General features: G+C 43.5%; 1 protein-coding gene across 2 annotated transcripts; it reads right to left on the bottom strand.

The window, feature by feature from the left end:
- Window positions 1-8,886: 8,886 nt before the first annotated feature.
- On the bottom strand, window positions 8,887-59,504 carry ELO3 (radical SAM domain-containing protein / GCN5-related N-acetyltransferase (GNAT) family protein). Of its 2 annotated transcripts, none has more exons than XM_086530006.1 (9): window positions 58,922-59,501; window positions 12,003-12,072; window positions 11,755-11,927; window positions 11,449-11,623; window positions 11,109-11,275; window positions 10,357-10,576; window positions 10,166-10,270; window positions 9,553-9,705; window positions 8,887-9,411 (listed from the first exon to the last, which is right to left on the bottom strand). In XM_086530006.1, the coding sequence occupies exons 1-9, from the start codon at window positions 59,431-59,433 to the stop codon at window positions 9,253-9,255; spliced, it is 1,734 nt and encodes a 577-aa protein (XP_086386132.1). In that variant the 5' UTR covers window positions 59,434-59,501; the 3' UTR covers window positions 8,887-9,252. The 2 variants fall into 2 exon arrangements, 1 of the variants encoding a protein (XP_086386132.1); XR_015190366.1 differs by having other exon boundaries at window positions 9,275-9,411; window positions 10,204-10,270; window positions 58,922-59,504.
- Window positions 59,505-72,089: the final 12,585 nt, after the last annotated feature.

Consider the following 72,089-nt stretch of genomic DNA (forward strand, 5'->3'; position numbering starts at 1 on the left):
AAGTTATAGAATGTAAGAAAAAACAAGCCATGTGAGGCTGTGAAATGAAATGTGAAATTTAAAAAAATCAATAATATATATATATGTGTGTGTGTGTGTGTGTGTGTGTGTGTGTGTGTGTGTATCCATAGAATTTACTAGAATTATGCAAGTGAAGTTTCACTTTAGCATTCTAAAACAATAGAATGCAAAAAAAGTCAAGACATGTGAGGATATGAAATGAAAGTGAATAAACATTTAAAGTAAGTCTCCATCATGATGATATGAAATGAAAGTGAAATAAACATTTAAAGTAAGTCTTCATCATGCACTCAAAACAATGAAAGTCTCCCTAACCCAACACAACACTAAGATTTCTTTTAGAAAGAAAAAAGTAGGTTAAAGAGGTGACTCTTGGGATTTGTGGAGCCTCTAAGGCTTTATCATTTAACATGTAAGGATGTCAACTTTCCATGCTTTCAAAGGCATTGGGCAACCCAAAATCTTTTCCTTAAAAGGTGACTCTTGGGATTTGTGGAGCCTCTAAGGCTTTATCATTTAACATGTAAGGATGTCAACTTTCCATGCTTTCAAAGGCATTGGGCAACCCAAAATCTTTTCCTTGATATATACGCATTCATTTCATATTTCAAAACTCAAGACATGTCCATCATTAGATTTACACACTCTTCATTTCAATGAGTGCCCACTATCTTATTTCAACCAATCAACATTTTTGGCTTATCAAAAAATGCTTAAAAATACAACTCAATCTTTTTCCTATTTTAATCAGCAAAAAGAGAAGGCAATGCTATAGCCTTTGCCCTTTGGGCAGGCCAAAAAGGGAAGGCATCACTATGGCCTTACCCTTTGGGGCAAGCAAAAATTATCATCATGGATTGCTACCCTAAAGATTATTTCTTAAATCATGAACCTTTGAATGCCATGTATCAAAGGGATTTAAGCAATAGTTATGCATCTATGATGAAAAATCTTGATAGAGCTAAGTTGTGGATGCACCTTAGAGATACTCAGATTGAAGGGGAGTGGCTCCTGCTTGGGGACTTCAATATGGTGGAGAAGATGAAGGACAGAACACGCTCCTTGAGCCTACTAGTTGGATCAAAAAAATCCAAATGGCTGAGCCTCTGTGAGAAATGGGCTCTAATGGACTTGTGGGAGGTTGGCCCATGGAATAGCACACAAGGTTTCACATATGTCAACCTGCAATATGCTCGCATGGCCTCCCGACTCTACAAGTGTTAATATTCTCACAATGCTGATTGGATTCGATCCCTTGTTGAAATGAAGGTAGTAACATCACAAAACTTGTCAGATCACTTGCCACTTCACATCAAATTCAGCAAAGACAAAGGAATGGGTAATTATCCCAAAGGAGCTAGGAAGCTTCTGATTTCATGGGAACATCTCTTCACAGACCCGCTTTTCCAAAGCCTTACCAAGAAAGCTCTTCACAAGCTTAATAAAGGTGTTGTTCTTGGTAAGGCTTTTCCAAAGCCTTACCAAGAAAGCTCAGCACAATCTTAATAAAGATGTAAACCTTAAAGATTGGGAGATCTTTACCAAGAGTATACAAAAGGCAATCAAGACATGGGCCCCAAAATGAAAAAGGCTCGAGACGAGCATATGAAGCAGCTTGAGAATGAAGTGGCTCTCTTGCCCAAAAAGCTTGGTGCGGTCGGCTTTCCAAGAAGAGCACAAGAGATGGCTGGAGGCTAAAGTTGCCCTTGCTAACATTAAACTTGAGGAGGTCAAGAGGGCTAGAGTGTTGTCCAGAGAGACCTTCCTACAGCCTAAGGCCTCCAATCAAAGCACTTTTTTTCGGGCCTTGAAAATCAAGAGTAGTAGGGGTCGTGTCCAATCACTTGATAGATGGGGATGGGAACGCTATACAAGACCAAGATAAAATGGTCTAAAGTTATAGGCCAGTTTGAGACTTGCTCTCAAGAGGTGGAAGAAGCCGAGCCTCTTTACTCGCTAACGTCAGTAAGATGATATCTCATGCTGAAGCCAACCTCCTTGAGAAGGCCTTCACGGAAGATGAATGCTTATTTGCTTTGCTAGTCAAGGAGAAGTCTCCTAGTTGGGACATATTCACTACCGAGTTCTTTAGAGAATTTTGGGATGATCTTAAGATCCCTATCGTGAGTATGGCTAACCAAGCCTTGCTCGAAGGGACTTTGGATTCCAACGTTAAGAGAGGGCTCATAAAGCCTATCCCGAAGGTATTATGTTGCTCTTAACTCAAACATTGGCGCCCCATGTCTATGATGTATGTGGATTTAGTTGTCGCCCTTAGGATCTCCCCGTTGCTTGATAAATCCATCTCCCCCCATCAACATGGATTTATGAAAGGTAGATCTATCTATGATAATATCTTGGAAACAATGGTTGGAATTGAGTATTCTTCTTTCACAAATCAAGAGTGCATTCTACTGCAGTTGGACCTAGACAAGGCCTACGGCGGGAAATTTCTTGGCCTTGGGTCTCGACTGTGTCACCTTGTCCTTTCTCTGGAAGAGGGTAGCCACTTTGAGCTATTGTTCAATGATAGGATTGTGGGCTCTTTTGAAGTCAAAAGATCAATTAAACAAGGATGCCCTCTCGCCCCCTTGTTGTTCGCCATTGGCTCGCACCCGCCTATTACTATGCTCAAAGACTGTGGTGCAAAAGGGGACATAAAAGGGTTGGCCTTGCTAAAAAACAACCATCTCCTGGCGAAGCTATTCGCGGATTACTCACTCCTCTTCTTAAAAGATCGCCCGCAAGTAGGCAGGAAGGCTATAGAGATTGTGCAAAAAAAAATCGTTGCCTCAGGATTGAAGTGCAATATTAAAAAATTCAAGGCTAATCTCTCTATCGGAGAATGACTCATTCGACCCATCTTTTTTGACAAGGAAGATTTTCTCGAATGGTAAGATTTTTTGGCATCTCAGAGCCCCCGTGGGGGTGGGCTTAACACATAGACAAAGATTCGAGTGGGTATTAGAAAATGTCATGAACAAGATGAGAAGGTGGGAGTAGGTGCTTCTACCTTTCCCAAGCCGGGTCAAAGTGATCAACTCCTCCATGATCCCTTACATTGCCTTTAATAACCCACTGCTTAAAATAGCCAAAAGTAACTGGAAAGAGTTCTTGAAACCGATTAAAAGGTTTTTATGGAAAAGTAACACCAAAGCCTCAACACCTTGGCAATGGCGAAATGGGACGTAGTTGCTAGACCAATAGAGCAAGGTGATGTAGGGATCCTTAACCATGTCGTTCATGCGGATGCCCTTTGTGCCAAGTTTGTGGTCTCAATTGCGTCTATGTTCTCAAAGTAGTCTCATAAAAATGCTCACTCTAATTCTCTTAATTCCGCTATTCTCAAAGTTCTTAGGCCATTTCCATTACATTGTTGTCAGAGCTATTGGTTTCTCTATTCTTGCTTAAGAAGAGAGGTCCTTAAGTTGTCCATGAAAGGTTGGACCTGTTGATTGCAATAGGGTAAGTGGGACAGGGATCTATTACCTTGGTTGAAAAGGACTTAGTTTGAGGTACATCGTTAGTCTTAATAATGGAGTCTCTTGGAGCTTGCCTTTGGCTTAACCATTATTGAGCTACGGGCAAGCTCAACGAGAACCATAATCAACCGAGCAATGTTAGACCCTCTCCACTATTCTTTGCAATCAAAAAACTCTAAACCACGGGTGTGGCTGCTTGAGAACTAATTTTCAAAGGTAAAGAAGAGTAGCAACTAAGGTTTTTGAGGGTACCAAAGCACAAAGTAATCTATACATAAGTTTCATTAGCATGGCTGACAATAACCAAGAGAGTAGAATGAACATTGATAACTTTGATTTTTCACACGAAGGTGCTAATTATGATGCCCTCATGTTTGTTAATTATCTTGTTACTAGGCTGCAGCAAGCTATGGGCAACCATGCTTTGCAAGCCGAAGTTACTCAACAACTTCATGCTTATGAGATTTCTCTTCCTCTCCAAAAGGAGAGAGAGCTTAGGAGGCCTCTTGATGAAACTCCCAAAAGAAGACTCACTCCCATAAGAGAGGAGGAATCCAAAGAACAAAAAAGAAGCAAAACTCTAAGTTCCTATGAAGATGTGGCTCCAGGAAGACGGCGGTCTAGATGATCGCCAACTCCTCCCAAGAGGAAACAGTCAACCCATAGTCCTTCTCCTCGTCACTCCGAACGGGAAGAGAGGAAACAAAGGAAGAAAAATGCAAGAAAGAGGTCATCAGTCTTCTCCTTCTTCTTCACCTTCCTCCTTTTCCGACGAAAGCAGTGGATATTCTCCTAGAGAATACAAGAGGAGAGGACATCGCAAATCCTACCCTGCGTGGAGAAGCTCCCAAAAGCTCAAGAAATTCAAACAGGGAGGAAAGAGTGTCTCTTTTCTCACCTATGATGGCACCTTTGGTGCTACCGACAAAGTTTGGCCTTCATCCAGCAATTTGATGCGGCCTTTGGAGACGAGGGCTTCACGGAGTCCTCCAAGCTACTCCATGTAGCTATCCACTTCCAGAAATCTGCTCGTCAATGGTGGGCTAGCATTTGTCAATGGCGAAGCCCCAAAGACATGGAAAACTCTACGAGTTTCCAAAGTGCTAAACAAATGGCGGAGTTTGAAGCTGCTCTCCAACAAGTCTATCCACAAATATGTGGACAAGTTTTGGGATTTACATCTCAAGGCTACTATCTTTCAAAAGATAGACTTTGCCGAGCAAAATCAACAATTCTATGTGGGATTACCTGAAGAAATGGCTCGGGGGGTTCACCATTCAGTACCCCGCTATATAACGTGTGTTCGCGGGGTATTAAAAAAAACCCTCTTTTAACATGTTTGAATGAATAAAAAAAACCCCTTATTTTAATGTATCTCTGTTAAGTTGCTTAAAGTTTTTGCATTTTAAAACCCCTCCTTTTGAACTCACATTATACATTAACATGATTACTAGTGCACCCGTCCTCGAGGTTCTATCACCAAAGTAATCCACCACACTATGGTTGCTTCGCACATCAATTTCCAACAATGGGCTAAAAGGAATGCCAAGCCCATGGAAAGCAAAGACAAAAATGATGCAAAGGGGGGAAAAATGCCCAAAACTCTTCCCAAGGAAATTCCAACAACAATCGGTCCAAGGAAAAGAGAGTTTACAAAGGTAAAAATAAACTCTCTTCTGAAGAGCTAGAAGCTTTTCGTAAGGACCACAAATGCTTCAAGTGTGGGGAGCAAGGACATGGCTACTATTCTTGCCCCAAAAGAAATGCCCGCAATGAGAGTCCTAGAGCTTCCACTATCGAATCTCCAAAAGAGGATACTCATTCCAAAGGATCACCTCTCTCCTATGTTTGGGGAAAGGTAAGAGAGCATGATGCCTTCATCTTGTTTGACCCTGGCTCTACTCACAACTTCCTATCAACGGAGTTGGCCACTAAGTTGGGCATTCAAGCTTTCGACATGGGAGATGATGTAACTGTCGATGGAGCTTTCAAGGGAAAACATGCCTCCGTTACTCCCTTGATTGGGAAGTTGAGGCTTCATGTCCAAAGCTACGTCGACAAAGAAGACTTTTTCATCTCTCCTCTCCAACATGAGGATGTTATCCTAGGGGCACCATGGTTCAACCTCATAGCTGCCAACATGAAGTTCCCTAAAAGGAGAATCTACTTCACCTACAGGGAAAAAAGCATGTATATAGATGCTAGTGAGTCCGGTCATACTATACCACTTGTAAATTCACCTGCTTTTGATAAGTCAATGAAAAGCTCGGTTTCAGCGTACATAATTTTTGTCAAAGCGTCTTTGAATGATGCTAATGTTTTAGCAAAGCAAAGTGTTAGGAATAAAAAAGAATTAGACGTCTAATTTTCTAAATGGATTCCAAGATGTGTTCATCGATGATATCCCTATGGACTTACCTCCAAAACGAGGGGATGATGACCATCGAATTGAGCTCCTACCAAGAAGCTCACCACCTAACAAGCCTCTTTATCAAGTTTCCCAAGCTCAACAAGAGGAGATCATGAGGCAAGTACAATAATTGGTAGACAAATGGATGGTGAGGCCTAGCTCCTCTCCCTTTTGTTCTCCAGTCCTTTTAGTACAAAAGAAAGATGGTACATATCGCTTGTGTGTGGACTATCGAGTGCTAAACCATATCACTATCAAATACAGATTTTTCATACCGCGGGTAGAAGATCTGCTTGATAAGCTACAAGATTGACCTTAAAAGTGGCTATCATCAAATAAAGATAGTGAATGAAGATATCGTTAGACCGTGTTTCGTACAACATTTGGTCTTTATGAATATCTAGTCATGCCTTTTGGCTTGACTAATGCACTGGCCACATTCAATCGTTTAATGCAGAAAATTTTTAGACCCTACCACAAATTCACTGGAGTGTTCTTTTAAGATATCATCATCTACTCCAAATCCTTGGAGGAACACAAGCAACACCTCTAGGTAATACTTAGGTCCAAGAGATCCAATACTTAGGTCATATTATCTCTCAAGATGGTATCCGTATGGATCCATCAAAGTTGGAGGTAATAAAAGCATGGCCTTATCCAAGGAATCTACATCAGCTAAGAAGCTTTATTGGTATGTGTGCATACTATAGACGCTTCATAGCCAAATTCTCTCAAATAGTGGGACATGTTTACAATGAGAATCTCTGGATGTACTTCCAACTTGTTTTAGGCCTAAAAAATGTATATGTTGTCAACTTTAAAACCCAGTTTTATGGCTTCTTACTATTTTTAGATTTTTTTTAAAAAAGATTGTTCTTTTTTGGATAAATGGTATACCAAAATGTTCCTCTATGTGATAGGACCTCAAGGATATCCTATGCTCATGGTTTCTTAAAAAATAGACAGTTTAGAGCCAATTTTATAGGATGAGGTCCCAAATCACTTAAGTGGCTCAAACACAAACCTAGTGTTAATTAAATGACAATGGATCACATTGATAATTTGAAAATGGTCTTTGAAAAGTGTAGAGCTTGTATGATTTGTTTAAATCCTTAAAATTTACATTCATGATTAGGTACATCAATTCCTCGTTTGTATAGTGTTCAAAATTGGATTTTAATAGATCCTTAAAATATAAAAGGTGATTTCCTTGACCAATACAATTGAAAAAATGAAAACATTTATGATTCTCTGTGGATGTTAGCTTTGTTGGGATTGTGGATTTTGTCACACCTCACCCCCATAGAAAAGCCCCCTAGTCTAGAAGTCATGTGGAGCATGTGTATGCCTTCATGAAGGCAAGAGGTGTGTGTAAGCAAGTAAATTGATTGTGTGTGTGTGTGTGTGTGTGTGTGTGTGTGTGTGTGTGTGTGTGTGTGTGTGTGCGCGCGCGCGCGTGTGCAACAGGCAAGGTGCATGTGAATGACAAGCTAGCAATTATTTAAAGAACTCTTAGTAATCTCTTTTGTGCGCAATAATCAACTTATTTTTGCATCTAATCTATTGTGCAATTTTCACTCTCTCAAGCTTTGCACTAACCTCTACTAGCATGCCATTGCCATAAATGACACTAATCTACCCTCCTTGACATTACAAGTGGTATCAAAGCATGAATTAAATTAGCATTTCCTAGTCTATTGAGATTCTAGGCATTCTCCCTATGCTAGATTTCACTAGCCCTCTACGTCTTAACCATTGCAATTGCTAATCATAATTGCTCATGCATTTGCATATTTTTGCGTGATTTCTTAATTTAATTTTTCTAACAAATAAAAAAACCCATCAACTTGTATTGGACGATGTGTGTGGAATTCCCTATTTTAAGCTTTGTTTTAAGTCCTTAGTAGCCCACTAATCAAAGCCTCAATAGTGTAATTGTGTATTGCGCTTAACCTTGATTTGATTTAAATTCGTATGCACGCTCGATCTTGCGTTAATAATTGACCACGTAACTTGTGTGCGCTTGAAGTATGTTTCACAAATGCTGAGATTAGAGATCTAATGAACTCTCCCAAAATTATGTGCACGCATGCTTGTGTGTGTGTGTGTGTGTGTGTGTGTGTGTGTGTGTGTGTGTGTGTGTGTGTGAGAGAGAGAGAGAGAGAGAGAGAGAGAGAGAGATCATGTATGCTTTGTGGTGGGAGCCCACTGAGAACCCACCCCAGTAGTGAAAAAATAAAGCTTGTTTTTGTTTCTCTCTCGACCACAAGTTGGTGGCATGGCACGACCTTACACAACACTTTTCACTCATCATGTAGTGATTTGTGCTTTGGATTTTGTCGCACCTCACGCCCATAGAAAAGCCTCCCTAGTCTAGAAGTCATGTGGAGCATGTGTATGCTTTTATGAAGGCAAGAGGTGTGTGCAAGCAAGTAAATTGTGTGTGTATGTAGAATGCACAATAGACAAGGTGCATGTGACAAGGTAGCATATAAGCAACTCTTTGTAATCTCTTTTGTGTGCAATAACCAACTTATTCATACATCTAATCTATTTGTGCAATTGTCACTCTCTCAAGCTTTGCACTAACCTTTACAAGCATGCCATTGTCATGAATGACACACTAATCTACCCTCCTTAACATTACAAGGGGATGGCGCTGAAGCTCTGTCTTCATTCCCCTTGGCCTTTGCGCATCCATGGCAGTTCTTCCTGTGGTGACAAACATCAAGCTCAAGGAGATCTTCCCGGTAATAGCGAACATCAAACATCGTTACAAGGAATTTTGCAAGGTTACAGAAGTGAAATTGATAAATAGCCAGGCCTTGCTATCCCCCCTCCGGACCTTGCCTCTGAAAAAGAGAGAGAGAAGAGGAGAGGAGGGGGGGGGGAGGGGGGGGACTTGCACCTCGTAAACTTGGAAGTGTGCATAACCTAGTTATGTATGACGAGATATCCATTGCTAGCTATACATACTCTCAAGCATTCATTCTCTATAGGCTTGGTGAACACTGATTACAAGCAATGTTTGAGACCATGCCTTATTAATTAAAAATGTGGCCAGATTTGACGACTGCACTGACTGCAGCTTGATGCCTACCATAGAAAATTGGTGTAAAAACTCATCCTTTGGCTGACTTTTTTTTTTTTTCCACGGATGAACAAGATTTTTCGATATTTTGTAAAGAACCTTGGTACTCAATGCTAAGAGTGTTCGTGTATGTCACGCCCACTTGGAAGACTATACAGAGAGAGACATTTGCTGTTGAGTAAGATACTACTGAATCATATGAAAGCTCACTCTTTTACAAAACTCAAACCTTTCTCTATCAATATTCACTAAACCAAGTACTTAACCATGTAGGGGCCTTCCAATTCATAACCTAGTTTTCTGTAGTAATATCTAGTGCCAACACCAGAAATCACGGCCAGCCTTGTAGACCTATGCTCACTAATAGCAATTCTCTCCGCCTCTTCCATGAGAAGGGTGCCATAACCCTGTACAAGAAAAGGGCAAAGATGGTATAGTTAGTTAAAAATCTAATATGTGAAGACAAACCAACCAACCCACTGCTTTCTCTAAGCTCACAAGTTTGGGGAACAAAACATGAAAAGTTAGAAGGAAAAAGTTGGTAGAACCTGGTGCTGCAGTTTTTCTGCATCTCGGCCATGCACAGGAACAGCAGTTCCATAAACGTGCAACTCACGCACGATTGAACATCGTCCTTTCAACTCAGAGCAAGTCACATTTTGCCCACATTTACGCAAACGAAGCAAACCTACCAAAATATCCTGTGTTTAAAAAGGAAAATCTAGATCAGCATTGGCATCATCACACATGGAACTAAAGCCTTGTTCTTGATGATCCTAGGTACATGGACGCTAAAGCCTAAAGGTCTCTCCGTCAGTCTCCAGCTATCATATGGACGACTCTATCTAGGCCCCCAAATTTCAAGTCCATAAAATAGTGTAAATGTGACCAAGGTATCAAACAGGCAGAGTTTAGTGCAGGGCTTCTTGAAACTGCTCTTTGGCATATCATCTCCAACCCGCCCAAAGCTGCAGAGTCCGACAACTGTGTTCTCCCTCGTGCAGCAATAGGGCCTACATGTATGTGTGTAAGAAAGAAATAGAAGGTCCATAATGCTTAACGTTCAATATCAACTCATATCCAGTCCACAATCTTAAAGACCCAAAAAATTATCAAGTTTGGCATAGGGATTTTCATTCAAGAAGGAAGGCAAAAATAAACCTGTTGTGTATCCTCATAAGACAAAAAAGTTTCCCAACCTTCGTTAGCAACATAGTCCCGTCGTATAAGTTCCACTTCTTCTGGTTTGATTTTGTTGTGGATGTCCTGTAATGCAAGCAGATAGTTTCAATTTTTTGTGGGAAACAAGGAAACAATTTCCGAGACGATACTATTTTGATTGTAAGAAGCACCTGAATACCAGCTTCCCGTGTTCTCACATCACGACACTTCAAACCCAGATCGTCCATACGTGCCAGTGCTAGCTCCCTAAGGTTACCTTTTTCAACACCAGATGTCACTAATGGCATGGGAATGTCTCTTTGAATACGGTAGACACGAGTCCATGGAGGCACAAGAGACAGTACTCTTGCTATCAGGTCTACTAGAAGCTCTGGAGGATAGTTCCTATACCTGCAGCATACAAGGATGTCTAAACCAAGTCAGATCAAATATATAGGCAGATGAGCTTTCTTATATTTCGTGCATTATTGCATGGTCTAAATTATCCCAAGAAAGGAATGCAACGTAATTGCTGGGCTCTGCATGTGCTGCTTGTGTCCCAAAAGCAACAATACTGCATGTAAGCAAGCAGTGTGCATTGAGATAACACCAACTTCACCCTATCCCGTCAGCAAAAATGTTTGTACTACGCTTAACATGCTTCCTACAGCTTGAACGCCAACTAACTACTATACATTGAATTCAAACATTGACATTACTATTTGCCAGTGAACTAGTGCTGTCACATCTTCTCCTTAATAAGCTCCTAACAAATGACTTTATACCTCCTTTGATTTCGTGTTATGGGTTCTCTCACTGCCACCAACAAATAAACCTGTCATCTACCTGTGAATTTTGTACATGGTATTGGCTTAATCATCACTGGTCTTCACTCATGAAATGGCTTAGTCGCACACATGAAATGAACATCGTTTGAAATTACCTGCCAGTCTTCCAAAGCTCATACAGTCCAGTCCCGCGAATTACAAGTGTAGGGTAGATCTTGAGTCCATCTGTGCGAAATGCAGGATTGTCAAAAAATTCTCTAAAACTCTCCAAATCCCTCTCCATACCAACGTTTGGCAGGTCAGGCATCATGTGAGCAACCACCTGAAAACAACAACATCTGAACCTTGAAAGCAACCAATGCATCAACCTAAAGGTTACATAGAAGAAAAAGAAGAGAGCTCGAAATTTTCACATTCTTCATCTCCAGATATAACCAAACATTCTAAGCCCTTCAATCACCAAACAACTCACAAAGACAGTGGTGAGAAAGGCACCTTAAAACCTGCATCTTTTGCAAGACAAAAACAATCTGCAACTGCAGCTACTGTGTGGCCTCTATTTGTGTCGCGAGCCACATCCTCATACGTACTCTGCACCCCGATTTCTAATCTTGTGCACCCATAAGACAACATTTGCCGCAGGTGAGGAACAAGACAAAAATCTGGTCTCCTGTAAGCAAACAAGAAAGCTAAACGTCAAAGACCGGATTCCTGAGACACTGTAAAGCCTAGTGATCTATTTCTAATGCATTAGTTCAACATTAAGTTGATAGATAACAACACTAATCTCCAGCTACATACGTCTCAATTGTCAATCCAATGCACTTGATAGCTCCATGTTCTGAATATTGCACTGCTTCTTCAACATTTCGTGATGAGTGCCCAGATAAAGCATCATGCAAATTCCTTATAAAATAATCTCGGTAATCAGCAGGTAGAGACATGAATGTGCCTCCCATTAGAATAAATTCAACCTGCACAAGACATTACAAGAGTTTGTCAGCTGAGGAGGCGCATAACTCAAGATTAAAAAGGCCAAATAAACTCACTTTATCCACACAGTGTCCCAGCCTTTTCAATTGATCTATTCGACTGCGAGCTTGTACGTAGGGATTGTACCTGTCACACATCAAAGGGAAAAGATTTGAGGATAAGGTAAAACTGTTTGCGATCCTTAAAAACCTTTGTCACAGTCTTGGAAATCGAGTGAGTAAGCGCCCAACGTCTTCTGGACCCAAGTCCACCTCCAATGTGAACAACATTTGATCATAACAATTGGCGCAAAAAAGGCGCCATGGATTGATTGAAAATGTGTCCAAGTGTCACAAACGGGAGCGGAGCGCATATATATATATATATATATATATATATATATAGAGAGAGAGAGAGAGAGAGAGAAGATCGACACAGCACTGGGGACCATAAGATGGGCTGGTTCCCCCCGTAATAGTATCTTTATTACTGAGGAGAAATCTATACAAGCACTTGAACTGAATGTATTACCACGTTTGTTCTAGAATAAGACTTGATGATTCCCGGAAGCGTCGGCTTCCTATTCCTAGGGAAAACCCCTATTCCAAGGAACTTCCGTTCCTTATTCCAAATCCTCGAGAACCAAGGTTCTCACCTTTCAGACTCAGGGTATAGCATCCCCTGCAACTCTTTTCCAACTCTGTTTCCAGAGTTCTCTTCTTGCAGAACAACTCTGCTTTCCCGAACACAGAGTTCTTACTTGGGAATCTCAACTTCCGGATCACAACTCGAGAGACTACCTCTCTCTGATCCGTGGATCCACTTCCCAAACTCGGGTACGAAACCCTTGGGCTGATCTGGCTCTAGTTCCTCAAAGCGCTTTTCTCCTACAGAGGCTCATGATTTCCTCTGCTGCTACTCCCTCACTAAGAGGAAGTACATCTGCTAACAAATACTCAGAGTTCATAACATGAAAATCGTTACCTTCAAAGTCTCGACGCTCGAAACGCAACTCGGTTCTCGAAAAAGCAATTCCCCGGAGGAGATCTCTACATAGAAAATTCTCTCTTCCAATCGTACACACAAAAGAGAGGTGTTCTTGGGTTCCTTCTCGTAAATCAGCCCCGTCTACGACGTTTATGGGCTGAAAACAGAGAAAAACAGCAGCTTGTCGCGATGGAAACACGCTCCGTCGGCACTTCTTCGCGAGGGAACTCGCGCACTGGGTCTTGGCGACATCTGGTACACTTGGGACAGCCATGGGCATCACCAGCAACGTCTTCTTTGCGGCTGAAATCTGCAGCAACATCTCCTCCTTGCGAAAACTGGTCTTCCCTCTGGGAGAGGGCGTGTGATGCTTTTATAGCTCCCTTGTAAGGTGCAGCGGATGTGAATGTTGAACTTTGCTCAAGATGAGTGCTCCGAACTATGCTCAAGGGTTCCTTTTACATACGGAAGGGAGAGCCTTCCGTTCCTTTAGTGAGAGAGTGCAAATGATCACAAACAAGTGGGTAAACACTATGCATGAAGGTACTCAGACTGAGAGATAGAGAGAGAAGAATACGACACTAGAATGTTGTCAAACCCTCCTCCAAAGGCCCCACTCTCTATGGCGAGAGCGGTCTACTATTGATTGCACAAATCTCTACAATGCTATGGACTTGCTGACAATGTCCACGACGATGAGGACAACGACGAGACGGGCTGAAATCTGCAAATCTTTATTTGCTGAATTCTGACTCTATATCGATGACGACGATGTGACGACGCGCTGAAAACGCAGATGCTGAAATCTGCGTTTTTCGGGCTGAATCTGCAAACTTGAGCTGATCTAACCGTGCGGCAAGGATCTGCTGCGGGAAGGTGAGATCTGCAAAGTTTGGGGCTGTTCTGCGGTGTCTTGATGCTGAAAATGCAAAACGCTAATGCAAAGGTTGAATCTGTCGCGGAGAATCTGCAAAATGCTAGGTTGACTATTGATCCAAAAACGCTAGGCTGATGTGTGGTATGCTGCAAAAACGCTAGGGCTCCTGCTGTCGCCAGGGGATCTACAAATGCAAAACGCTGGCTGATCTCCAATGCTGAAAACGCTAGGCTTTGTCTTGGCTGAAAACGCTAGGTTTGCTACCGGGGGGGGGGTCTTGCTGAGAAGGTGCACTGCCGGATGGCTGGTCCCTCCTACCTCTTCTGCCAAAAATCACTAGCACTAGGTTTCTTATATACATGCTTGTCAAATTTGCCCTACCCAGTTTCTCAACAAAGTCACTTAAAAATAATAAGTGAAAAATGGCTAAAATAGGGAAAATAGGTCTATGCACTGTAAAAATGCTCCTGATGGAATCAGATGGTAATATGATGATCATGCTGTGTGCAACCAGAGGATATACATCTACTCTAAGTGCCTGGACATGCACGGTCTGCGAACAGACTCACAAAAGTGCCAGAACACTTCCTAATCTACGCTAACTAAAACTGAACCCATGTCATGAAGTAGCTTGTCCACGTACACATAGGGTTAAATGTGCACGTGACATCCCTAGCCACGGCAAAGATAGGAGAGCGCTAGCTGCCCGCGTAGAGATCGCGGCCCTTTTTTTTTTTGCGTTGTTCTACCAAAAAGAGAGAGAGGGCTCGTTGGCTCGTTTTTCCTGCTTTATTTTCCAGGTGGTTGACCACTTATAAAGTGGACGGCCGGCATATTTTAAAAATGGTCTGAATCTGCTCAAAAACTCAATAAAACCTTATAAGTTAAAAACAATACTTCCCAGGTGTCCCTGGATGCAATCACATGCACAATTGCAATGAAGACATAGACTTCCTCGCGGGAAAGCATTTGCTTTCCCAAAAAGCAACCCGCTTTCTCAGAAAGCATCTGTTTTTTCCCAAAGTATCCTCTGAACCCATCTTCATTCAAGTGCTTGCTTTTCCTTGTGCACAATTCTAACACGGTTCGGAATTTCCTCCTGACTATGGATAATCCCTTTTCGATGCACCCGTCACCCAGCTTGTGACGCATCAAGAATACCCATCACCTAGTCTTTTCCTACCGAACTTAAGATACAATCTCCTCCGCGATGCTCCATGTCACCCATCCTATGACGGATCAGAGATGTCCGTTCCCGGATAGTCAGATACTTCTTCCCGATGCTCCCTGTCACCCATCCGATGTGACGCATCAAAAGTACCCATTCCAAGTGGCCTTACAGATATTCCCTTTCACAATGCTCCCGTCATTACTCTGAATGACGCACTAAGAATACTCTGTACTCGGATGTCTCCAGTGAAACAAACCCTCACTTAAAATTCCAATAATTCATTTAGAAATATTTTTCTTGGTGTTCCAAGCGAGAAAAACCCTCTCACTTCTAAATCCAATAATTCATTTAGAATTATTTTTATGTCAAATAAAGTCAATTTAGCAACATCCCTCTCACTTATAAACAGTTGTCCTCAACTGTAGAGGTCCAACTGAACTACCCGGGGAGAAACCGGAAGATTTCCAAATCTTGCTCAATGGTGAGTTGAGTTGGCTCTTTCTCAGAAGAGAACTTAAAAATTAAATTAAACAAAAATGCAATAATTCATTACTTACCTTACCGGTTTATGTCGTTCCTCTAGTACCTCGAGGATATCTTTCACCATGTGAGCCATGTGAGAACTCGTCATTCGCGTCTTTCCAACAGATCGGAAGTTTCCTCATCCGAGAATCTGTTAACTCATTTCACCTTCTCAACCTCGAGAATAATAATCCTTCTAGAATAATCTAGGTATGTGTCCTTGCGCATAATCTTGCGCTATTAGTCCTGAGGATATTAAACCTCTTGTGTCTTCCCGCATAGGGCATCTCGAGAGCATTAAGCTCATGTGAATCTTCCTGTGGCAGATAAAATGTGTCATCTTACCAAAGTAAGTTCGTATTCCGGGCCTTTACTTTGGGTGGGCCAATTGTTTTGATCCGAAGATCCCTTGTGCATTACCGCACGTCTTTCCGCGTTTTTCCTCCAACAGGTTGTTATCACCTGCAGTGTTTTCTTTACACCTACTTGTGTCTATTTCTTGCTGAAATTGTCAAGAATTTTTCACTTAGCAAGCATCTAGGACTGCTCGCAAAATCTTGGGCACATAAAATTCTAGCCATAGCATTTTCTAAACGTATGTTCAAACTTGGTTCACAATAGAATGAACCTACTTTGGATCTCACAGATATTCTCCCATCTGTGGTTAAGGTCTTTCTTTCCGTCTTTGAACTCACGAACATAAGAGTTCATGCTCATATTGGCAGTATGTGAGCGGATTGTACTACCATACTTGCTACTATGGTGGTAGCGTTCTCGATGATCAACGACCATTAGAAAACCTCTTCTCCATAGAGAAACTCAAATTCCTTCTACCGAACACACCTCAAATAGAGAGTCTCGTGTCGGAATATCCTTGCGCATAAAAAGGCGCTCAAGAGAGTATAACAAACTCCCGTCCAGTTCCTTGACATAGGTCTGCATCTTCGTGTGTTATCCATGTACCCAAAGGTGTACATAATTCTTAAGCGATGTTAGAGTTTCAGCGAACCTGGGAAATTACCTTCTCTTCATTAGATCCTTAAGAGCGAAGACGCTCAACCTGACAATCCCTTGGCTCGATCTTAGAGCAAAACCCGCTCATCAAATAAACTAGGATTTCAATCCTTGGACTCCTCGAGCACAATCGTAGCTGTCGCTTATTCCTTCGCTCGTAAAGAGAGTGTTCATTCACTTATGCAAAAAGCACTACCATAGCTTCCATTAACAGGTTTAGGCTTCAAGTTTAGCAAAAGCTTTTACTCTGCTTGAAATCTCGGAAAGGTTTCTTCCTTTCTACCGTCCTACCCGCAATAGCAGGTAATTTGTTGGAGAACTACCGGATACCAAATCAATAGTTGACCTTCTGGATGGTTAGCAAACCAATTCATCTCATATAACAATGTTCCAACATAATCCTACTCTCATAAATACTCGAGAGTGACTGTCCAGGTTAGGCACATGCATATCTCGTGCATAAAAGCAATACGCAGTTTATGAGTTCATCAAAGATTTAACTTTGATCAAAGACCTGCCCTCTCACTTAACGTTCGAGGGTCTTTTGTTCAAAATCTCAGAAGTTAGATTGAATTCCCTTACTCCAAACTTTCTCCGGATAGCAACGTATCCTTCGAGTAGAGGTAACAAAAATCCATTGTTTCTATGTTTAATGGTTCCCGTCCATGTACACTAAGGTGTACACTTTCAGCTTTTATTGTTGACTCCACCATCTGCTGCTGCAAAGTATCTTGCAGATGTGTCTACAAAATTCGGGCAAAAGTCCTTCATTGAATTTCTTCATCTTTCCTTCCTCAGAGAGGGTCAAGAGTGGAGCTACCTTTGTAAGGTGCAGCGGAAGTGAATGTTGAACTTTGCTCAAGATGAGTGCTCCGAACTGTGCTCAAGGTTCCTTTTACTTACGGAAGGGAGAGCCTTCTGTTTCTTTAGTGAGAGAGTGCAATGGACACAAACAAAGTGGTGAACACTGTGAATGAAGGTGCATGAGACTGAGAGATAGAGAGAGAAGAGAATACGACACCAGGAAGCTGTCAAACCCTCCTCCAAGGCCCCACTCTCTATGGCGAGAGCGGTCTACTTATGATTGCACAAATCTCTACAATGCTTGGACTTGCCGACGATGTTTACGACGACGACGACGACGAGACGGGATGAGATCTGGAAACTCTAAGGGCTGAAATCTGCAAATCTTCTATCTGCTGAATTCTGACTCTATGTCGGTGACGATGTCGATGACGACGGTACGACGACGATGTGCTGAAAACGCAGATGCTAAAATCTGCGTTTTCCGGGCTGACTCTGTAAACTTCGCGGAATCTGACCATGCGGCGCGGATCTGCTGCGGAAAGGTGAGATCTGCGAGGTTTGGGGGTTCTGCTGCGGGTACTTACTTTTGAAAACTGAAAACGCTGATGCTAACTGAGGTCCTGTCACGAAGATCTGCAAAAACGCTGGATTGCCAGGCTGATGCAAAAATGCTAGGGCTGAAAATTATCTTGCGGGAAAATCTGCTATGAATCTGTCGCCAGGCTGATGCAATAGCAAAAACGCTGGCTGATATGAGTTCTTTTTCCAAAAAACGCTAGCTCTTATGCTATGGTGCAAAAACGCTAGAGGTCTTTAGGGTCCTGCTGAGAAGTTGCCTGTGAGCAATGCTCCCGCTGCCTCTTCTGCCAGAAAGTGCTAGCGCTCGGTTTGCTTATATACAAACTTAGTAAATTTGCCCTACCTAGTTCCCAACAAAAGTCACTTAAAAATAATAAGTGAAAAATGACAAAAATAGGAAAAATAGGTCTATGCACTGTAAAAATGCTACTGATGGGTTCTGACTCGAATTTGATGGTCATGCTGTGTGCAACCAGAGGATATGCATCTAATTTAAGTGTCTGGACATGCACAGTCTGCGAACAGACTCACAAAAGTGTCAGATCACTTCCTATTCTAGACTAACTTGACTGAACTGAACCCTGGTCATGCTGTAGCTTGTCCACGCACACATAGGGTTGGACGTGTCACGTGACATCCCCTCCTTTTCAAAGTGAGGTACTTGTACCGAACTGTATGGTGTCGAGGGAGATCGCCAACAGGGTCTGGAATCCTGGAAAGGAGTCTTCGTCGAGCGACTCTGATGCGAGGGTCATGCAATACTTGAACTTCATAAAGGTCTCCAATGCTTGCTTCTTTGGGCCGCGGTGAAAGCGACAAAGTCTTCTGTGGCTCCTTCAATGCTTCATCTTCGTCTATAGTCATGCGTCTACCTTCTTCAAGAATCTCCGAGGCTGGTTATTCTTGAAACCACTTCCAACACAAAAACATGAACATACCTATTCCATGTAAATGAGTGGAAAAAATCTCGTCTTCTTCAAAGACTGTGCATGCATTGTAGATGAACAAATAGCCGGAGTGCCAAACGGTTCACCAAACATACACAAACAATGAGATCGAATCTTGTCGTTCGGATCTAAATCAATTAACTGTGGCAAAACACAATGGAAATGCCTATGCTTGATGCTCAATCTTTCTTGTACTCTTTCTACGACTGTGTCGTGCCAAGGAAGAGACATGGAATGTGACTTCCTTGAATGCATACTTTTTAGCTTTTCATGAGAAATCCGCATACATCCGTGCTCATTCATGAGTGAATCGTGCTCAATGTACAATATGGCATGCCTATGAAAAGGGATCACATAAAGATGCTGACTAAAATACAGGAAACGATCACGAATGAAACACTCGAACAATGCGTGCTGACTAATCATTCGAACACATAGTACTTCCTTGTAAGGGTTCTCTGGACCTAGGCTCGAGAGCCAAGATCACTTCTTCGTGTTTGATCGAATCTTCCTGTGGGGGTTCTATGGACCTCAACTCGAGAGCCAAGATCGGTTCTTCGTGATTGATCGAATCTGCAATGAGGTTAGCTTCACTAGAAATAGTATCAACTAACCCATCATTCTTGTGAACAATCACATCGTGGTCATATAAATCATCATGCTCGTGAGAAATCGCATCTTGATCATCATGGAAATGTCACGTGACACATCCAACCCTATGTGTCCGTGGACAACCTACAGCGTAACAAGGGTTCCGTCAGTCCAGTCAGTCTAGATTAGAAGTGATCTGGCACTTTTGTGAGTGTTCGCAGACCATGCATGCCCAGTCACTTAGTGTAGATGCATATCCTCTGGATACACACAGCATGATCATAAGCATTCCCATCACAATCCATCGAAATCAGTTAGGGGAATTTTCCAGTGATTTTAGCCTATTTTCCCTATTTTTTGACATTTTTCACTTAATATTTTAAGTGACTTTTGTTGGGAACTGAGTAGAGCAAATTGGGTAAGATAATATAAAAGGAAACCAAAGCTAGCTCTAAATGGCAGAAGAGGCAACAGGAGCTCCACAGCTCAACAGGCAACTTCTCAAGCAAGAACCCCTTGGGGATTTCACTCGAGCAGACTCCTTAGCGTTTTTCATCAAGTACCATCGACAGCATACTTCCTCTCTTGGCGTTTTTCCCTCCTAGCAAGTATCGCCAAAGAGTCTCAGTTGCTAGTGTTTTCCTCAGTAGACATTCATCGCCAAGAAAGTCTCAGCCAGGCGTTTTCCAGATTTGCAGCCCTAGCGTTTTGGAGCCCAGATCGCCCTCCCTTGTGCATGGCGTTTTCAGCATTAGCATCAGCAGATAAGCACCGACAATTTCAACCATAAAGACCAGCCATAAAGACCAGCAAGGGCAGCGGTTTCCATAGCGTTTTCAGCCGCAGCAGACTTCAGCCATTGGCGTTTTGGGACAGCAATAGAAGGACAGCAGATTTCAGCCCATTAGCGTTTTTGCACAGCAGATACATACCTTCAATTTTCAGCCCTAGCGTCGGCCTCGTCACCCCCGTCGACGACACCGACAGTCTAGACTTGCATCAGTCACATGCATCCTCATTGTACCAGTTTGTGCAATCAATAGTAGACCACGCGAGGTGGGGCCTTCGGAGGAGGGTTTTACAACGTCTATGGTGTCGTATTTCTCTTCTCTCTCTATCTTTCAATCTCATACACTTCCACGCACAGTGTCCATTCACTTTGTTAGTGATCATTGCACTCTCTCATTAAGAACGGAAGGCTCTCCCTTCCCTAAGAATAAAAGGAACCTTGAGTACATTACGGAGCACTCATCTTGAGCAAAGTTCAAACATTCATTCCGTTGCACCTAACATTGGTATCAGAGCTTTGGTAGTGTTCTGTATCACTCAAGGAAAGAACCACAAGAATCACAAGAATTTTTTTTTGCTTGTTGCGGTCGCACGAACCCAAGTTCGCTTGGGCGTGTCGATTCCTAATCGTGTTTTTGAATAGTGACGGGAAACCCAAGAAAGAAGGGCTTGTCCAGCCTCCCCTTGTGTCTCTTTTCACTCATTAAGAGCGGACCGTGCACTTAGCGGCCGGCCAATCGACGTGAGGTGGGAAAAAGCAACCTTGGTGTGAGCGCAAGGCCGCCAAGGGGTGCGCCCGTGGAAAAGAGTAGAACTCGGGTGAAGAGAAGATCCTTCTCAAGCACAGATTGCAAGCAAAAAAAGACCCTCAAGAACCTCAAGAACTCAAGACTCTCAAGAACCCAAGAACCCAAGACCCACAAGAACCCAAATTCCTCGAGAATTTAAGAACCAAAGATTTTAGTGCATGGTCGTCACCCGAAGCGGAATGGATACTTCGCATGAAGGTGATGGGCATGAAAGTGGTGAAGAAGAATTTCCTCACCATAGAGGTTTTCCGCACCCTGCCCCCACGCCATCTACGCCCGGGATTGCACCAAATCCTATGGAGGCCTTGGTTAAATCAATGATGAACATGATGGCACAACAACAAGAAGTGACTCGCGTGGCTCACGCACAACAAGAAGTGACTCGCATTGCGTTGGAACGCGAGCGCGATGAACGAAAAGAAAGAAAAGCACAAAGAAAGGAGGAAGCCGAAGCAAGACAAGTGGCCTTGGAGGCCGATCGTGAGGTTCAAAGAGCGGCCTTGGAGGCCGAGCGTGAGGCTCAAAGAGACCTCCGCACTCAAGAATTGGTTTGACAAGTACTTGCCTCGAAGTCCGAACCAGCCAAAGATCGTGGGAGTTCCTCAAGTGGCGCAAGCCACGATGCGGATTCCAACAACCCAATCACAGAGAAGATCCAGTTCAGGAAGTATGATGGTAAGATGGATGCTACAATTATTCATTCTTAGTTGCATCAATTTAATGCTTATTTTGCGACAACTAAGAAGACAGGAAATAGCAAGGTTTTGACGGCAGTTGTGTACCTTGCCGGTGATGCCATCAATTGGTACCACGCATGGCAAGAGACACAGTTAGCCGCGCACCTAGAGGAAGCCGACGAATTCACGCCCCTCTTTTAGTTGGGCTGATTTCCAAGACAAGCTCAAGGCGCGGTTTATGCCACCTCAGTACCTCGCACGATTGAAGAACGATTGACACGCTCTCAAGCAAAACGGTATGCCGGTTATGTCTTTCTCTAATCGTGTTTTGCAGCTAGGTACCCAATTACGCAAGTCGAATGATGAGTGCAAAGAGACATTCCTTTATGGATTGGACGAGTATATCAAGTACGATATAGAGGTGCTCGATCCAATCGATCTCAACAAGGCGGTAGCGATTGTTCTCGCACAGGAGATGAAGTACAACAAGGGAAAGCCTAAGGAGAACAAGACTTCGACAAGTACCTCTCAGAACTCTCAGAACGGTAAGAATGGTAACTCTTCTAACCAATCTTCCAATAGTCTCTCAGAAAAGAATTCTTCCAATGAACCGAAGGGTAAGGCTAACACAATTGCTAAACCTAAGCTCACTCCAGATGAAAAAGTAGCACAAATTCTAGGAGGATACATCACGTCGGAAGAGCGAAGCACTTATTTTAAGGAAGGTCGTTGTTTTCATTGTCACATTAAGGGTCACATAAAAAGAACATGTCCTAAGCTTGACTCTAATGAATTTAAAGAATCCACAGAACCCACTTCCTCTGTCAATGCAATTAATGATAACACGAGTGAGCCCCAAGTTTCTCCTGACCCTCCCATTGATGAGTCTCTCATTAAATGTTATGGTCATATGACGGGACAACGTTTTGTCATATTGTTCGACCCAGGTAGCATGCATGATGTGATCAATCCCTCTCTTGTTGAGAAAGCCCGCCTAGAGGTTAGTCCGAAATCTCCTCTCGAGGTTTCTGGCTTTGCTCCCGGTATGGACTCTCTCATCACGAAAGAGTGTCTTTGTGTGTTGTTTATAGTTCAACAAGTTACTTTCCGCAGAAAATTTTATGTCTCTCCTCTCTTAGGATGTGATATGATTTTGAGCATTCGATGGTTTCGTGAGCTTAACCCTCTCATTGATTGGGCGGAAAATACGTTCACTTTGAATGCCAAAAGTGACTCTCCTATTGTCATTCGTGGAGAGGAAGTTCTTCATTCTCCCTCTCTCATTGCAAATGTGCAGGCGAAGATTGAACGGATTCAGGAGAAGGAGACTCTCTCAGTCTCTTCTTCTCCAAAGCATGATACACATGATTTATATGATGATAAGCATGATGATTTGGATGACACTGACAAGCATGATGATCAAGATGTTATTTCTCACAAGTATGATGATTTGCATAAAGATGATGTGATTGTTCACAAGGATGATGTGTTAGTGATGCTTTTTCTAGCGAAACTAACCTCGTTGCAAATTCGATCAATCACGAAGGATCGATCTTGGCTCTCGAGCCTAGGTCCAAAGAACCCCCTCGGGAAGCACCGATCTTGGCTCTCGAGCCTAGGTCTCAAGAACCCTTACAAGAAGTATTATATGTTCGCAAGATTAGTTCGCACGCAGTGATCGAGTGTTTCATTCGTGATCATTTGCTGTATTTTTGTCAGCATCTTTATGTGATCCCTTTTCCTACGCATGACATATTGTACGTTGAGCACGTTTCACTCATGAATGAGCACGGATGTACGTGGATTATTCATGAAAAGCTGAAAAGTATGCATTCAAGGAAGTCAGATTCCATGTCTCTTCCTTGGCACGACACAATTGTAGAAAGAGCAAAAGAAAGTATGAGCACCAAGCATGGGCATTTCTATTGTGAATTGCCAAAGTTGATTGATTTAGATCAGAAAGACACTATTTGATCTCATTGTTTGCGTGTGTGTGGTGAACGGTTTGGCACTCCGTCTCTTTGTTCATCTACATTGCATGCACAGTCTTTTAGGAAGACAATATTTTTTCCACTCACTTTACATGGAATGGGTATGTTCATGTTTTTGTGTTGGAAGTGGTTTCAGGAATTTTCAGCCATGGAGATTCTTGAAGAAGGAAGAAGCATGACTCTCGACGAAGATGAAGCATCGAAGGAGCCACAACAGACTTTGTCGCTTTCGGCGCGGCCCAAAGAAGCAAGCTTTGCAGACATTTATGAAGTTCAAGTACCGCACGACCCACACATCAGAGTGGGCCGGCGAAGAGTCCCTTCCAAGATTCCGGATGCTATTGGCAATCTCCCTCAACGCCATACAGTTTGGTACCAGTACCTCACTTTGAAAAGGAGGGGATGTCACGTGACACATCCAACCCCATGTGTCCGTGGACAAGCTACAGCATAACAAGGCTTCCGTCAATCAAGTCAGTCTAGATAAGAAGTGATATGGCACTTTTGTGAGTCTGTTCGCAGACCATGCATGCCCAGTCACTTAGTGTAGATGCATATACTCTGGTTGCACACAACATGATCATAAGCATTCCCATCAGAATCAACCAGAATCAGATAGGGAAATTTTCCAATGATTTTAGCCTATTTTCTCTATTTTTGACATTTTTCACTTATTATTTTAAGTGATTTTTGTTGGGAACTTAGTAGGGCAAATTGGGTAAGATAATATAAAAGAAAACCAAAGCTAGCACTAAATGGCAGAAGAGGCAACAGGAGCTCCACCGCTCAACAGGCAACTTCTCAAGCAAGAAACCCTTGGGGGCGATTTCCCTCAAGCAGACTCCTTAGCGTTTTTCATCAAGTACCATCGACAGCATACTTCCTGTCACCAACCAGTGGCAATTCCATTTTTTTTTATTTTCTCTTTCTTTGGGGAATTTCGTTTGTTTTACCTTTTGGAAACACCCCTCTGGAAATCTAACTGCCCTGCATTGCATAGCTAGTGTGGAATTGTTCAGAGAGAGTCAAGGCCTGAGGGCTAAAGAGCACTAAGGTTGGACAAGGACTATGGTTAGCCAAAGTGGGGTCATTGGCCAGCCAAAGCAGAATCCTTTGCTACATAGGCTACATTTCAGTTCTGGGTGTGGCTGCAGTGTACAAAGAGGGTCAGATGACTTAGAAGAATGTAATGGCAGAAACTCCTAAATTTTAGGGACTGCTATTTTTGGACGGCAAAATGTCTTCGCGTCATTACGTGCAGTTTGACATGGGGATCATTTTGTTACTCTGTGGCCAAGTCAACAGAGGTTGCAGGTGAGATATTTTTAGACCCGAGGGTCTAAAGCCGGAAAATGCACAAATGAGTGACACTTGGCACTCTGAGGCCAGTTTACTACTTAAAGAGAAGGCAAAAACGTGATTTTCAGCTTTGAGCTCGATTTTGAGGGTTGTCACAGGTGGGAGAGCTTCAATGGAGTGTTGGCTTACCCTCTATGTACAGTGAGGTGCAAGATGTCATGACCTACACACCTCTCACTGCTCTCTCTCTCCCCTATTCTTTATGGTTATGCCCCTCTAGTGGGCTTTTAATTTGACCAATGTACAGTTGTGTGGGTTCATGCGCGATTGCCGAGGCAAGAGCCTCTTGCACAGGTACTGGATTAGCTAGCGGCTAATCCCCCGCAGGTACAGGTGATTCGGAGAGGTTTCACGTGCGAAATCTCGTCCCATTCAAAGGGCAAGTAGCCCTACAGGTGCGGGAGCTCGAGGACTTGCTACGGATGCGACCGGCACGCGAAACGGAGCCCGAAACAGTGAATTACAGCCTGCTGTGTTTTTTTGCAGGTTTAGGGTTTTGGCCCTAAACGGACCCTAATACCCCCAGGAGGTTCGGGGACGCAAGAGGACCGCTGTACAGGTGATCTGGCGCATTTTCAGGGCAGAAAACAGAGAATTCAGCATGCTGCAGATTCTCGCCAAGTTTTGCAAAGTGTCCGTATGCGTCGGGAAAGTCATCCAATGCGTGGGAATACTGACTGTGAAGGGTCCTAGTACAATTATGCTGCCGAAATCAGGCCAGAACAGTTGAAATTCAGCAAAGATTGTGCGGGGCAGCTTGTAGGGAACCACAGCTTTTATTCCCTTTGTTAAAAAATAAAGAAATACCGATAGGAGCGCCTAATTTAGGGGCCAGTCTGGTGTCAGTCTTCGCATACAGATGCATTCTACAATCTGTATCCCATTCCTCTCTCTTGTGTCATTATAGCACAGGTAGAATAGACGACTAATAATGGGTGAAAGCTAAATCAAGGTTTGAAGTAAAGTCTACCGCCCTTTTTGAAGTTAACAGGCCGGTTACATGGTTCCATAAAGACGGGATTAAATCACTTTTTCCTCAAAAAGTGAGCCTTGGTCAGTTTGGGTTAAGGACACAGAGAGAGTTTGGGATGACCTAGAAAACACGGAAAGTTTGAGAGTAGATCGAGTGGATTTACAGGTGAGAAAGGCTACGAGAGTCTTTCTTTGGATACAGGTGAGAAAGGCTACGAGTCTTTCTTTGGATATACAGGTGAGAAAGGCTACCAGAGTCTTTCTTTGGATACAGGTGAGAAAGGCTACGAGTCTTTCTTTGGATACAAGATGGATGGCAACAAGGAAGAGGATTCCTCTTCAGAGGATAGACAGCCTATTCCAACTGCACATGAAATTGGCGAGAGTTTAGGCCAAGCAGAGAAAGCTTTACAGGTTGTTACTGCTATGACGATGTTCAAGCAATTGATGGAGAATCCAAGATTTATGGTGTTCATACAATCCTCATCAATAGCACATCAAGTTCAAGCAAGTTTTGGCATGCCAGGAACAGTGTTTAGGGGTATGCAAGGCATGGTGCCCAATCCCATGTATGCAAACATTGGTTTGCACCCAGGATTTGAGGGCACACAAGGTCAGTTTGGGGTGTCACAAGGCAACTTGGGTATGGCTGGTTTTCCAATCCCATCAGTGAATATGACACCTGGACATCAACATGTTACTGGCCAGGGAGTACAGATGGCTCCCACAGGTGTACCCATTATGCAAACTATCTCTTTTGACAATTTGGAGTCAATGGATAAGCTAAAGCCATACAAAGAAGATGATCAGTGAGTCCATTGACACATTCAATGGCTTTGATGAGAGGACAAAGGTTTTCTCTTTCCTCGAACAGTTTGACAAAGCATTTAAAGTCAGGAAAGGTGCCACTTTTCTGGAAAAAAAATGCAAGTCAGTGGTGGAATACACTGTTGTTACAAGGAAAGACTCCTTCCACTTGGAATGATTTCATACAGGTACCGAATTAGCTAAATGCTAATTCAAAACAGGTACAGGACGATTTAACAAGATTTCTTGCGAGAAATCTCGTGTAAATCAAAAGGCAAGTAGTCCTACTGATGCAGAAGATCAAAGGCTACGAATTGGTGCGATTGGCACGCAAAACAAAGCCCGAAAGAAGAAAATACAGCTTGCTGTATTTTTCTACAGATTTAGGGTTTTGACCCTATTTGATGCCTTTTTGTCCCAAGAGCCTCAAGGAAGCTAGAGGACAGTAATACAAGTGATCTAGAGCATTTTAGGAGCTAAAAACAGAGAATTCAACGTGCTGAATTTCCAGGACAGGTTTGCAAAAGTGCTCTATTATGCGTGGATAATCACTTGGATATGTGGATTTTTGGTTGTGAAGGTTTCTACTACAGTTATGCTGCCAAAATTGGGTCAAAAAGAGAATTCTCAGCCCAATAAAAGTGACAGCATAAGGGTAGATCACAGGTTAATCTCCAAAGATCAAGATGAAGAGCAGAGAAAGATTGTTTTGGATGCTCAGTATGCAAATCAGTGATATTGCGTAAAGGCTGAAATTGCCTGAGAGTTGGAAGATTCACAATACGTTTCACGTGAGTCTTCTCAGACCCTATGTGGGTGATGTGCCAGAAGATATCCCAGCTGAAAATCAGCCGGAAGTCGAGAAACTTGACGAGATCTTGGTCTCGGAACAGATTTTGGCACATAAAGAAAGAAAAGAGAAAGGCAAGGTTGCAAGGTGCTGTTTAGTAAAGTTCAAAAGCTATTCACCTCTGGATGTCAAGTGGATGGAAAAAAGTGAACTTACAGAGTCACTAAAAGTATGGGAACTTAAAACCTTGGTTTACAACCTACCTTGACCCCTTGAGATTCAGAGCTACATGGATTGTCAGTGTGACAATGGCTTTTGAAAGAAATGATGTACATGTTACTTACAGTGAGCTCAAATGAAGTGCATGTTACATGAATGTTAGAGCTTTACAGATTGTCAGTTTGGTAATTGCTCTTATGGAATGTCCAAAAGTCTGTTTAGTGCTATAGAAGTGAGTATTTCTTGTCAGTTTGTCAAGGGTACAACAATTATTTCTATTAAAGGGTACATGTGTAACTGCATTCTTAAACTGTCGTTTTGGGTATGCTCGAAAGGTTACTGGATCCAACGTGTACTAAAAGACAGTGACAAAATGTGACGCTTCCATTTTGTCATTGGAATGTTATGGACTCAAAGCAATGGCAGAGTGTGACGCTTCCACTATGTCATTGGGACAGGGTTCACACGCAGGCAATACATGTGTCAACGAGGTGTTGAATACACCAGGGTTGACAATGAGCATGTATGTGTCGTACATGTGTCGACAGGTGTTGAATACACCCGAGTGCTGACTGTAAGCATGTACGACATAGGTGCAAACAAGGACGTTTGAGATTTCAAGAGGGGGGTATGTCAGCAGCCAGTGGCAATTCCATTTTTGTTTATTTTCTCTTTCTTTGGGGAATTTTGTTTGTTTTACCTTTTGGAAACACCCCTCTGGAAATCTAACTGCCCTGCATTGCATAGCCAGTGTGGAGTGTGGAACTGTTCAGAGAGAGTCCAGGCCTGAGGGCTAAAGAGCACTAAGGTTGGACAAGGACTATGGTTAGCCAAAGTGGAGTCATTGGCCAGCAAAAGCGGAATCCTTTGCTACATAGGCTACATTTCAGTTCTAGGTGTGGCTGCAGTGTACAAAGAGGGTCAGATGACCTAGAAGAATGTAATGGCAGAAACTCCTAAATTTTAGGAACTGCTATTTTTGGACGGCAAAATGTCTTCGCGTCATTACGTGCAGTTTGACATGGGGATCATTTTGTTACTCTGTGGCCAAGTCAACAGAGGCTGCATGTGAGATATTTTTAGACCCGAGGGTCTAAAGCGGGAAAATTGTCACAAAGTGATGATGTGGCGGACAGCAGAAACCCTAATTTCTGCCAGAAATCGCGGAGGCTGAAATTTTTGGGTCCTTGGCAGAAATTTCTGCCGGAAATCGCGGAGGCTGAGATTTTTGGGTCCTTGGCAGAAATTTCTGCCGGAAATCGCGGAGGCTGAAATTTTTGGGTCCTTGGCAGAAATTTCTGCCGGAAATCGCGGAGACTGAAATTTTTTTATTAAAAGAAATTTATTTTTTTTTGGAAAATGATGAGCGACGCAAATTTCGCTTTTTCTCTACTTAAATGAGAAAGAGATAGAGAATGCTTTTGCTTTCATGTTTTGACTCTCTGTGAGAGAGAGAGAGCAATTGCTTTTGATTTGAAGCTTTTGGGGCTCTGCTTTTGGGCATCCCTTGTAACCTTTAAATTAGTGGTGAGGGCCTCACTTCTCAGGGCATCTGGACGCAGAGTCTGAGACTGAAACCCTAACCGCTCTCTTGTACTTTGATGATTGATTAATATAAAAAGAAATACCGAAAGGGGCGCCAGTCTCTGGGGCCAATATCTCTAGGCACGGAACTCCACTGGGCCAGTGCAAATCTATTGTGATCTGTGAATTGTTTTGAAGTGGTTATTTGGTGCTGTCGCGGTTGATTCTTCACTTGGAGTGTCCAAGTCTGTTACAGTGCTATCAGAGCATGGCCGATTTCTCTTCTACGGGAAATCCGATCCCCGAATTTTTTTTTCCGCGGCACCTATGGCTTCAGGCAATGATCAGTCGACTCCCTCTGCATCTGGAAATGCGGGTTGGGATCACAACGAAGATTCAGGCAGAGAGATGGCCCGCCTTGGCCTACTTAGGCGGAGCGGCGAGACATAGAGCGTCGCCAGTTGATCAGCGATGCAACAAAGATGATGCTCAATTTTACCAAGGACCTGAAGATGGCAAAATATATGAACCAGACCTCTTTGGAAGAGGTACAGATGGAGTGGCAGAGAACCACAACACCACTCCCGAAACCCGCTCTCAAGAAACCTTCTGCCTCCAAGAAATATACGGAGAAGGAACTGGAGAACGTGGTTGATGCACGGATTGCTCAGCTTTTTGACGTGCAAAAGAAAGCCAAAAAGCACGGCAAAAAGCAGAAGAAAGGCACTGACTTCCCGGGATATTTGGGTCGTCGGTTGACATTTGACAAGGCAAAGAAACGGAAGAAGCGTGTTCGATTTGAAGGAGTACCCAGTTCTTCTTCTTCTTCTTCTGACAGTTCTTCTAGCTCCTCGCATTAGAGCGAAGAAGACAGAAAAAAGCAAAAAAGCGAAGCAAGACACAAAGCTTCGGAAAGGGCAAGAAAAAGGCAAAGAAGGCTACATCTCACCCAGAGACTGATAGTTCTACTGAGGACTCGTCTACAGACAACTCAGATTCCGATGACGGAAAGTTTTATGCGAACAAGAAGAATTTTTACAAAGCCAACCAGTATGACTTTCTCGAAGATAAAAGCAAGAAAGTCCGAGAGTTTAAGGAAGGTGGCCACTCGATCAAGTTTGATACTTTTTCAGGATACTCCGATGCTTCGAAGGCTGTGTCTTTTTTCAGCAGTTTGACATCACTTTCGCGGGAGGACGCTATTCAGAGCACTCCAAGATTCGGAGAGCTGCCTCTTACTTTAAGGGGAATGCTCGTACTTGGTGGTCCACGCTTCTATTAAGCAAGACTGTGCAAGTTACATGGCTGAAATTCAAGAGGCTTTTTATTTCTTCTTGGTTGACTCAAGTGTTTGAGCGAGATATACGAGCTGCTTGGAACCATCTCCGGATGACCAAGAGCGATACAGTGAATTCTTATTGTGAAAGATTCTGGAGCTCTTTTCTACCCGCCTCTTCATTCAAGAAGATCTCGTTCAGAGAACAGATTGAGCAGTTTACCTTGGGTTTACCTACAGAGATCCGAAATCACTGCTTGGAACAGAAGTCAGCTTCTGTTCAGGAGTTGATGAGTCATGCGAAGCGGGGCTTTGCCATTCACTCTGGCAGTCTGACCTACCCCACAGATGAGGCCATGACACAACGAGCCGAACAGACTTCTAGGAATGAAAGTAGAATGAAAAAGAGCAACCCAGAGAAAAAAAAGGATGCACGACCCAAGCTTACTCCTGAGGAGAGAGCTCGCTTCATCAGAGAGGGGAAGTGCTTTGGATGCGGGGAACATGGACATATTTCCGTGAAGTGCCCTGATAAGGCACAGAAAGAACAGAATGATAAAGACGACGACAAGTCTGAGAGTTCCAGAGCAGCTGAGGAATGTGGCAGAAAAGGCAGATAGAAAAGCAGAACTGGTACCACATGGCGTGGGACCTGCACCGAATCTAATGAATGAAAGTACAAACTTTGCCGCTTTCGGGGCAAAGTGAAGGATCAGGAAGCTCTTTTGAAGGAGCCAAGGCCAACTTCTTTTCACTTGGAATTGGCGGCTCGATGTGGAATTACACCCAACAGACTGACGCCACAGGCGGAGGTAGTTCAACTGGCACCCGGATGGGATGTTGCCATTACACCGAGCATTGGTAAACTTCGTTTGCAATGACAGGGGTGTTCAAGGCACGCGAGTGACGTTCTACTCGGGATCCCTTGGTACCACAAGAACTACGCCGTGGTTGACTACCGGGCCGAGAAAGCGACTTTGATAAATGAAGGGCTTAGAGATTGTACTTGATGAACTTCAGTTTTCTTACTCATTCTTTTGGGAGAACTGAATGATGGATAAAGGTTGAATATGTTTTGACCTGAAGAAAAGAACGCCAAGATTTTTTTTCTCCACGCTCATGCCGATTGCTTTTGAGAGGGCCTGAAGATCATACCATTGATCTGATATCTGGAAGCACGCCACCGAATCGGCCACCTTATCATGTCAGCCGAGTACAGAATGAAAAGATTATGAACCCAGTGAAAGACCTCTTGGAAAAGGGTCTTGTCCAGCCTAGTACTTCACCGTATTGCTCTCCAGTGTTGTTGGTTTTGAAGAGAGACATATCTTGGAGAATGTGCATCGATTATAGCACTCTCAACGAAATCACCATCAAGAACAGATTTCCGATCCCTAGGATCGATGATATACTCGACAGGTTACAGGGATCCTCGTGCTTTAGCAGGATTGACTTGAAGAGTAGATATCATCATATCAGGATAGCGCCAGGAGATGTCTACAAGACAGCTTTTCGGACGACTTTTGGGTTATTTGAGTTTTTGGTGATGCCTTTTGGCTTAACCAATGCTCCTGCAACATTTAACCGGATGATGGATAGGATTTTTCGAGAGTACAGGCTCTTTGTTGGCACTTTCTTTGACATCATTATTTTCTCCAAGAATGAGGCAGAACACGGAGATCATCTGCTTCAAGTCTTTCAGGCATTACGAGATCACACATTAGTGATTAATGCTAAGAAAAGTGAATTTTTCCTACCAGAGAGACATTTTTTGGGACACATTGTGTCAACAGCAGGAGTGCAAATGAACCCGGCCAAGATAGAGACTATCCGTGATTGGCCCGATTTGAGGAATGTCCATGAAGTTAGAAGCTTCTTGGGACTGTGTTCGTACTACAAGCGGTTCATACGAAAGTTTGCAGAGGTTGCTTCCCCTTTGCATACCTTGACACAGAAAGGAGTACCTTTTTCGTGGGGACCCACAGAGGTGACTGCCTTTCGGACATTGAAAGAGAAATTCACTACAGGACCAGATTTGACTTTGCCGGACTTGCAGAAGTCATTTGACGTATTTTGTGATGCTTGTGGTCGTAGTCTGGGTACGGTCTTGATGCAAGAAGGCCATGTCATAGCTTACGAGAGCCGTTTGTTCTCTAGGCCGGAGATGACAGCACAGATCTATGGGAAAGAGCTTTTGGCGGTTATCCACGCTCTTGCTCAGTGGCGGCATTACCTACTCGGAGCGGATTTCACTGTCTTTACAGACCATCAGAGTTGGCGCTACTACTTCTTGTCATAGAAGCAGCTTTCGGAAAAGCAGATGCGGTGGACGAACATCTTGTCATAGTTCCACTTCCAGATTGTCCATGTGCAGGGACAGAAGAATGTGGTGGCAGATGCTTTGTCTCGAAAACCGTTGGTTCTGGCTATTTCCGCGATACATCATAGGAGCTTCGAGGATATGGTCGATCAGTATGCCACAGATACAGATTTTGCAGATAATTTCACACGGATACGGGATGGGGAGACAGTAGCTGGATACTCCCTTCGGGAAGGCCACTTGATGAAAAAGACTATGTTGTGCGTTACACAGCCGTTGAGGGAATAGGTTATGACTGATTGCCACTGTCCACCTTTTACGGGTCACCACGGCATTGCTACCACCATGAAAGGGGTAGAGAGACATTTCTTTTGGCGGAGACTGAAGAAGGATGTGGAAGAGTTTGTGCACAGTTGCTTGGTATGCCAGAAGGTCAAGTTTGACAGGCATAAGGCACAGGGATTGTTACAGCCTTTACCCATACCCACCCGCCCCTGGGAAAATATTGAAATGGATTTCATTTTTTTTAATCTCCCGAGAATACAGAATGATCACGATGATTTTCCGATTACATGGCACGCCTAAGACGATTGTCTCCGACAGAGACCCCAGATTTATGAGTTTGTTTTGGAAGGCAATTTGGGAGAACATTGGCACGCGGTTGCAGTTCTCGTCATCGTTCCACTTGCAGACTAACGGGCAATCTGAGATTGCCAATTCAGTGATTTTAGATTTATTGAAGTCTTGTATCTCGCATCAGAAGACTCAATGGGAAAAGAACTTACCTTTGGTGGAATTTGCCTACAATAACACGATACACACTTCGACGGGGAAGACGCCATGTGAGATTGTTGAAACTGCTGCGAAGGTTCCATCCTTCCTGAGCACGAAAGATTAGATATTTGAAGCGGATGAATATTCGCGAGATTTGGATACGTCTTTTGCCAAGGTTCGCGAGACTTTACAGAAGTCTCAAGAACGACAGAAAAAGGCAGCGGATCGCCATCGTCGCGACTGGAAACTGAAGGAGGATGATTGGCTGCTCTTACTTTTGAGAAGGCACACCTAAGAAAGAACAAGGGAAAGGAGAGGCTTTTTCCAAAGCTTAGTATGTGATACTACGGACCTTTCCAGATTACTGAAAAGATAAATGAAGTCTCCTTCCGACTGAAACTGCCAGATACTTGGAGGATTCACAATGCATTGCATGTGAGTCTCTTGAACCCTGTTAAGGGTGATGTGTCTGATGATGGGGAGCCTGATGAGCAACCCAAAGTGGAAGAAAACCAGGAGATCCTTGTTCCTGAACAGATTTTGGCACATAATGATACGAAGAAAGGTAAAGTCCGAAGGCGGTTCTTGGTTAAGTTCAAGAACTTTCCTGCATTTGATGCGAAGTGGATGGAGGAGGAGGACCTAGCAGATACTCCTCGGATTGTGAAACTTTACCTCGATGTTTTGGTTTAGCATAGTCTACTCCAAACGGAACCCAGAACTCAGCTTGGCTGAAGATCTGGTGTAGTGGGATGCACAAGAGGGGAGTTACTCCGCTCCCTTGTCAACAGATGCCTCGATTTTGATACTAACGTCACTGATGTCTCTTTGAGCTTCAGGGATACTGAGAGCTAACAGTATTCTGCTGGATGACTTTATGAAATGGAATTCCTGATTATGATACTGATTTGTTCTTGACTTCTTGTGAGTGCAGGAACGGATAGACGAACTGACTGCAGCATTTTGGTCTACTTGATCTCGAATAGACATGGTTGCAATAGGGGCTAGTCAATCGGACATCGATGAGGTCCCGATTGGACCTAGATGTGATTGCTAGCTGCATTGCCGATAAATCATGGTCTAAGATCCGAATGAATGTTGAATGTCATGTGATGTCCTGTGATGTCTGGTGATGTCCTGTGATGTCGTGTGATGTGACTGTCGATTTTGTACATGTGCTAGATGTGTGTTCCTAGTACATAGGTACTAACAATCAGTGTCTGCTAAGACGGTTTATGGCTTTTGTCGGTTTTGCAGGCGTAATCACGGTCAATTACAATGCTTTCAAGAGGGGGGTATGTCACAAAGTGATGATGTGGCGGACAACAAAAACCCTAATTTCTGCCAAAAACCCTAAAATTCCTGCAAACCCTAATTTTTGCCAAAAACCCTAATTTCCGGAAATCGCGGAGGTTGAAATTTTTTTATTTAAAAAATTTATTTTTTTTTTGGAAAATGATGAGCGACGCAAAGTTCGCTTTTTCTCTACTTAAATGAGAAAGAGAGAGAGAATGATTTTGCTTTCATGTTTTGACTCTCTGTGAGAGAGAGAGAGAGCAATTGCTTTTGATTTGAAGCTTTTGGGGCTCTGCTTTTGGGCATCCCTTGTAACCTTTAAATTAGTGGTGAGGGCCTCACTTCTCAGGGCATCTGGACGCAAAGTCTGAGAGAGAAACCCTAACCGCTCTCTTGTACTTTAATGATTGATTAATATAAAAAGAAATACCGAAAGGGGCGCCAGTCTTTGGGGCCAATATCTCTAGGCACGGAACTCCGCCGGGCCAGTGCAAATCTATTGTGATCTGTGAATTGTTTTGAAGTGGTTATTTGGTGCTGTCGCAGTTGATTCTTCACTTGGAGTGTCCAAGTCTGTTACAAAAATACACAAATGAGTGACACTTGGCACTCTGAGGCCAGTTTACTACTTAAAGAGAAGGCAAAAACGTGATTTTCAGCTGTGAGCTCGTTTTTGAGGACTGTCACAGGTGGGAGAGCTTCAATGGAGTGTTGGCTTACCCTCTATGTACAGTGAGGTGCAGGATGTCATGACCTGCACACCTCTCATTGCTCTCTCTCTCCCCTATTCTTTATGGTTATGCCCCTCTAGTGGGGATTTCATTTGACCAATGTACAGTTGTGTGGGTTCATGCGCGATTGCCGAGGCAAGAGCCTCTTGCACAAGTACTGGATTAGCTAGCAGCTAATCCCCCGCAGGTACAGGTGATTCGGAGAGGTTTCACGTGCGAAATCTCGTCCCATTCAAAGGGCAAGTAGCCCTACAGGTGCGGGAGCTCGAGGACTTGCTACGGATGCGACCGGCACGCGAAACGGACCCCGAAACAGTGAATTACAGCCTGCTGTGTTTTTTTGCAGGTTTAGGGTTTTGGCCCTAAACGGACCCTAATACCCCCAGGAGGTTTGGGGATGCAAGGGGACCGCTGTACAGGTGATCTGACGCATTTTCGGGGCAGAAAACAGAGAATTCAGCGTGCTGCAGATTCTCGCCAGGTTTTGCAAAGTGTCCATATGCGTCGGGAAAGTCATCCAATGTGTGGGAATACTGACTGTGAAGGGTCCTAGTAGAGTTATGCTGTCGAAATCAGGCAAGAACAGTTGAAATTCAGCCAAGATTGTGCGGAGCAGCTTGTAGGGAACCACAGCTTTTATTCCCTTTGTTAAAGAATAAAGAAATACCGAAAGGGGCGCCTAATTTAGGGGCCAGTCTGGTGTCAGTCTTCGCATATAGATGCATTCTAGCATCTGTATCCCATTCCCCTCTCTTGTGTCATTATAGCACACGTAGAATAGACGACTAATAATGGGTGAAAGCTAAATCAAGGTTTGAAGTAAAGTCTACCGTCCTTTTTGAAGTTAACAGGCCGGTTACACTTCCTCTCTTGGCGTTTTTCCCTCCTAGCAAGTATCGCCAAAGAGTCTCAGTTGCTAGCGTTTTCCTCAATAGACATTCATCGCCAAGAAAGTCTCAGCCTGGCGTTTTCCAGATTTGCAGCCCTAGCGTTTTGGAGCCCAGATCGCCCTCCTTTGTGCATGGCGTTTTCAGCATTAGCATCAGCAGATAAGAACCGACAGTTTCAACCATAAAGACCAGCAAGGGCAACGGTTTCCAATGCGTTTTTAGCCGCAGCAGACTTCAGCCATTGGCGTTTTGGGACAGCATTAGAAGGACAGCAAATTTCAGCCCATTAGCGTTTTTGGACAGCAGATACATACCTTCAGTTTTCAGCCCTAGCGTCGGCCTCGTCACCCCCGTCGACAACACCGACATAGTCTAGACTTGTGTCAATCACATGCATCGTCATTGTACCAGTTTGTGCAATCAATAGTAGACCACTCTCGTCGACGAGAGTGGGGCCTTTGAAGGAGAATTTTACAACGTCTATGGTGTCGTATTTCTCTTCTCTCTCTATCTTTCAGTCTCATACACTTTCACGCACAGTGTCCATTCACTTTGTTAAAGATCATTGCACTCTCTCATTAAGAACGGAAGGCTCTCCCTTCCCTAAGAATAAAAGGAACCTTGAGCACATTACGGGGCACTCATCTTGAGCAAAGTTCAAACATTCATTCCACTGCACCTAACAGCAAATCATCATGCTTGTCATTGTCATTCAAATCATCATGCTCATCATTATCAGGCAATTCATCATGCTTATCATCATGCAAATCCTATGGGTCATGCTTTGGAGAAGAAGAGACTGAGAAAGTCTCCTTTTTCCGAATCTCTTGCATCTGTGCCTGCACATGAGAAAAGAGTCGCAACATCTCTTTCATGTATTGGTCGTTCATCGCTTTCCTTGCTTTTGTTCTCGCGATCAAATTCTGCTCGTCTTTCTTTGGTTTCCAATCGTGCTTCACGCTCTATGGCTACCACTCTTTCTTCATATTCACGATCTATGGCTGCCCTTCTTTCTTCGTAGGCCTTTCTTTTTGCTTCTCTTTCTCCTTTTCTTTCTTCGCGTTCTAACTTTCTTTCCATAAACAACTGCTTTAACTCCTCCATAGGAGTTAGTGCAATCCTTGGCGTGGATGGGGAAGGGGGAAGGTCAAAAAAACCTCTTGGTGGGGAAAATTCTTCTTCGCCTCTCTCATGCTCATCGCCTCCAAGCGAAGTATCCATTCCGCTTCGAGTGATGACCATCCATTGAAGTCGTGGGTTCTTGTGGTCTTGGGTTCTTAAGTTCACAAGGAACTTGGGTTCTTGAGGGTCTTGAGTTCTTGAGGTTCTTGCAGGTCGTGAGGGTATTGGGTTCTTGAGGTTCTTTTTTCGCTTGCAATCTGTGTTAGAGAAGAATCTACTCTTTACCCAGTTCTGCTCTTTCCCACGGGCGCACCCCTTGGCGGCCTTGCGCTCACACCAAGGTTGCTTTTTCCCACCTCACGTCGATTGGCCGGTCGCTAAGTGCACGGTCCGCTCTCAATGAGTGAAAAGAGGCACAAGGGGAGGCTAGACAAGCCCTTCTTTCTTGGGTTTCCTGTCGCTCTTCAAAAACACGATTAGGAGTCGACACGCCCAAGAGAACTTAGGCTACGTGCGACCGCAACAAGCAAAAAATAAATAAAAATCTTGTGGTTCTTTCCTTGAGTGATACAAAACACTGCCAAAGCTCTGATACCAATGTAAGGTGTAGCGGAAGTGAATGTTGAACTTTGCTCAAGATGAGTGCTCCGAACTGTGCTCAAGGTTCCTTTTACTTACGGAAGGGAGAGCCTTCCGTTCCTTTAGTGAGAGAGTGCAATGGACACAAACAAAGTGGTGAACATTGTGAATGAAGGTGCATGAGACTGAGAGATAGAGAGAGAAGAGAATACGACACCAGGAAGCTGTCAAACTGTAACCGGCCTGTTAACTTCAAAAAGGGCGGTAGACTTTACTTCAAACCTTGATTTAGCTTTAACCCATTATTAGTCGTCTATTCTACCTGTGCTATAATGACACAAGAGAGGGGAATGGGATACAGATGTTAGAATGCATCTGTATGCGAGTCAGACACCAGATTGGCCCTTAAATAGGCGCCCCTTTCGGTATTTCTTTATTCTTTAAAAAAGGGAATAAATGTTGTGGTTCCCTACAAGCTGCCCCGCACAACCTTGGCTGAATTTCAACTGTTATGGCCCGATTTCGACAGCATAACTATACTAGCACCCTTCACGGTCAACATTCCCACGCATTGGATGACTTTCCCGACGCATTCGAACACTTCACAAAACCTAGCGAGAATCTGCAGCACGCTGAATTCTCTGTTTTCAGCCCCGAAAATGCACCAGATCACCTGTACAGCGGTCCCCTTGCGTCCCCGAACCTCCTGGGGGTATTAGGGTCCGTTTAGGGCCGAAACCCTAAACCTGCAAAAATACACAACAGGCTGTAATTCCCTGTTTTGGGCTCCATTTCGCATGCCGGTCGCATCTGTAGCAAGACCTCGAGCTCCCGCACCTGTAGGGCTACTTGCCCCTTGAATCAGACAAGATTTTGGACGTGAAACCTCTCCGAATTCACATGTACCTACGGGGGATTAGCCGCTAGCTAATCCAGTGTACCTGTGCAAGAGGCTCTTGCCTCGGCAATCGCGCATGAACCCACACAACTGTACATTGGTCAAATGAAAAGCCCACTAGAGGGGCATAACCATAGAGAATAGGGGAGAGAGAGAGATCAGTGAGAGGTGTGCAAGTCATGACATCCTTCACCTCACTGTACATAGAGGGTAAGCCAGCACTCCATTGAAGCTCTCCCACCTGTGACAGCCCTCAAAAACGAGCTCACAGCTGAAAATCACGTTTTTGCCTTCTCTTTAAGTAGTAAAATGGCCTCAGAGTGCCAAGTGTCACTCATTTGTGCATTTTCCCGCTTTAGACCCTCGGGTCTAAAAATATCTCACCTGCAGCCTCTGTTGACTTGGCCACAGAGTAACAAAATGATCCCCATGTCAAACTGCACGTAATGACGCGAAGACATTTTGCCGTCCAAAAATAGCAGTCCCTAAAATTTAGGAGTTTCTGCCACTACATTCTTCTAAGTCATCTGACCCTCTTTGTACACTGCAGCCACACCCAGAACTAAAATGTAGCCTATGTAGCAAAGGATTCCGCTTTGGCTGGCCAATGACCCCACTTTGGCTAACCATAGTCCTTGTCCAACCTTAGTGCTCTTTAGCCCTCAGGCCTGGACTCTCTCTGAACAGTTCCACACTCCACACTGGCTATCCAATGCAGAGCAGTTAGATTTCCAGAGGGGTGTTTCCAAAAGGTAAAACAAACAAAATTCCCCAAAGAAAGAGAAAATAAACAAAAATGGAATTGCCACTAGCTGGTGACATACCCCCCCTCTTGAAATCTCAAACATCCTCGTTTCCACCTATGTCGTACATGCTTACAGTCAACACTCGGGTGTATTCAACACCTGTCGACACATGTACGACACATACATGCTCATTGTCAACCCTGGTGTATTCAACACCTCGTAGACACATGTATTGCCTGCGTGTGAACCCTGTCCCAATGACATAGTGAAAGCGTCACACTCTGCCATTGCTTTGAGTCCATAACATTCCAATGACAAAATGGAAGCGTCACATTTTGTCACTGTCTTTTAGTACACGTTGGATCCAGTAACCTTTCGAGCATACCCAAAACGACAGTTTAAGAATGCAGTTACACATGTACTCTTTAATAGAAATAATTGTTGTACCCTTGACAAACTGACAAGAAATACTCACTTCTATAGCACTAAACAGACTTTTGGACATTCCATAAGAGCAATTACCAAACTGACAATCTGTAAAGCTCTAACATTCATGTAACATGCACTTCATTTGAGCTCACTGTAAGTAACATGTACATCATTTCTTTCAAAAGCCATTGTCACACTGACAATCCATGTAGCTCTGAATCTCAAGGGGTCAAGGTAGGTTGTAAACCAAGGTTTTAAGTTCCCATACTTTTAGTGACTCTGCAAGTTCACTTTTTTCCATCCACTTGACATCCAGAGGTGAATAGCTTTTGAACTTTACCAAACAGCACCTTGCAACCTTGCCTTTCTCTTTTCTTTCTTTATGTGCCAAAATCTGTTCCGAGACCAAGATCTCGTCAAGTTCCTCGACTTCCGGCTGATTTTCAGCTGGCATATCTTCTGGCACATCACCCACATAGAGTATGAGAAGACTCACGTGAAACGTATTGTGAATCTTCCAACTCTCAGGCAATTTCAGCCTTTATGCAATATCACTGATTTGCATACTAAGCATCGAAAACAATCTTTCTCTGCTCTTCCTCTTGATCTTTGGAGATTAACCTGTGATCTACCCTTATGCTGTCACTTTTATTAGGCTGAGAATTCTCTTTTTGACCCAATTTTGGCAACATAACTGTAGTAGAAATCTTCACAACCAAAAATCCACATATCCAAGTGATTATCCACGCATAATAGAGCACTTTTGCAAACCTGTCCTGGAAATTCAGCGCGATGAATTCTCTATTTTTAGGTCCTAACATGCTCCAGATCACTTGTATTACTGTCCTCTAGCTTCCTCGAAGCTCTTGGGACAAAAAGGCATCAAATAGGGTCAAAACCCTAAATCTGCAGAAAAATACAGCAAGCTGTGTTTTCTTCTTTCGGGCTCTGTTTTGCGTGCCAATCGCACCAATTCGTAGCCTTTGATCTTCTGCATCAGTAGGACTACTTGCCCTTTGATTTACACGAGATTTCTCGCAACAAATCTTGTTAAATCATCCTGTACATGTTTTGAACTACCCTTTAGCTAATTCTGTACCTGTATGAAATCATTCCAAGTGGAAAGGAGTCTGTCCTTGTAACAACAGTGTATTCCATCACTGACTTGCATTTTTTTTTCAAAAAAGTGGCACCTTTTCTGACTTTAAATGCTCCTTCCAACAAATGCTTTGTCAAACTGTTCGAGGAAAGAGAAAACCTTTGTCCTCTCATCAAAGCCATTGAATGTGTCAATGGACTCACTGATCATCTTCTTTGTATGGCTTTAGCTTATTCATTGACTCCAAATTGTCAAAAGAGACAGTTTGCATAATGGGTACACCTGTGGGAGCCATATGTACTCCCTGGCCAATAACATGTTGATGTCCAGGTGTCATATTCACTGATTGGATGAAAAACCAGCCATACCCAAGTTACCTTGTGACACCCCGAACTGACCTTGTGTGCCCTGAAATCTGGGTGCAAACCAATGTTTGCATACATGGGGTTGGGCACCATGCCTTGCATACCCCTAAACATTGTTCTTGGCATGCCAAAACTGCCTTGAGCTTGATGTGCTATTGATGAAGATTGTATGAATTCCATAAATCTTGGATTCTCCATCAATTGCTTGGACATGGTCACAGCAGTAACATCCTGCAAAGCTTTTTCTGCTTGGCCTTAACTCTCGCCAATTTCATGTGCAGTTGGAATAGGCTGTCTATCCTCTGAAGAGAAACCCTCTTCCTTGTTGCCATCCCTCCTATATCCAGAGAAAGACTCGTAGACTTTCTCACCTGTATCCAAAGAAAGACTCTCGTAGCCTTTCTCACCTGTAAATCCAAAGAAAGACTCCTAGCCTTTCTCACCTGTATCCAAAGAAAGACTCTCGTAGCCTTTCTCACCTGTAAATCCACTCGATCTACTTTCAAACTCTCTGCGATGGTCATCCCAAACTCTCTCTGTCTTTAACCCAAACTGACCAAGGCTCACTTTTTGAGGAAAACGTGATTTAATCCCGTCTCGATGGAACCATGTAACCGGCTTGTTAACACAAAAAGGGCGGTAGACTTTACTTCAAACCTTGATTTAGCTTTCACCCATTATTAGTCGTCTATTCTACCTGTGCTATAATGACACAAGAGAGGGGAATGGGATACAGATGCTAGAATGCATATGTATGCGAGTCAGACACCGGATTGTCCCCTAAATAGGCACCCCTTTCGGTATTTCTTTATTCTTTATAAGAGGGAATAAACGTTGTGGTTCCCTACAAGCTGCTCCGCACAATCTTGGCTGAATTTCAACTGTTCTTGCCTGATTTCGGCAGCATAACTCTACTAGGACCCTTCACAGTCAGTATTCCCACACATTGGATGACTTTCCCGACGCATACGGACACTTTGCAAAACCTGGCGAGAATCTGCAGCACGCTGAATTCTCTGTTTTCTGCCCCGAAAATGCGTCAGATCACCTGTACAGCGGTCCCCTTGCATCCCCGAACCTCCTGGGGGTATTAGGGTCCGTTTAGGGCCAAAACCCTAAACCTGCAAAAAAACACAGCAGGCTGTAATTCACTGTTTCGGGCTCCGTTTCGCGTGCCGGTCGCATCCGTAGCAAGTCCTCGAGCTCCCGCACCTGTAGGGCTACTTGCCCTTTGAATGGGACGAGATTTCGCACGTGAAACCTCTCCGAATCACCTGTACCTGCGGGGGATTAGCTGCTAGCTAATCCAGTACTTGTGCAAGAGGCTCTTGCCTCGGCAATCGCGCATGAACCCACACAACTGTACATTGGTCAAATGAAATCCCCACTAGAGGGGCATAACCATAAAGAATAGGGGAGAGAGAGAGCAATGAGAGGTGTGCAGGTCATGACATCCTGCACCTCACTGTACATAGAGGGTAAGCCAACACTCCATTGAAGCTCTCCCACCTGTGACAGTCCTCAAAAACGAGCTCACAGCTGAAAATCACGTTTTTGCCTTCTCTTTAAGTAGTAAACTGGCCTCAGAGTGCCAAGTGTCACTCATTTGTGTATTTTTGTAACAGACTTGGACACTCCAAGTGAAGAATCAACTGCGACAGCACCAAATAACCACTTCAAAACAATTCACAGATCACAATAGATTTGCACTGGCCCGGCGGAGTTCCGTGCCTAGAGATATTGGCCCCAAAGACTGGCGCCCCTTTCGGTATTTCTTTTTATATTAATCAATCATCAAAGTACAAGAGAGCGGTTAGGGTTTCTCTCTCAGACTTTGCGTCCAGATGCCCTGAGAAGTGAGGCCCTCACCACTAATTTAAAGGTTACAAGGGATGCCCAAAAGCAGAGCCCCAAAAGCTTCAAATCAAAAGCAATTGCTCTCTCTCTCTCTCACAGAGAGTCAAAACATGAAAGCAAAATCATTCTCTCTCTCTTTCTCATTTAAGTAGAGAAAAAGCGAACTTTGCGTCGCTCATCATTTTCCAAAAAAAAAAAAAAAAAATTTAATAAAAAAATTTCAACCTCCGCGATTTCCGGAAATTAGGGTTTTTGGCAGAAATTAGGGTTTTTGTTGTCCGCCACATCATCACTTTGTGACATACCCCCCTCTTGAAAGCATTGTAATTGACCGTGATTACGCCTGCAAAACCGACAAAAGCCATAAACCGTCTTAGCAGACACTAACTGTTAGTACCTATGTACTAGGAACACACATCTAGCACATGTACAAAATCGACAGTCTCATCACACGACATCACAGGACATCACCAGACATCACAGGACATCACATGACATTCAACATTCATTCGGATCTTAGACCATGATTTATCGGCAATGCAGCTAGCAATCACATCTAGGTCCAATCGGGACCTCATCGATGTCCGATTGACTAGCCCCTATTGCAACCATGTCTATTCGAGATCAAGTAGACCAAAATGCTGCAGTCATTTCGTCTATCCGTTCCTGCACTCACAAGAAGTCAAGAACAAATCAGTATCATAATCAGGAATTCCATTTCATAAAGTCATCCAGCAGAATACTGTCAGCTCTCAGTATCCCTGAAGCTCAAAGAGACATCAGTGACTTTAGTATCAAAATCGAGGCATCTGTTGACAAGGGAGCGGAGTAACTCCCCTCTTGTGCATCCCACTTTGCATACATGGGGTTGGGCACCATGCCTTGCATACCCCTAAACACTGTTCCTGACATGCCAAAACTGCCTTGAACTTGATGTGCTATTGATGAAGATTGTATGAATTCCATAAATCTTGGATTCTCCATCAATTGCTTGGACATGGTCACAGCAGTAACATCCTGCAAAGCTTTTTCTGCTTGGCCTTAACTCTCGCCAATTTCATGTGCAGTTGGAATAGGCTGTCTATCCTCTGAAGAGAAACCCTCTTCCTTGTTGCCATCCATCCTATATCCAAAGAAATACTCGTAGACTTTCTCACCTGTATCCAAAGAAAGACTCTCGTAGCCTTTCTCACCTGTAAATCCAAAGAAAGACTCCTAGCCTTTCTCACCTGTATCCAAAGAAAGACTCTCGTAGCCTTTCTCACCTGTAAATCCACTCGATCTACTTTCAAACTCTCTGCGGTGGTCATCCCAAACTCTCTCTGTCTTTAACCCAAACTGACCAAGGCTCACTTTTTGAGGAAAAAGTGATTTAATCCCGTCTCGCTGGAACCATGTAACCGGCCTGTTAACTCAAAAAGGGCGGTAGACTTTACTTCAAACCTTGATTTAGCTTTCACCCATTATTAGTCGTCTATTCTACCTGTGCTATAATGACACAAGAGAGGGGAATGGGATACAGATGTTAGAATGCATCTGTATGCGAGTCAGACACCAGATTGGCCCTTAAATAGGCGCCCCTTTCGGTATTTCTTTATTCTTTAAAAAAGGGAATAAATGTTGTGGTTCCCTACAAGCTGCCCCGCACAACCTTGGCTGAATTTCAACTGTTCTGGCCCGATTTCGACAGCATAACTATACTAGCACCCTTCACGGTCAACATTCCCACGCATTGGATGACTTTCCCGACGCATTCGAACACTTCACAAAACCTAGCGAGAATCTGCAGCACGCTGAATTCTCTGTTTTCAGCCCCGAAAATGCACCAGATCACCTGTACAGCGGTCCCCTTGCGTCCCCGAACCTCCTGGGGGTATTAGGGTCCGTTTAGGGCCGAAACCCTAAACCTGCAAAAATACACAGCAGGCTGTAATTCCCTGTTTTGGGCTCCATTTCGCATGCCGGTCGCATCTGTAGCAAGACCTCGAGCTCCCGCACCTGTAGGGCTACTTGCCCCTTGAATCAGACAAGATTTTGGACGTGAAACCTCTCCGAATTCACATGTACCTGCGGGGGATTAGCCGCTAGCTAATCCAGTGTACCTGTGCAAGAGGCTCTTGCCTCGGCAATCGCGCATGAACCCACACAACTGTACATTGGTCAAATGAAAAGCCCACTAGAGGGGCATAACCATAAAGAATAGGGGAGAGAGAGAGATCAGTGAGAGGTGTGCAAGTCATGACATCCTTCACCTCACTGTACATAGAGGGTAAGCCAGCACTCCATTGAAGCTCTCCCACCTGTGACAGCCCTCAAAAACGAGCTCACAGCTGAAAATCACGTTTTTGCCTTCTCTTTAAGTAGTAAAATGGCCTCAGAGTGCCAAGTGTCACTCATTTGTGCATTTTCCCGCTTTAGACCCTCGGGTCTAAAAATATCTCACCTGCAGCCTCTGTTGACTTGGCCACAGAGTAACAAAATGATCCCCATGTCAAACTGCACGTAATGACGCGAAGACATTTTGCCGTCCAAAAATAGTAGTCCCTAAAATTTAAGAGTTTCTGCCATTACATTCTTCTAGGTCATCTGACCCTCTTTGTACACTTCAGCCACACCCAGAACTGAAATGTAGCCTATGTAGCAAAGGATTCCGCTTTGGCTGGCCAATGACCCCACTTTGGCTAACCATAGTCCTTGTCCAACCTTAGTGCTCTTTAGCCCTCATGCCTGGACTCTCTCTGAACAGTTCCACACCCCACACTGGCTATGCAATGCAGGGCAGTTAGATTTCCAGAGGGGTGTTTCCAAAAGGTAAAACAAACAAAATTCCCCAAAGAAAGAGAAAATAAACAAAAATGGAATTGCCACTGGCTAGTGACACAAACCCTCCTCCAAGGCCCCACTCTCTATGGCGAGAGCGGTCTACTTATGATTGCACAAATCTCTACAATGCTTGGACTTGCCGACGATGTCGACGACGATGAGACGGGCTGAGATCTGGAAACTCTAAGGGCTGAAATCTGCAAATCTTCTATCTGTTGAATTCTGACTCATGTCGATGACGATGGTACGACGACGACGCGCTGAAAACGCAGATGCTGAAATCTGCGTTTTCCGGGCTGAATCTGTAAACTTCCCGGAATCTGACCGTGCGGCGAGGATCTGCTGCGGAAAGGTGAGATCTGCGAGGTTTGGGGGTTCTGCTGCGGGTACTGACTGCTGAAAACTGAAAACGCTGATGTTAACTGTGGTCTTGTCGCGAAGATCTGCAAAAATGTTGGACTGCCAGGCTGATGAAAAAATGCTAGGGCTGAAAATAATCTTGCGGGAAAATCTGCTATGGTTCTGTCACGAGGCTGATGCAGAAGCAAAAACGTTGGCTAATATGAGTTCTTTGTCCAAAAAACGCTAGCTGTCACAAAGTGATGACGTGGCGGACAGCAAAAACCCTAATTTCTGCCAGAAACCCTAATTTCCGGAAATCGCGGAGGCAGATTTTTTATTTTTATTTTTTTTAAAAAAAATTTTGGAAAATGATGAGCGACGCGAATTTTGCTTTTGCTTTTTTTTAATAAAAAAAAGAGAAAAGACTCTCTAAGAGAGAGAGAGAACTGATGCTTTTGATTTTAAAAGCTTTTGGGGCCCTGCTTTTGGGCATCCCTTGTAACCTTTAAATTAGTGGTGAGGGCCTCACTTCTCAGAGCATCTGGACGCAGAGTCTGAGAGTGAAACCCTAACCGCTCTCTTGTACTTTGATGATTGATTAATATAAAAAGAAATACCGAAAGGGGCGCCAGTCTTTGGGGCCAATATCTCTAGGCACGGAACTCCGCCGGGCCAGTGCAAATCTATTGTGATCTGTGAATTGTTTTGAAGTGGTTATTTGGTGCTGTCGCAGTTGATTCTTGACTTGGAGTGTCCAAGTTTGTTATAGTGGTATCAGAGCACGGCCGATTTCTCTTCTACGGGAAATCCGATCCCCGAAATTTTTTTCCGCGGCACCTATGGCTTCAGGCAATGATCAGTCGACTCCCTCTGCATCTGGAGATGCAGGCTGGGATCACAACGAAGATTCAGGCAGAGAGTATGGCCCGCCTTGGCCTACTTAGGCGGAGCAGCGAGAGATAGAGCGTCCCCAGTTGATCAGCGATGCAACAAAGATGATGCTCAATTTTGCCAAGGACCCGAAAATGGCAAAATATATGAACTAGACCTCTTTGAAAGAGGTACAGATGGAGTGGCAGAGAACCACAACACCACTCCCGAAACCCGCTCTCAAGAAACCTTCTGCCTCCAAGAAATATACGGAGAAGGAACTGGAGAACGTGGTTGATGCACGGATCGCTCAGCTTTTTGACGTGCAAAAGAAAGCCAAAAAGCACGGCAAAAAGCAGAAGAAAGGCACTGACTTCCCGGGATATTTGGGTCGTCGGTTGACATTTGACAAGGCAAAGAAACGGAAGAAGCGTGTTCGATTTGAAGGAGTACCCAGTTCTTCTTCTTCTTCTTCTGACAGTTCTTCTAGCTCCTCGCATTAGAGCGAAGAAGACAGAAAAAAGCAAAAAAGCGAAGCAAGACACAAAGCTTCGGAACGGGCAAGAAAAAGGCAAAGAAGGCTACATCTCGCCCAGAGACTGACAGTTCTGCTGAGGACTCGTCTACAGACAGCTCAGATTCCGATGACGGAAAGTTTTATGCGAACAAGAAGAATTTTTACAAAGCCAACCAGTATGACTTTCTCGAAGATAAAAGCAAGAAAGTCCGAGAGTTTAAGGAAGGTGGCCACTCGATCAAGTTTGATACTTTTTCAGGATACTCCGATGCTTCGAAGGCTGTGTCTTTTTTCAGCAGTTTGACATCACTTTCGCGGGAGGACGCTATTCAGAGCACTCCAAGATTCGGAGAGCTGCCTCTTACTTTAAGGGGAATGCTCGTACTTGGTGGTCCACGCTTCTATTAAGCAAAACTGTGCAAGTTACATGGCTGAAATTCAAGAGGCTTTTTATTTCTTCTTGGTTGACTCAAGAGTTTGAGCGAGATATACGAGCTGCTTGGAACCATCTCCGGATGACCAAGAGCGATACAGTGAATTCTTATTGTGAAAGATTCTGGAGCTCTTTTCTACCCGCCTCTTCATTCAAGAAGATCTCGTTCAGAGAACAGATTGAGCGGTTTACCTTGGGTTTACCTACAGAGATCCGAAATCACTGCTTGGAACAGAAGTCAGCTTCTGTTCAGGAGTTGATGAGTCATGCGAAGCGGGGCTTTGCCATTCACTCTGGCAGTCTGACCTACCCCACAGATGAGGCCATGACACAACGAGCCGAACAGACTTCTAGGAATGAAAGTAGAAAAAGAAAGAGCAACCCAGAGAAAAAGGATGCACGACCCCGACTTACTCCTCAGGAGCGGACTCGCTACATCAAGGAGGGGAAGTGCTTTGGATGCGGGGAAACTGGACATATCTCCGCAAAGTGCCCTAATAAGGCACAGAAAGAACAGAATGATAAAGACGACGACAAGTCTGAGAGTTTGAGAGCAGCTGAGGAATGTGGCAGAAAAGGCAGATAGAAAAGCTGCACTGGTACCACATGGCGGGGGACTTGCACCGAATCAAATGAATGAAAGTACAAACTTTGCCGCTTTTGGGGCAAAGTGAAGGATCAGGAAGCTCTTTTGAAGGAGCCAAGGCCAACTTCTTTTCACTTGGAATTGGCGGCTCGATTTGGAACTACGCCCGACAGACTGACGCCACAGGCGGAGGTAGTTCGACTGGCACCCAGATGGGATGTTGCCATTACACCGAGCATTGGCAAACTTCGTTTGCAATGACAGGGGTGTTCAGGGCACGTGAGTGACGTTCTACTCGAGATCCCTTAGTACCACAAGAACTACGCCGTGGTTGACTACCGGGCCGAGAAAGCGACTTTGATAAATGAAGGGCTTAGAGATTGTACTTGATGAACTTCAGTTTTCTTACTCGTTCTTTTGGGAGAACTGAACGATGGATAAAGGTTGAATATGTTTTGACTTGAAGAAAACAACGCCAAGATTTTTTTTCTCCACACTCATGCCGATTGCTTTTGAGAGGGCCTGAAGATCATACCATTGATCTGATATCTGGAAGCACGCCACCGAATCGGCCACCTTCTCGTGTGAGCCGAGTACAGAATGAAAAGATTATGAACCCAGTGAAAGACCTCTTGGAAAAGGGTCTTGTCCAGCCTAGTACTTCACCGTATTGCTTTCCAGTGTTGTTGGTTTTGAAGAAAGACGGATCTTGGAGAATGTGCATCGATTATAGCACTCTCAACGAAATCACCATCAAGAACAGATTTCCAATTCCTAGGATCGATGATATACTCGACAGGTTACAGGGATCCTCGTGCTTTAGCAGGATTGACTTGAAGAGTGGATATCATCATATCAGAATAGCGCCAGGAGATGTCTACAAGACAGCTTTTCGGACGACTTTTGGGTTATTTGAGTTTTTGGTGATGCCTTTTGGCTTAACCAATGCTCCTGCGACATTTAACCGGATGATGGATAGGATTTTTCGAGAGTACAGACTATTTGTTGGCACTTTCTTTGACGACATCATTGTTTTCTCCAAGAATGAGGCAGAACACAGAGATCATCTGCTTCAGGTCTTTCAGGCATTACGAGATCACAAGTTAGTGATTAATGCAAAGAAAAGTGAATTTTTCCTACCAGAGGTACACTTTTTGGGACACATTGTGTCAGCAGCAGGAGTGCGAATGAACCCGGCCAAGATAGAGACTATCCGTGATTGGCCCGATTTGAGGAATGTCCATGAAGCTAGAAGCTTCTTGGGACTGTGTCCGTACTACAGGCGGTTCATACGTAAGTTTGCAGAGGTTGCTTCCCCTTTGCATACCTTGACACAGAAAGGAGTACCTTTTTCGTGGGGACCCACAAAGGTGACTGCCTTTCGGACATTGAAAGAGAAATTGACTACAGGACCAGATTTGACTTTGCCGGACTTGCAGAAGACATTTAAAGTATATTGTGATGCTTGTGGTCGTAGTCTGGGTGCGGTCTTGATGCAAGAAGGCCATGTCATAGCTTACGAGAGCCGTTTGTTCTCTAGGCCGGAGATGACAGCACAGATCTATGGGAAAGAGCTTTTGGCAGTTATCCACGCTCTTACTCAATGGCGGCATTACCTACTCGGAGCGGATTTTACTGTCTTTACAGACCATCAGAGTTTGCGCTACTTCTTGTCACAGAAGCAGCTTTCGGAAAAGCAAATGCGGTGGGTGAACATCTTGTCACAGTTCCACTTCCAGATTGTCCATGTGAAGGGACAGAAGAATGTGGTGGTAGATGCTTTGTCTCGCAAAACGGTTGGTTCTGGCTATTTCCGCGATACATCATAGGAGCTTCGAGGATATGGTCGATCAGTGTGCCACAGATACAGGTTTTGCAGATATTTTCACACGGATACGGGATGGGGAGACAGTAGCTGGATACTCCCTTCGGGAAGGCTACTTGATGAAAAAGACTGTTGTGCTTTACACAGCCGTTGAGGGAAAAGGTTATGATTGATTGCCACTGTCCACCTTTTACGGGTTACCGCGGCATTGCTACCACCATGAAAGGGGTAGAGAGAGATTTCTTTTGGCGGAGACTGAAGAAGGATGTGGAAAAGTTTGTGCGCAGTTGCTTGGTACGCCAGAAGGTCAAGTTTGACAGGCATAAGGCACAGGGATTGTTACAGCCTTTACCCATACCCACCCGCCCCTGGGAAAATATTGAAATGGATTTCATTTTTTGATCTCCCGAGAATACAGAATGATCACGATGATTTTCCGATTACATGGCACGCCTTAGACGATTGTCTCCGACAGAGACCCCAGATTTATGAGTTTGTTTTGGAAGGCAATTTGGGAGAACATTGGCACGCGGTTGCAGTTCTCGTCATCGTTCCACTTGCAAACTGACGGGCAATCTGAGATTGCCAATTCAGTGATTTTAGATTTATTGAAGTCTTGTATCTCGCATCAGAAGACTCAATGGGAAAAGAACTTACCTTTGGTGGAATTTGCCTACAATAACACGATACACTCTTCGACGGGGAAGACGCCATGAGAGATTGTTGAAACTGCTGCGAAGGTTCCATCCTTCCTGAGCACGAAAGATTAGATATTTGAAGCGGATGAATATTCGCGAGATTTGGATACGTCTTTTGCCAAGGTTCGTGAGACTTTACAGAAGTCTCAAGAACGACAGAAAAAGGCAGCAGATCGCCATCGTCGCGACTGGAAACTGAAGGAGGATGATTGGCTGCTCTTACTTTTGAGAAGGCACGCCTAAGAAAGAACAAGGGAAAGGAGAGGCTTTTTCCAAAGCTTAGTATGTGATACTACGGACCTTTCCAGATTACTGAAAAGATAAATGAAGTCTCCTTCCGACTGAAACTGCCAGATACTTGGAGGATTCACAATGCATTGCATGTGAGTCTCTTGAACCCTGTTAAGGGTGATGTGTCTGATGATGGGGAGCCTGATGAGCAACCCAAAGTGGAAGAAAACCAGGAGATCCTTGTTCCTGAACAGATTTTGGCACATAATGATACGAAGAAAGGTAAAGTCCGAAGGCGGTTCTTGGTTAAGTTCAAGAACTTTCCTGCATTTGATGCGAAGTGGATGGAGGAGGAGGACCTAGCAGATACTCCTCGGATTGTGAAACTTTACCTCGATGTTTTGGTTTAGCATAGTCTACTCCAAACGGAACCCAGAACTCAGCTTGGCCGAAGATCTGGTGCAGTGGGATGCACAAGAGGGGAGTTACTCCGCTCCCTTGTCAACAAATGCCTCGATTTTGATACTAAAGTCACTGATGTCTCTTTGAGCTTCAGGGATACTGAGAGCTGACAGTATTCTGCTGTATGACTTTATGAAATGGAATTCCTGATTATGATACTGATTTGTTCTTGACTTCTTGTGAGTGCAGGAACGGATAGACGAAATGACTGCAGCATTTTGGTCTACTTGATCTCGAATAGACATGGTTGCAATAGGGGTTAGTCAATCGGACATCGATGAGGTCCCGATTGGACCTAGATGTGATTGCTAGCTGCATTGCCGATAAATAATGGTCTAAGATCCGAATGAATGTTGAATGTCATGTGATGTCCTGTGATGTCTGGTGATGTCCTGTGATGTCGTATGATGTGACTGTCGATTTTGTACATGTGCTAGATGTGTGTTCCTAGTACGTAGGTACTAACAATCAGTGTCTGCTAAGACGGTTTATGGCTTTTGTCGGTTTTGCAGGCGTAATCGCGGTCGATTACAATGCTTTCAAGAGGGGGGTATGTCACAAAGTGATGACGTGGCGGACAGCAGAAACCCTAATTTCTGCCAGAAACCCTAAATTCCTGCAAACCCTAATTTCTGCCAAAAACCCTAATTTCCGAAAATCGCGGAGGCGGATTATCCACAAAAAAAAAAAAATTTTGGAAAATGATGAGCGACGCGAATTTTGCTTTTGCTTTTTTTTAATAAAAAAAAGAGAAAAGACTCTCTAAGAGAGAGAGAGAACTGATGCTTTTGATTTTAAAAGCTTTTGGGGCTCTGCTTTTGGGCATCCCTTGTAACCTTTAAATTAGTCGTGAGGGCCTCACTTCTCAGAGCATCTGGACGCAGAGTCTGAGAGTGAAACCCTAACCGCTCTCTTGTACTTTGATGATTGATTAATATAAAAAGAAATACCGAAAGGGGCGTCAGTCTTTGGGGCCAATATCTCTAGGCACGGAACTCCGTCGGGCCAGTGCAAATCTATTATGATCTGTGAATTGTTTTGAAGTGGTTATTTGGTGCTGTCGCGGTTGATTCTTGACTTGGAGTGTCCAAGTTTGTTACACTAGCTCTTATGCTGTGGTGCAAAAACGCTAGAGGTCTTTGGGGTTCTGCTGCGAAGTTGCCTGTGAGCAATGCTCCCGCTGCCTCTTCTGTCAAAAAGTGCTAGCGCTAGGTTTGCTTATATACAAACTTAGTAAATTTGCCCTACCTAGTTCCCAACAAAAGTCACTTAAAAATAATAAGTGAAAAATGTCAAAAATAGGGAAAATAGGTCTATGCACTGTAAAAATGCTACTGATGGGTTCTAACTGGAATCTGATGGTCATGATGTGTGCAACCAGAGGATATGCATCTAATCTAAGTGTCTGGACATGCACGGTCTGCAAACAGACTCACAAAAGTGCCAGATCACTTCCTATTCTAGACTGACTTGACTGAACTGAACCCCGGTCATGTTGTAGCTTGTCCACAAACACATAGGGTTGGATGTGTCACGTGCCAACCTTAGCAAGAGTGAACCACTACTTGCTTTGACTCGCTCGTGCTCCTATTGGGCAAACCGATCCCTATCTTTTTGGATGTCTTCCTCAAAGCGTAGAGGAAAAAATTTTGTCGGAAAATTCTACCTTGAATTGAATCCAAGTCTTGTTGTAAGTCCATTGCAGAGCTTTGGTATACCGCCAAGTACTTGCAATTCCCCTTGAGGTGTTTAGTCACATGCCTCCTCTTCAACGCTTCTCAGAAATTGTCGTTTGCAAAGGCAACTTCAAGCTGTTGAATGAAAGCGGTAGCGTTCGGGATACCTTCCCTTCGTCAAAAGTATCAAAGTTGACTAAGTGTTCTGAGGTCTAAAAACGACCTTCATATCCTTCCCGAAAAGCTCCCGCATGCAATGGGACAGTTCCCCTATAAATCGGACGAGTTTTCACGCGAGAAAATTCCCCGTTTTTGCATTCCTTCGCGATGGAACGGTGCATACCTGAAGGGGATTAGCAATTAGCTAATCCGGATCCTGTACAGAAGGCTCTTGCCATGGCAAACCCGCATAAAACCCCAAGAACTTTACATGGTCATTTGAAAAGCCCAACTAGTGGGGCATTACCATATGTGCAAAAGGGGAGAGTGTCACGAGGACATGGCAACTGCTAACCTTAGTTGATGGTTTCTTTCCAATGATTTTTGTTTTATTTTTGAGACCCTCTTTTTGAAGTTGCAAATAGTCGGACATTGTATGGCCAATGTGAACGATAGTTTCACCCGCAGACGGGAAGTGGGTCAGCACTGGAATTCGTATAGTAAGAGAGTGTCTAGGCTCAGTTCAAGGTCATGTAGGTCCCCTAGTCGCACTTAGCAAGTTGGTGGATACTAGGAAGTGAACTCAATAAAGACATAAAGTCAGGGTGGGACCACCAAAGGAAAATACCCAAAAATTGGGCCACATTGCATTTTTGGATGCGATCCCAATGGGGATAGATGGTCAGAAGACCAGTGGGAGCCCAACGGAAGCATCTCCTAAAAATTAGGGAACTGCTATTTGAGCCATGAAATGTGTTCGCGTCATTACCTTTGGAATGACAAGGGGAGCATTTTAAACTCTGCCGCAAAGTCAATCGGGCAACCAATCGGGAGATTTTTAGGTGGCAACTGTAACAAATTGCTGATGTGTCAAAGCCTAAAGAATGGAGCCAACTTACAGTTGACGGCCGAGGGGCCTAAACCCTAAGAAGAACAAGTAACACAAGAAGAAGTCCTATCAACTTATGGAGACCCCGTCCGATGGGACCCCAAGTGACATAAAGAATTAAAATAAAGCAGGACTAGAAATTGCGAAGCTAGCTGATGACGTGGCAGATTTCTGAGAATCACGTTGGCTGATGACGTAACATGCTGTACGGATTTCCGCGTTTTACGTTGGCAGCTACCGTAACAACTATACGGAATTCCAGATTTTATACTGGCAGCTTTTTGGCTTTGCTTTTGGACAAGATGCTTTTGAGTTTGAAGGCTTTTTACTGTAAACTGCTTTTGGGGCCTAGGGCCTTTAAATATGTTGGATGCGGTCCCAATGGGGATAGATGGTGAGAAGACAAGTGGGAAAATTAGGGAACTACTATTCCTCTTGCAGAAAAATAGGCACTGAATTTTGTAGCTGGGAGGGCTCATTTGTGAAACCTATTCACAGGTTAAGAGCTATGGAGTGCTTCCGTTCCACTCTATGTACAGTGTGGTGCTAGGAGTGTTGACCTGCACACTACACATTGCTCTCTCTCTCTCCCCTACGTGCAGTTATGTGATCCCCACAAGAGGGCTCTTCATTTGACTGATGTACAGCTATGTGGTTTCATGCTTTTGTGCCGAGGCAAGAGCCTCCTTGAGCAGGAATAGGAGTAGCTAATTACTACCCCAAAGCAAGCACCGGTGAGGGTCAAAACCTCACCAAACAGGTGCGTTTTCAGCGCTGGTTATGCGTTGTATATTGACTGTTTTTCAGCCATACGGACGCCAAATCCATTGGGAACAATGCCCCACTGACAGAGGACACTTCGGAACTGTTTAGGGCTGAAAATTGGGCAAAAACCAGTAAATACAGCGAGCTGAATTTACTGTTTTTGGGCAGAAATCAAAGGGTTTATGCTCGTGGAAGTGAGTTCCAGCAGGGGAATAGGTTTCGCGCAAGTTTTGGGGCTGTTATGCTGCCAAAATTTGGCCAAAACAGGTGATACCTAGCTGGATACAGGTAAACAATTCACAGGACTCTACTTTGTAATTTACCCTCTCAAAGCATAAAGAAATACCGAAAGGGGCACCAATTTTGGGGCCTACAAACTGTCGCGTTTACTCAGAGCATTCTAGCTTCCGAGTTGTGTGTGCTTAAGTGTTAATTCCCGTCGCTAGTTACCTTTGCAAAGTGCCCTGTGTGTGTGTCTAAAGTAAAGATTTTCGGGTGAAAGCCAAAGCCTACCACCCCACCGGCCAGTTTCAGAGAAAGAGATGCGTGAGAGCAAATCATCGCACTGCATGAGTTGTGATCACCTGCACCCACTACTCACACACATTGAGGAGCACTTGTAAAAAATCAGTCTCCAATCTCATTTTTGGGCGCCCCCTCTTGGATGAGACCTTCTCGAGCTTGTGTTGACCTGCAAGTTGCTCTCCTACTGTCATGGGTCCAGTTTGCTCCTTTTGGTTTAATTCCTAGTACCCACAACTATAAGTGTAGCGAGGGGGCCTAAATGACTTTAACCTGAGCCTAGACGCCCTTTTACTGCTTGGATTCCAGTGCCGGTCGGCCCGACCCACTCGTGGCGACAAGGCCTTCCCGTCTACGGGTGAAACTCTCAGCCATTAGCTGTTTCGCGCTGGCCACTCAATGTCCGGTCATTTGCAACGACAAAAAGAGGGTCCCAAAAATTAAATAAAAATCATCGGAAAGAAATCAACAACTAAGGTTAGCATTTGCCACGTCCTCGTGACACGCAATGTCAAACAAAGCTCAACAACAAAAACATGTTGGGTTGCTACATCCTTTGCAAATTCCCAATAGTAAATAGACAAGCATTTCCATGGACTTTGTAGCTGGATTACCCCGAACCAACCGTGGTCACAATGCCATTTGGGTCGTCCATGATCGACTCACGAAGATGGCGCAATTTATTCCTACACGCTCCTCCGTAAAGAGCCACAAATTAGCTCAGCTCTTTGTGAAACATTTATACAAATTATATGGTTTGCCCGACGAAATTGTCAATGATCGTGATCCAAAATTCACAGGCAATGTTTTCCGCTACATCTGACAAACTATCCCCGAAAGGGAATCAGAGGGCTATGGAACCTTCTACCTGCAAAATGCACCTTCAGCCAGAACTAGCTGAGGGAGAGGTTACAACCTGCCACCCATCACACACACACACCACTAACCCACCCCATCCACCCAATGAGAACACAAGGGAAATAACAAGAGCAAGCAGCCGAAACAAGCATAACAAGCAAGCATATCACACATTTCCCACCTCGCAATCACACAAGCAGCAACACATGCAATCACAGGCATGAGCTTACTCCCTTTTACAGCCGGGAAGGATGTCACAAACTCATGGCGTGGCAGTGTACAAAACCACGCTGGCTGGCAGATGGATGACATGGCAGCTTATACGGCCAAATGCTTACATGGCAGTCCATAAGGTACAAACGGGTGCTTACATGGCAGCATGTACGGATGCTGCTAAAGATACCCACTTACATAGATGCTTTTTCTAGAGTTTCAACATGGACAATTGCTTTTATCAACTGAGTTGCTTTTATAAATTTTTTTGATCTGATTTTAAAAATTCAGAGCGTTATAAATATGAGGCTTTGCTCACTTGTAGCCAGATTCAATGTGTGGGCTCGCAAAGCACTTCAACACAGTTTTGTTCATTCATACAAAAACAAATACCCCAGGGGCGCCTGTTTTAAGAACCAATGCTTTTGAGAGGAAACTCCGCCCTTTTGGTGTCTTGGATAGGTGTTATCAAGTGAGTAGTTTCTAGCTGTATTGTATATATTCTGTTCATCACTGCTTGTGTTTTCAGTTGCAATTGGTTTCACGCTCAATTTGTATCAGAATATACATGTCAGATCATATGCCTACGGGCTTGCTCATTCCTCCAGCTACCTCTACCCTGAGGACAAGCGGGCATCCACGAGATTTTTCAGTGATAGCACGCAATCTTTGGGGCCCGGTTGAACACGGAGTAATCTGCGTCAGATTGCAACCACAAGTCAAAGCCAGCCTTCCATGAAGAGCATCTCAAATTACAATTCCACATGCCTTCGGCAGTGCATAGCCCCTATGTCTCAGGCCAAGAATCCTCAGACATATACATAGCTCTGAGGGCACAAAGTATTCGCAATCAAATGCACCAATGTGTCAGACTTGTGCCATCCAATAAAGATACTCAGAGCTTTTCCACACACCAAAGCTTCTCTAGCAAGTCTATAACCTCAAGCTTGGTCAAGTGATGCGAGAGCTCCAAAGCCTAAAATACACAACCTGTCAACCATGATATAAAGAGTCCAATCCTGTTGACTCGAGTGACATAAAGGGAAGGAAAAACAGATCAAGAAACCTTTCTCTCCTTTGACGAGTAGACACATGAATTCTGAATCTTGAGCTACTTAAGCGGCAAAGGCATTGTACATTGAAGTGGAAAGTGTGAACCAAGTAGGTGGGTGTCCCATCCTCTTGGTACCATGAAATCGGGAAAGTTTGTTGATCCATGGTGCTTCATTCAAAAAACTAATGGTGCAACCAACAAATTAAAAGGCATTGCCACAATTCCAGGACCAATTTTACATAGGCCTAAAGCATGTTACCTGGCTCGAATCGCACGCATGCTTGTGGGCTCATATCCAGTATAGGACTGAGTACTGTACTCAAAATCAGAGTCAGGACCACCAGGACAGTAGACACAGATGTTGCCAGTCGTAGCGATGTGAGGGCATCGATGGGGCTTCGACATAACAGCTACAACAGCAATTCCAGAAGCTGTACGCACGGGCTTTGCTTTGAGCCTTGGGAGAACCATAGTCTTGTCATTTTCAGGTAGGGCAGCTATCATCTCTACGAGCTTAGGAGCACGAGAAAGACCATATCTGCGGCACGCAGCTGACTTGAGTGCATTTAAATCCACGTTTTCACCCCTACGACAGCCGTCCACCATCGCCCCTACTATATCAGCTATGGCTCTTATCCTTGCCTCTTCCTCGCTGAACTGGTGTGCCATCACTCCTCCTCTACCTGGCGTTGGCTTTCTTTTCACCGTCTTTTTCTCCTCGTGCCGCTCAACATATTCCCCTGCGCTAACGCTCGAAGAATCAATTGCCATTTCGAGACCGAGGAGTTACGATGGTCTGCGAAGATGTCTTGTAGGCCTATTTGTGAGTTGAGTTTCAGTAGGGTAAGTGCAAGTGATCAATCAAATCACGAGGCCTGCCTTGTTGCCTAGCGGGTAAATGATCACGTAAAACAAACTTATTAATCGTTGATCAATAGCCTATTTAATACGATTGGGTACCCCCCTACTCACAATTGTTGTCAACTGAAGGCCTATATACTATGTTTTGCATGTCATTTGGTTTTAATGTAGGACACTTAAGTTGTACTACTATTGCTTCAACCTCTTGAAGGAGATTGACACCACTACTGAGTGAACTACTACTCACTCAGAGCCATAGGTTTGGGTTGACGTGGGCAATGAATAGGTCACCATTGGCAAAATTCATTCACATTAGTTGACAGGTTAGCCTTTGCATAACTCACTTGAGAGAATTTGAGCGCACGAATCACTCCTACTAGATAGTCAATACCATTCCTAAGGTTAGTATGACATGACATGTTATAAAATCTAATATCTAACCAATCCAAATGATTTGCTCATATTGAACTGATCATTTAATGTGGGAGAATAAGCGGAAACAAGAGTTATAATATAAACATGTGCTTATGGATCTATCTCAACACAAGGTCAAAGTTAAAGGGATCAAAATGAGAGATGGTATGTCGAAGAGCAAGGCTAGCTAATGGAACTTAAAGACCTTGGGGTTAACTTCATTAAAGACCTCCAAAGGTTAATGTTAGAAGTCCTTTGACTTTAGGCAAACTAGGGATGTGCTTGAGGTGGGAACCCGACCAAAGCTTGAGGTGCTTGTCGTGCTTGTTGACTAAGGTGCTTGAGGTGCTTAATGACTAAGGTGCTAAGGTGCTCCATGCATTACTAAGGTGCTTAAGGGGTTCAAGGTGTTCCCAAAAGTCAACATGGTCCCTACTCAAGGGGGGGCGAGCCCTCATTGTAGGAGCATGAGAGAGAACACACACACCCTCACACAATGCAAGGTTGGTCTAAAGAAGCAACAAGGACACTTGGCAAGTTCCTCTCCATGTTGTCCTCACGGTGTACCTAAAGCCTATTGGTTGGCCTCTCAAGGGGTCCAATGATAATTTAACTAATTTGATTAATTGTTTATGCATTTCTCAAGTCCTCTCTCTCAAAGGGGAAAGGGGGACACTTGTCCCAAGGCTTGCATGGTTGCTTGATTTAACTAAAGCATGTGATTGGCTAAGCTTGTAGGGCTCCAATCAAATTCTCTCATGAGCTAGAAGGGGGGGTCGACCAAGGAAGCTAGGGGCTATTTTGGGGGGTATACTCTCCCACACACACACACACACACTATCATTGTGTGAGGTGCAAAGTGCAAGAGCTCCATCTCCTTCTCCAAGCTTGTTGAGAAGTTGAGAGCCTACGCCAACACTCTTGGCTGTGGAATGCAAATCCAACCAAGAGCCATGCTCCAATGCTTAAGCTTGCAATCTTCTTTATCATTACTTGCTATCATGATATGCTATGCAAGAAGAGTGATGATAAGTAATGAACTATCTCTTTCTCGTATGTTACTTCTTCTTCCTCTTCCCTACCCTCATTCCTTGCTAGATCTCTCCAACTTTGAAGGTGTTTGAGGCCTTGGGACTCATGTCGAGGATGGTTAATGATTTTACAAGATTATGTTATGCTCGTGATACATGAAGCTTTCCATATTCATTGCATCACCTAGGTCACAAGGAACACAAAGATTGTATTGTACCAAGTCTCTATTGATAGGAGAATCTATAATACAAAAGCCTATTGGGGGGGGGGGAGACCGGCTCCACATAAATTCGGTCCTTAGTTGTTGTCAAGTTCTCTAACTCTCTCTCTTGCAAAAGTATTGTTCATGCCAAGTTAATTAACTATGGTTATGTTGCTACCGCTAATTAAGTTCACCCTTTATGTTCTCAAAGTAGTCTCATAAAAATGCTCACTCCAATTCTCTTAATTCCGCTATTCTCAAAGTTCTTAGGCCATTTCCATTACATTGGTATCAGAGCTATTGGTTTCTCTTTTCTTGCTTAAGAAGAGAGGTCCTTGAGTTGTCCATGAAAGGTTGGACATGTTGATTGCAATAGGGTAATTGGGACAAGGATATATTATCTTGATTGAGAAGGACTTAGTTTGAGGTACATCGTTGGGAACTATAGTCTTAATAATGGAGTCTCTTGGAGCTTGCCTGTGGCTTAACCATTATTAAGCTATGGGCAAGCTCAACGAGAACTATAATCAACCGAGCAATGTTAGACTCTCTCCACTAGTCTTTGCAATCAACAAACTCTAAACCACGGGTGTGGCTGCTTGAGAACTAATTTTCAAAGGTAAAGAAGAGTAGCAACTAAGGTTTTTGAGGGTACCAAAGCACAAAGTAATCTATACATAAGTTTAATTAGCATGGCTGACAATAACCAAGAGAGTAGAATGAACATTGACAACTATGATTTTGCACATGAAGGTGCTAATGATGATGCCCCCATGTTTGTTAATTATCTTGTTACTAGGTTGCAGCAAGCTATGGGCAGTCGTGCTTTGCAAGCCGAAGTTACTCAACAACTTCATGCTTATGGGTTTTCCCTTCCTCTCCAAAAGGAGAGAGAGCTTAGGAGGCCTCTTGATGAGACTCCCAAAAGAAGACTCTCTCCCATAAGAGAGGAGGAATCCAAAGAACGAAAAAGAAGCAAAACTCTAAGTTCCTATGAAGATGTGGCTCCAGGAAGATGGTGGTCTAGACAGTCGCGAACTCCTCCTAAGAGGAAACGGTCAACCCATAGTCCTTCTCCTCGTCACTCCGAAAGGGAAAAGAAGAAACAAAGGAAGAAAAAGGCAAGAAAGAGGTCATCCTCTTCTCCTTCTTCTTCACCTTCCTCCTTTTTTGACAAAAGCATCGGATATTCTCCTAGAGAATACAAGAGGAGAGGACATCGCAAATCCTACCCTACATGGAGAAGCTCCCAAAAGCTCAAGAAATTCAAGGAGGGAGGAAAGAGTATCTCTTTTCTCACCTATGATGGCACCTTTGGTGCTACCAACAAAGTATTGGCCTTCATCCAGCAATTTGATGCGGCCTTTGGAGACGAGGGCTTCATGAAGTCCTCCAAGCTACACCATGTAGCTATCCACTTCCAAAAATCTGCTCGTCAATGGTGGGCTAGCCTTCGTGGAAATGGCGAAGCCCCAAAGACATAGAAAACTCTATGAGTTTCCATCATGAAGCAATTCCTTGCAAGCGATGCAAAGGACAAAGTGCTAACCGAATGGCAGAGTTTGAAGCTACTCTCCAACAAGTCTATCCACAAATATGTAGACAAGTTTTGGGATTTACATCTCAAGGCTGCTATCTTTCAAAAGATAGACTTTGCCAAACAAAAGCAACAATTCTATGCGGGATTACCTGAAGAAATGGCTCAGGGGGTTCACCGTTCAATACCCCCCTATATAACGTGCGTTTGCGGGGTATTAGAAAAAACTTTCTTTTAAACATGTTTGAATGAATAAAATGACCCCTTATTATAGGAAAATTTTCCAAAATTGAATATAAAACCCCTTATTTTAATGTAACTATTTTAAGTTGCCTAAAGTTTTTGCATTTTAAAACCCCTCCTTTTGAACTCACATTATACATTAACATGATTACATAGTGCACCCGCCCTCGAGGTTCTATCATCGAAGTAATCCACCACACTATGGTTGCTTCGCACATCAATTTCCAACAAGGGGCTAAAAGGAATGCCAAGCCCATGGATCGCAAAGACAAAAATGATACAAATGGGGAAAAAAAATGCCCAAAACTCTTCCCAAGAAAATTCCAACAACAATCGGTCCAAGGAGAAGTGGGTTTACAAAGGTAAAAATAAACTCTCTTCTAAAGAGCTAGAAGCTTTTCGTAAGGACCACAAATGCTTCAAGTGTGGGGAGCAAGGACATGGCTACCGTTCTTGCCCCAAAAAGAAATGCCCCCAATGAGACTCCTAGAGCTTCCACTATCGAATCTCCAAAAGAGGATACTCATTGCAAAGGATCACCTCTCTCCTATAATTGGGGAAAGGTAAGAGAGCATGATGCCTTCATCTTGTTTGACCCTGGCTCTACTCACAACTTCGTATCAACGGAGTTGGCCACTAGGTTGGGCATTCAAGCTTTCGACATGGGAGATGATGTAACTGTCGATGGAGCTTTCAAGGGATAGCAAGCCTCCGTTACTCCCTTGATTGGGAAGTTGAGGCTTCATGTCTTGTGAAGTTAAGCACAAAAGGTGGCTTGAAGCAAAAGGTGACCTCCTGATGGATCAACAACTCAAGGAGGTGAAGAAGGCCAAAATTCTGTCCAGAGAGACTTTTCTCTAGTCGGAGGAGGCTAATCAATCTCACTTCTTCAGGGCCCTCAAAGTCAAGAGAAATCGTGGCATATTACACTCTTTAACCGTTGGGGAAGGGAAGGAGACTAAGGACCCAAATAAAATGGCTCGTATGATGCTTAACCACTTGCATTAAATTATTGGCCAGATTGAGCCCGCGGATCAATCCCCGGAAGTGGATGGAGCAAGAGTTGTTCTCCTAGGAAGCATTAAAAAAAAAAAAATCACAGTCTAACACCAACATATTGGAGAATGCGTTCTCTAAGGAGGAATGCACTCACACATTGCAAGCTTTGGGCAAAGAGAAGTCTCCAAGGTGGGATGCCATGACTACAAAATTCTTTTAAAAATTTTGGGAGGAGATTAAGTACCCAATTCTGTGAATGGCTAACCAAGCTCTGGTCAACGGTGCTCTAGACTTGAGCGTCAAAAGAGGCCTTATCAAACCAATTCCTAAACAAGTATGTTGCTCCCAGCTAAAGCACTAGTGCCCAATAACTATGATGTCAGTGGCCTACTAGATAAATCAACAAAACTATTGCTCTCAGGCTCGCTCCTCTTCTGGACAAGGTCATCACCCCGCACCAACATGGATTTCTACCACAACATTCTGGCAGCAATGATCGGCATAGAGTATGCATCTTTCACTAAGCAAAAGTGTATATTACTTCAATTGGATTTGGATAAAGCATATGATAGGATCACATGGTCTTTTATCAAAGAGGTCATGAAATCACTAGGCTTTGGGCAGAGGATGTTAGCACTTTGGGTACTGGTAGCCAATCTGAGCCTTTATTTAATGAGCGGATTGTGGGGGCTTTTGAGGTAAGAAGATCTATAAACAAGGCTGCCTATTAGCTCCCCTCTTGTTTTCCATTGGATCCCATCCCTTGGTATGATGCTTGAAGATAGTGCTGCAAGAGGGGAGATTCAAGTGCTATCCCTTCCCAATAATGACAAAATTTTGACGAAGTTGTTTGCGGATCATTCGCTACTCTCATGTGATCAGGAAGGCTCTAGCAAACGTATGCCACTACATCAAGGTCGAAGTGCAATATTGAAAAATCAAGATTGAACTCCCTCTCAGAAGATGACTCGTTTAATTTGCTACTCTTCCTCAAAGCAAGCTTGCTCGAAAGTGCAACAAAGCGGTGGAGGCCTTGGAATGGGGAGAGGTAACTAGATACTTCCACAACTTGATGTCTCATTGGTCCCCTTGGCTGTTTAAGGTGGGAAGCGTCTTGTTAAACCCTGCCTGGAGGGAGGTGGCCAAAAAGATGAACAACAAAGGACTACATTGACTAGTCAATTTTGGGACTTCAGTAGCAGCAAGACTGGAAAGGGTTGGACCAACTAGCCTTTGAGTTCATGCTCAATGGGACGGAGAGATTGTTGGCAAGTAGAGTTTTAATAAGGTTGAACAGTTGCTGCCTATCGTCGTATAAATCTAGGTTTGATTGGAAATCTTGACAGTGTCCTATAGATAGACATTTCCATATATCGCACCAAAGGGTGGCGTACAACACCCTCATGGCTTTGCTGGATTGGTTCTACCCCCTTAACAAACAGTGGGGAAAGAAATGGCAAGAGGCAAGATGGGTGACAATTATTGAGAACATTTGGTGCCCAATATGGCCGTTAGGATGAAGGTCTTTATTTAAAAAATGCTCTGGGGGGCCTTGCCGATTGGGGTGAAGGTCCTAGCTAGAGATATTGGGCCAGATAGATGCCCACAATGCAGATCTACAAGTGAGAACCTCCCCCACTTGTTCAAGGACTGTCCGAGGATATGTGGCTTGGCAGGGAAGATTTGCAAGTGGATTCAAAAGACATGTAAGATTGGGTTCTACAAGAACGATCTCTTTTTGGGGGGAAGGTGTTCACGAGCCAACCACTTCTCATCAGAACACAAATTTTCAGGTTATGTTACTTTAAACACGTGTGGAAGGCCAAGAACGTTTTACTTTTTTAGAACCACATTGAAACAACAAGGTTTATGGAGATTATTTAGGTTAGCAAGGTAGCAATTATTGCCATTGGAAAAAGGAGAAATTGTGAAGAGTGGGACAAGATAGTGAGCACAACATTGTCAGAACTGCGTGGGTAAAGATCTGTCTTCGAGCCATACAAGTCTTACACCATTATCGTGGGGTGCCCCCCTTTAAGCCGATGTACTAATGTCTCTTGGAAGACGTCATTTGTAATTGTTTTGGGTTACTAATATAATATACTCACGTTGGTGAGTTTTGCAAAAAAAAAAAAAAAAAGGATATCCATGCAACTCTTTTTATTTAGTTGGGGATGTGGAGTTTGGGATAAGCATCGGTCTCAAAAGAAATGATGTACCACCTTTTTATTGTATCAAAGAGGACAAATTAGAGAGGCCAATATGTTTCATTAATTGGAATCTACAAAGATCCCTTGGCTCACACAGAAAGGGAAAGGGTGTACTTTGCATTTTGAACAAAAAGCTTTTAAAAAATAAAATTCTCATATGAGCTTGAATGAAAGGTTTTTAATGGGAGTGCTAAAAGGCAAGCAAGTGAAGGGGGGGGGGGGGGATCTTATGCACGTGACCAGGGGGAGGGTGTGAGAAGACAGCTAACACACAAGCTTTTGTTGAGAATCAGAGTTCGAGAAAAGTGTGCCTCACCTTAGTCTTCAACCCGTCGAAGGGAGGGGAAGAAGGAGAAAATCCGCTAGAAAAACTTTTAAAAAATAGAGTTAAATTACAAAAAAATTGGATTATTTTGAAAAATTTGCTCTTTGAATCGACTCTAAAGAAAAATTTGCGTTTTTGAAATTGATTTTTTTTAACACTGTCTCTTTTTCTTCTCTAATTTGTGGGAATTCTCAAAATACCCCTCAAATTTAAACATTCCCAAATTACGTCCGTATTTTGTCTCAAATTTCCAAAATGCCCTAAAAAATTTTCAAAATTCCCAAAATGCCCATGGTTTTGAGATTAAATCTCTCCAAAAATAAAGAAATTTGTAGCTTTTCATAAGAAGACTGATTATCTATCAATACAAGATGGTAAAACTAGAATTTGAGTTGGTTATGTAGGATTTGGAGATGACCCGCTTCATTATTTTTAAACATAGTTGCCCTTTTTTTGTGAGGTGATTTGTGAGAAATTACATGCTAAGCACTCAAAAATGGATCTCAATTGTCAAAAATGAATAAAGATGAGAAAATTTTGAAGAATCCAACGATGCTGCATGAGAGAGAGAGAGAGAGAGAGAGAGAGTGTCGTCTCACAATAGGTGCACAAAAGGAAAAGGAAGTTTGGGTTGGAATGAAAGCTCTCCTTTGAGATCAAATTAAAAGGTTCTTTTCATTTAACTAGGAAGAGAGAGAGAGAGAGAGAGAGAGAGAGAGAGTCGTCTGTCGTCTGTCGTCTGTCGATAGGAGCACAAAAGGAAAAGGAAGTTTGGGTTGGAATGAAAGCTCTCCTTAGATATCATATTAAACTTAAACGGTTCTTTTCATTTAACTAGTTGAGAGAGTGAAGAAAGTAAAAGGGACGGGTGAGGGGGAAGAAAGGAAAAGAAAAGGGAAGAGGGGCGAGGGGGGCACACGTTAGTCTTTTATTTCATTTTATGTTTAAGGCCACCATAAAAGCCACCACAGGCTTGTAGCCTAGTCGCTTAGCTTGACCCTTGTAATTTCAATGTGACGAGTTCAAATAACGAAAGTTGAAATTCAAAGTGGTTTTGTGTAGCCTTTGAAATGGAGAGTGGGTGGAGTATCTTGTGTAGATTCAATATAAAGAATTGAAAGTAGAGCGAGTACTATTAGTCAGTGCAATCTCAAGGAATCCCTGGGGCTTATGAAAAGAGGACAAGTAGATAGGTGGGCCAAAATGTTTTTCTAAATGGAATCTGGAGAGATCTCTAGGGATGAACCAGACTTTGCGAAGGCAAATCAAATTTGGAAGTGATATCATGGCACATAGTGTAGGAGGAGAGGAGGAGGGAGGCGATCTTGGGAAGAAGCTTAGAGTCCCATCACGCTAATGCCTTGTAGGAGCTATAGTGCAAGTAGGCAAAGTGCTCTAAAAATTTATTTAATATTACCTACTCAGCACGTTCAACCGGCAGCAGGTGGTGAGGAAATTTTGTCAACAGCGGCAATGTTCTAAATCAACAGTCGTAACTTGCTAGCGCCCGTCGTCAGCAAGCAAGCTTTACCGTTTGCAAAATGGAAGCGCTGAAAAGATCGTCTATTTTCAAAAATCTTGTAGGGACTAGAGCTCATCCCAAGGCGCCATAAGAGCTCACCTAACCTGTGTGTGACTTCTTTTTAAGAGTGCATTAACTGTTGCAGCCCCTCCAACCTCTGGGTGGTACGGGGCTCTTAATTAGAGTTGCTTTGCTTCAATTTTTTGTGTCAATTTCTCGATTTTTGTCTCAAACAGGGTTGCAAAGTATTATGAGGCCGAGCCGTGGGACTCCGAACTTGACTTGGTTCCGCGGGCACTGACGATCCTTCACTGAAAACAAGTTAGCTAACTGAAAAAAACTTGAGGGACAAGCACAAAAACACACAAGATGCCAATTGAAGCAAAAACCCAAAACGAGACTTTGTATTGATATCAAAAAGATGATTACAAGAAAGGGACAGAGGCCTCTCTAGCGCCTTTGATGAAAATAGGTTACCTTTACTCCAACCTAGAAGGGATGATGGATTTATAAATGTGAGGTTGCCACACTGGCTCCGGCTTGATCGACACTCTTTGCCCAAGCCCCCAAGCCTCGAGATAGAAATCCAGACAAACAGTGGTCGTCGGCTCATTTGTGAGCCGCGGTTCAAATTTTTTCCATAAAAGTCAAAACGGCCCCCTCACGTGCTCAACGGTCCGTTTTGGGACCACACGGGCTTGAGGATCGCTCACGACCCAAGCGGGGCTTTTGTTGAGAAAACATCCTTTTGGGGGACTCCCAAAGCCATCAGGGCTCATGGGTCCAAAATTGTGTGAAAATGGCCCACAGGGAGCCTCGAGGAACCCCCTCACATTGAGAACCCCAACAATTCCCCCCCCCCCCCCCCCCCCCCCCCCAAAGGAACTTTGACGTCCTCGTCAAAATTGAAGCATAACCATAAAGTGCATATATCACATAATTATCGCATCTGCTAACATATCTATTGCATTTGATTGCATAGGGCACAAAGTATATACATCGCATGAGTCGATCTCCTACTTTGGCCATGTGTTTGAGTTCTGGCATGTTATAGTATCTAAATAACAACTATTTATCCATTGCAATAACTCTGTCTTCTAGCTCCCATGTGCATCTAACATTGGACAGCCACACCATTTGACATAGAACTCTAGCACTTTACGCACAAAGCGGTCCTTTAGAATAATTTGTCGCTCAAACAGGTTGATACCTTTGTCTAGAACCAGCACATGTCCGGCCAAATCTTTTTTCATCTTTTGTCTGCATGAAATGGTTTGAGTAAACTGACATGAAATACATTGTGAATTTTGACATTGGAGGGGAGTTCGAGCTTGTAGGATCATGGTTGTAGTCTTGCAAAATCTGATAAGGTCCATAGTACCTATGGTTGAACTTAGGTGTTAAGTTCTTGGGTAGGGAGATATTTTAAGCACTGACCAATACCAGATCCCCTTTTTGAAATAATTCCATGCGTTTGTTCTCATTGTGCTTGGTCACGTATTTGTCCTTGTATTTGTTCAAATGTTGCATGGCTACATCAAAGCGTTTTTGCCACTCTTGTAAGAACTGCTCTGCATCTTTATCATTTGCCTGCACTGTACTCAAAGCAAGGGCCAACACCATGACAACTTCCTTTCTTGTTGCAAGTTTGAATGGGGTGTAACTAGTCCCCGTGTGCACACTGCTATTGTACTGGAATTTCGAGACATCTAGGAAATCCACCCAATATTTTTGATTTGCTTGGACATAGCATCTGATGTAATCTTCAATTCCTTGACTTATGTGGTTTGTTTGCCCATCAGTTTGGGGATGATAGGCAAAAGAGAACCGTAGATGTGTGCCTAGTAGCTTGAACAACTCTCTCCACATATCGTTGAGGAATCATCCATGTCAATCTGACACTATTGCCAAAGGTAGACCATGGTTTTTGAATACATTCCTAGAAAAGAGATGTGCGGTTTGATAGGCAATAAGTGGTAGCTTTGTTGGGATGAAATGAGCTTGTTTTAAAAGTAATCCACAAACAAAAAAATCGTGGTGTAACCATGGCTCTCTGGCAGATCCACATGAAGTCCATATTGACCACATCCCAAGGGCGCGACGACGTATGCATTGACATCAAGAGCCCTGCATGCTCGATTCTCTGAACTTTTAATAACTGGCAAGTTGAGCAAGTTCTTACATATTCTATCACATCATCTTGCATCTTCGACCAAAAGAAGTTCTACTTAGCTTATTGAAGGAACTCTTTTGTCCTCTGTGACTTGCCATTTTGCAATCATGTGCTTCCCAAAGCAGTTGTGCCTTTAGCGCCGCATCATTGGGCTTCGGCTTTCTTCTTTGCGAGAAGGAAACTTGGTCGCTTAATAAAAGAGACATTCTCGAACAATACTTCATCTTATAGTTGTAGTTAAACTCAACCTAATGATTTTATCAAATTCTTATTGTTTTAGAAAGCCACTCCCTTTTACTTGTTTTTTTGGTGTCTACCTCTCATTACACTTGTTACCTATGGTGATGTGTGAGCATGCATAAAAAGAAGAAATTGAAGTTCCCTTGGAAGGAGGTAGCAAAGAGGATCTTCTGAGAAGAGTATTGATGTTGATAGCCAAACTCTCCGTCCAACAATCTCTTTCTTGCTTCATTCACTCAAGTTGATTACTTCATCATGATACAACATGGACTTGATAAACAGTGGTGTTAATACTTTTTACATCTACAATCCTAGTGTCTCACAAGCTCAAGGAAAGCTCAAGGATAGGGTTGTTGCTCACTTGGGCAACCATTCTTATGAGACATATTATTAATTTCCTTTCTTTCTCCTTTCCCTCCCACTAAGTTTAACACCCCACTCACTTATTTTTTAGTTATAGGGGGTAATTATCCTAGGCCTACACTTGACTTACATGCTTGAAAGTTGTAGTAGAGTCCATTCTACTTTGCTAGGTCATTATCTTTTACTTAAATGAGGACTATGCAACAAAGGTGATTGAGGCTTATGTGGCCATGGGAGGTGGCGTACTTGAAGTGCTGTAAAGTTGGTTTTGTAGGACCTTAAGAGGTTGTCTTCTTGCATTTGACCAACCTCTTAGTTCACTTTCAACTCATTTGGTTTCAAACACTCCATCTTGTAGAGTTGAGTGCCTCATGGAATCCAATCAATGGTTTGAAGGAGGGTTTCACTTCTTTGGCAATTATGGAAAGGTATATTTTTTGACATTAATGAATTTGGAGTAGTAAGCTTTGATAGTGAGGCTTCAACCTTAACAACTTCATTCATCATTACAATTTTAGCTATTCTCTGCTTATAGTTTACATCTTGGAGAGGTTGCCTGAAATACACGTATTATCATGTGCGATCAACCAAAAGATAGCCTGAAAATCCAAGGGAAGGTAACACTCCTTTATTGCCGCCTGATGGACAACTCCTAGGTCATTGACATTTTATCTACTCTTTGCTTATAGCTTCTAGCTTGAAGAGGTCACCTAAAATACATTTACTATTATGGAGACTTAACATAAAGATAATTTTAATTGAAAAAATTATCACATTCTATATAAACAAAAAGGTACCATTTAAGAATATCCCTTGAATGCATGTGATACAATAGTTTTACATATAGTCTACACCTTGAAGTTAGGGAGCTAGCATGTATTGACTTCCCAGGGTTCTTATCATAGGAAAGTAGTGATTGAGGAATTTCATTTATGCCTCATCATCTTTGGTCACCTCACTCCCTTCTCCAAAAATGAAGGTGGTTATATTTTCTTTAGCAAGATTTTTTGCTCATCGTCCCCACCTAGTAGAAAGAAAATTATTTTAGATGTAAATGAGCTTGGATGGAATTGGTGTTTTAAAAGACTATTCATAATGAAATTCGATTAATTTACTCAAGGGGGCACATGAATGCCTTTCATACATGATAAGTTCTATAGAGTTGGGATGTGTGTGTGTGTGTGTGTGTGTGTGTGTGTGTGGAGTGTCACCGTTCTCTGAGCGAGGTTTTTCGAGCGATCCTAGTTTCCGAGTAGGTCTTGGCGGAAGGGTACTCCGTAGAAGGGTACTCCTATTAGACAAGGTG

This window comes from Adiantum capillus-veneris, chromosome 15 (assembly GCF_014529385.1).
Source record: "Adiantum capillus-veneris isolate H3 chromosome 15, ASM1452938v2, whole genome shotgun sequence".
In the NCBI taxonomy this organism is placed as follows: domain Eukaryota; kingdom Viridiplantae; phylum Streptophyta; class Polypodiopsida; order Polypodiales; family Pteridaceae; genus Adiantum; species Adiantum capillus-veneris.

What these genes read in the sequence shown, in the direction of transcription:
- ELO3 (XM_086530006.1), bottom strand. Translation starts at nt 59,433, where the DNA reads ATGGCAATTGATTCTTCGAGCGTTAGCGCAGGGGAATATGTTGAGCGG. An exon ending in CTTATGAGGATACACAACAG is followed by an intron (nt 9,706 to 10,165) that starts GTTTATTTTTGC and finishes TTTTAAACACAG; the next exon opens with GATATTTTGGTAGGTTTGCT. An exon ending in CAGAAAAACTGCAGCACCAG is followed by an intron (nt 9,412 to 9,552) that starts GTTCTACCAACT and finishes TTTCTTGTACAG; the next exon opens with GGTTATGGCACCCTTCTCAT.